This window comes from Zea mays, chromosome 4 (genome assembly GCF_902167145.1).
Source record: "Zea mays cultivar B73 chromosome 4, Zm-B73-REFERENCE-NAM-5.0, whole genome shotgun sequence".
NCBI classification, from domain to species: Eukaryota; Viridiplantae; Streptophyta; class Magnoliopsida; order Poales; family Poaceae; genus Zea; species Zea mays.
Genome location: NC_050099.1, coordinates 44,460,666 through 44,532,754, shown reverse-complemented (window position 1 = coordinate 44,532,754; position 72,089 = coordinate 44,460,666). Strand labels below are relative to the sequence as shown.

At 45.8% G+C, this 72,089-nt stretch overlaps 1 protein-coding gene, 2 long non-coding RNA genes and 1 pseudogene across 3 annotated transcripts; all 4 read left to right on the top strand.

Annotated features, from left to right (window-relative positions):
- Positions 1-4,374: 4,374 nt before the first annotated feature.
- On the top strand, positions 4,375-5,275 carry LOC103653185 (uncharacterized). The gene is made up of 3 exons (XR_002268704.1): positions 4,375-4,420; positions 5,095-5,164; positions 5,247-5,275. It is a non-coding gene; the product is annotated as an uncharacterized lncRNA (long non-coding RNA).
- Positions 5,276-11,755: 6,480 nt separating this feature from the next.
- LOC103655255 (BTB/POZ and MATH domain-containing protein 1) lies at positions 11,756-12,924 on the top strand. The gene has a single exon (XM_020551825.1). The coding sequence runs from the start codon at positions 11,761-11,763 to the stop codon at positions 12,832-12,834; it is 1,074 nt and encodes a 357-aa protein (XP_020407414.1). The 5' UTR covers positions 11,756-11,760; the 3' UTR covers positions 12,835-12,924.
- Positions 12,925-31,742: 18,818 nt separating this feature from the next.
- Positions 31,743-33,687, top strand: LOC103655256 (leucine-rich repeat protein 1-like; annotated as a pseudogene).
- A 3,840-nt stretch (positions 33,688-37,527) lies between these two features.
- On the top strand, positions 37,528-70,576 carry LOC103653186 (uncharacterized). The gene is made up of 3 exons (XR_565298.3): positions 37,528-37,603; positions 70,228-70,277; positions 70,380-70,576. It is a non-coding gene; the product is annotated as an uncharacterized lncRNA (long non-coding RNA).
- The last annotated feature ends 1,513 nt before the right edge of the window (positions 70,577-72,089 follow it).

Sequence of the window (72,089 nt, the reverse complement as noted above, 5' to 3'; positions counted from 1 at the left end):
CCCGATGGCATCAAATACCCGATTCAGCCTCTTCTTTTTTCGGCCTCCGAAGGCTGCTGACATTGCAGTATCTTCGGCCTTCGAGTAGGTCCCAAGCAGCTCATCACTTAAATTATCAATGCTTTTCAACCACTCATCATCTGGCTCAATAAATTTGTCTCCAAACTTAAAAGTGTACTTAAACCTGATAAGTCCACCTTCGTCGGCCTCTTTAATGGTTTCTTGTGGCATTTCCCATTTCTCTGCAAGCGGCCACACCCTGAAGGCGATGTGCTCTTGTACTAAGTCCCTTGTTCCTATAAAAGAGCAGACAATGCCGAAGGCTCTCTGGCATTCTTCGGCAGCTTCATTCATTTCAACCTTCGGCCTGCGAAGGCCGAAGCTTTGCCAAATAGGGCGCATAATTATACCCTTGATATCTTCTCGTGCTTTCAGATCATTTTTTACATAGAACCATTCTGTCATCCAGCCGCTGGGCCATCTTTTCCGAAAAGTTGACACGGGGCAGCTTGACCCAGACCGAGAAACAAAACTGTAGCAGCCAAAGTTATTGTGATATTGTTCCTTACCCCAAGGTATTGTCTCGTATGATAATTCGTGCATATTGCAGAAACTTTTTGCATCAGGCTTCAGACCTTGGCTTCGCACGGCCCACACGAAAATATTCAGCCTTATAATTGCCTCGGGGGTAAGTTGGTGAAGATAGACTTCAAAAATCTTCAGCACCTCCACGACGAAGCTGCTCAAGGGCAATCGCAGCCCAGCCTTCAAAAAGCTTCGGAACACTACGACTTCATTCTCTTCGGGGTGTGGACAAGTCTTCTCCCCTTCATCGGCCCTCACAACGGACAAATCCCGGAAATACCTTCCTCTCATGTTAGCAAGATGATTCTCTTTGATAGTTGATTTACCATAAACTGAATGGCTTGGTCGCCAGGGGCGATCTTCGGAGTCTTCGCCACCACTGTCCACATCATAACTTTCACTGTCACCAGTATCTTCAGACAGCCCTTCCAGAATCTCCTTGGTGATTTTTTCTGTGTTGGTCTTCGACATCGCTATAAGAAATCCTAAGTTCTTCTCTTCATCAAGACTCAGCTTCATCTCAGCAGCAGCCTTCTTAGCAGCTTCAGACATCTTCGGAAACACTAAAAAACTGTTTTCAAAGCCGAAGCTTCAAAGCTAAAAGCTTAGCAAATCACAGTGCACATGAGCTAAAAATTGAGTGAGCGGGAGTGGTTGGCCAGAAAGCGTGCAAAATGAGTTTGCGGTATGGCCGTATTTATACGCTCGGTGCGTTGAAAGTTGAAAGACCCCACTTGTCATTGAATGTTGCTATTCTAGCAAAGGGAAGGTGTTTTTTCGGACCTTCGGCGTAAAGCCTTCGTCCATATCGCAATCTAAATTTATTATTTCAAACAAATTAATATTGCGAGGGGCTACTGTTGGGGACCTTCGGCGTCCGAAGGTCCTCAAAAACAGGATTTAACAGTATTTCTGTAGTACAATGTGTGAACAGGTACCCTCGGACTAAAGTCGGCATTGCAGTAGACCGGAATAATACGAAGCTTGATACAGAGCCGAAGGTGTCGAGCAGGAAAGCTTCGGCGTAACAGCAAAGAGTGGAACCGACTTAAAGATGAAAAGGCTATTCAGACCTCGATAGACTACTATAGAGTTATTATCAAATGTAAAGGGCATGAATGTAATTTTGTAAGGGCTGTGTCCCGTGTCTATAAATAGGTGAACAGTATCCCCGTACTGTTCACGCTGACTTGGCATTCGCTTTTCGCGTCACGCTTGTATTGACATTTCCTTCCGATTGAAGGTACACTTGTAATTCAATAATATTTTTATTTATGCTCAATAATAATAAATAATTGTTCATGTTTTCTTTTACATTCTTTATATTTCATCCTTCATCATTGCTTGATGAATTTATGAAGGTATGTCCTTCATAACCTTCGTCCGCAAGTCATTACGTCCTAAGGGAAATAATGCTTCGGAGGACGAAGGACATTAACGATTAACATTTTTTATGTTGCCTTGTTCTTAACTCTTAGCATTTGAGAACAAGTTCCCAACAGCGATCTCAACCGTCGATCCCATCCATCAGCCCCGCTCCCCGATCCCGCCCACCAGCCCCGCTCCCTCGTCTGCTTCCCCTTCCTCCCTCCGACCCTCTCTCACCCAAAAACCCTAGCTCGCATGTGCCCACGCCACCGCCGTCGTCGCCATCGCCCCACCCACCCAAGTGATGCCCCCTGACCCCAACGCTCCTCTCGTCTCTCACCCCGCGATGTTACCGGCGAAGCGCACGCCTAAATGTGGATCGACCGGCCGGTAGTCAAGGAGACGCCTGAATCTTTTGTGCCTCTTTCACCTCCACCTCCGCCCCCAGATCGACGCGAGTGTCATGCTATGGACCTCGCCGCTCGTGCCGACATCAACATCGCACGAGCACACCTCCTCCTCGTTGCCCACGACCACAGGTCAAAAGCAAGCCATCCGTCGCCCATCTCAGTTTTATCGTCCTCCACCCTGAAACTTAGGGCATTTCGCTTTTGGTGAAGTCATCATCTTCCTCGTGCACGACGACCTCGACGGTTCGTACGTCGCCCGCCCGCCGCCACCCTCCTTCCGTGGATCCATAAAGCGCGGTGCAACAGCTCTCCACCTTCCACATCCCCGTCTACCATGCGCGGCGCGCGAGCCACCGCCGAGATCTCCCCACCGGCAGCGAGGGGGTGTGCCCACAGACGGGCCGATTCGGATCTACGCCGACAACATCTACGACAGGTGGGCCCCATACATCGCGAGTTCATCCACTCCCCCACAGCTCTGGATCTGACCGTGGCTCCCTCTCCTGGTGTCGTGTCACCCAGGAGGAGGCGCTCGATGACTTCGTCGACGACGGCGTTGACGACCTGGTGGTCTCGCTCTACCAGATGGACCTCGATCGCACGCTCTTCCTCCTCCGCTCCTACCTCCTCCTGGAGAAGGTTAGTAGGATTTCACAACCCACCATGTGTTTGTTCTTGCGCCACCCTTTCTAGATTGAACCAAAATTAGCGACCCAAAAAAGAAACGACAGTTGCGGCAATCTGATCGCCCTGCTGGCGTGGCTGCTGCAGATCAAGAAGTACACGATGCATATCTCTAGGTCCGATGACCTCCTTACTCATCTCTCACAGCAGGAGCGCCTGGTTGGGGCATTTATCACAATTGTTTGCGCCACCTTGTGAAATAAACCTATAACTACAGTACCTGTCTAGGATGCATTTTAGTATTTCACCATTTGTTGTTGTGCTACGTTTTGATAGACATTGTATCTCTACTATCCCTTAAGAGCAGAGTGTAGACGTCCACAATTGAGCGGTGCACGGTTCTGCCTGTGCCACGCGGATGGAAGGTCTTGCCGCGGATGGAAGGTGCCGCGGATCCCCCGCACTTCTCCCCACACCGCCTCTCCCTCCGCCTGTGCTCCACCTCCCCGTGTCCGCGCATGGAACACACCCGCGGATCTCGCCCACGATGCACGCCTCCACCGTGCATGGATCCCGCCCGCTCGCCCGGTCTCGGCACGCTCTCGCGGTGGTCCTTGCCCCTCTCCATCACGCTCGCGAGGCCTCCGCCCGCCTCCCCCACCGCGACAGGTACCCTCGCCGCCCCGCCTCCGTTCGACGCCCCTACCTGCCCCCCTCCACCCTGCCCCCGCAATACATGTCCATGCCATAGACGCTACGCCTCTGTCCTCCCCTCGCTCGCACATCCCGGTGGTCCTCGCCCCTCTCCGCCACAACCCAGCCCCGTCGATGGAAGGCGGCCGAGCCCTCACCCATGGATCCGAGGATCTCCTACCCCTCTGCGTCGGATCCGCTTCTCCCTCTACTCGAGATTGCTGCCATCCGTCCGCTCCCCCCGCTCGCGATGGCGCCCGCACGGAACAGCCTCCTCCCTTACCCTTCCCCATCACATGCCATGGGAGCCAAGCCGTCGATGGAAAGTGGCCGAGGATCCGCCCCATCGCGCCGTCCTCCCCTCTGCTCCGACATCGAGGAGTGTTACAACTTTTTGATGTGCTTGGCTGGGATCTGAGGGTGCCAGCGTGCCAGGTAGGGGAAGCAAGCAAGCTCTGTCGGTGGGGGAGCTGCTGGTGGTTGTAAGTGTAGAGCACGCGTTTGGCTGCCAGGATGGATCACATAGTCGGGGGCAAGTTCAAGCTCGGGAAGAAGATCAGGAGTGGATCATTCGGGAAACTTTACCTCAGTACGTCCTGTGATGACGGGTCCTTGATTTGTGGAGCTCACTTTTCCTTTTTTCCGGGTGTGCTTCGGTGTGTTCGTGCTTCTGACTGTGCTTGTTTGATTTGTGTGTAGCCGTGAACGTGCAGAATGGCGAGGAGGTGGCTGTCAAACTGGTATACCACTAACAACTTCCGCATGATTTTAGTGTCCACACTATGCATGTTTTGGTGAGCAGTTCTGTGTTGGGAGTTAACTTTAATTGGAGTTACTGAAATCTATAGTTAGCCTAATCGCTTGCTACTCACCTTGCAAGCATTATTGCATATTACGAGCTCGGCAATTACAGCACAAACGTCCCTGCACAGAAATGATGTTATCCACATGTGTCTATGCCTCTTGGGACAGAGTTGTCAACAGTGGGACCATTTGGATCCTGTAATAAGCTTCATCCTTGTAAAACGAATCATTTGTACCAAACAATTCTATTCCGGAGACAGGTTTACAAATTTGAGTCAATGAACCTGTAGCACTCCTCGATGCTGAAAAGCAGTCATTAGAAACTAATCTCTTGTTTGTACTGATTGGACTATTCTTTAAGTTGGGATTAACTTCTTTGGAGATATGTTTCGTCTATATATGCTAATTTGAATTAGTGTGTTAGCTGATGATGAATGTTGCTCCAAGGCTGTAATATCAACAGTGGCATATCAAACAATATTTTTGGCACAGATATATCGAGTGCAACTTCCTAATTGCTAGATGGTCGATATTGTTTGCCATAGTTGCTATTAGGAATTCTGGACTGCTTGCTCACCATATGTTTTGTGTGTATATAACTTGTTATTAGGAATCAGTCACATCACGACATCCACAGCTTCACTATGAATCAAAACTATACATGCTTTTGCAGGGTGGAAGTAAGTGCAACCACAGTAGGATTTGGTTAGCCAATTACACTGGTATTTTACTGATTTGTTTCTTTTCTGTCCTGATTTGTAGCTGGGATTCTGCATCTTAAGTGGTTCGGGTGGAGGGGCAGTACAATGTCATGGTGATTGATCTGCTTGGTCCAAGTATGGAGACTTATTTAACTGCTGCAGCAGAAAGTTCTCACTTAAAACAGTACTAATGCTTGCTGATCAGATGGTGAGTCTATCCTACGGTTCTACATTTTTTTGTATATGTTTTGGACCTGTTGAAACCACATACTGATGTAGTGTCAATAAATTCTTCACTTTGCATTTCCTTGGTCTTTGCAACAAAAATAACATGCCTTGGTGTGGGATACAGATTAGTAGAGTAGAATACATGCACACAGGGGGTTTCTACATCGTGACATCAAGCCTGATAATTTTCTCATGGGTTTAGGACGTAAAGCAAACTAGGTCTGTGCTACTTCTGCTAACCTCATTAAGAGTCAGTTTTCTTATTGGAAGCATTGTGTCTACTAATTTGAGCAATGGTAAACCAAAATGAATATGGGACACTTCAAGAATCCCATTATCTGATGTCTAATGATAAAAGTTTGTTTCTTCAGTTGTTGAGTTGATTTTGCAATCCTAATTTTTAGTTGTGCATGAATCGTGTTTGTAAGTTCCATTTTCCATCTAAGAATTTAGTGTCATTTTCAGTTGTTGAGTTGATTTTGCAAACTGACAGGTGTTTTCTTTCATCAGGTAACTCTACACAGTGGACAGAATCATAACTCTGTTAGCACTATTTTATCAAGGTACGTACATGCTTGAATCTTCCTAGAATTTTTTTACCCTCAGATCCAATTCATCTGGTGCTGGAACCACTGTAGGCTCTACCTTTTATTTTAGTTGAGTGTGATTCATGCTTCCTTTTCATCTGTCCAGAAATGGTGTACCTGTTAGGCTCTTGTTCAGTTAGTGTGAACCATGTGCTTCTGAATCCTGGATGGATGCTTTATTTTAGTTCAAGGTTTCTAGAGGTGGACGACAAGTAGTTTGCTGATAAGATCATGTATCAATCTGTCTTCAAGTTAGTCTAGGTTGTTGATTTTTTTACCACTTCGTTTTGATATAGTAGTAGTTCTGATTAAAAGTGAGTTATTCCATAGTCCTTGGAATGAGATCGTCTGAAGTCACGCGATTCGAATTGCCTTTGCAGTCACTTCATCTGTGCCCCTGCCGCCGCCGCTAAGCCTCCAGCCATGGCACCTCGGGCGTGCCTCTCCCGAGCCCAAACCTGAGACCCATCCCGCCGTGGATCACCGCGCGAGGAGGGGCGCACCGACCGGCGGGCCAGATGGTGTCCGGCGCCGTAAGGGGCGAGTAGCGCGGTCAGCGTCCACGAACGGGATCGGCGGCGGCGCAGCGAGGTGGCGGTCGGGGCAGGGCACCATGTCTGCGGTAGTGTGCAGCAAGAGGTCCTCCTCGATCTTCGGCGATGATCTTGTACCTTCCCCTTCCTCCGCTCTGTCCCCTTCCTACCACCACCACCACCACCCCGCCAAGAGGGCCCGCTGCTCCCCGACCCGCCGGAGCGAGGTTCTGCTTCACCACCTCTTCCTCGACATGGATCCCCAGGTTCGTCATGTTCTTGCTTCCTGACATTCCAGATGGCTTACTCAGGTTGCCAGCACTAAATCCCTCTACTGCTGCATCATCATTGCCGGTATTAAAATTATTCAGACCAATATGGGGTGATGTACTCCTGTTAAGTACAAACATCTATAGCCGTTAAGTGCATCAGATCCTTCCTTGCTACTTGATGAGCCATCACTATCACTATTGCTGCTGCTTCCACTACCAGTTTCTGCAGCACTTCTACTTTGGCTCCCACTATCACTTCCACTGTCACTATCACTTCCACTGCACAAGGTTCCTGAGTATTTTAACCATTTGCACATGGACTTGATTAATATCATGTTACCCATGCTCATACCTTATTAAAAAGAGATTTACCTTTAGGCCCATTCCTTTTGGATTTTTTGAGAGGACGGATATCAAGTAGTTTCGCACTTCATTTGTATTATCATCCACATTCGCACGTCGCGAGCTTTGTTCTAGAAACTCATTTTTATGCAGCATCTTCTATACCTTTTAAACTGGATGCATTTCCTCCCTTTTCAGTATGAATCACCAAAAGTGCTGGCAAAGGAATGCCCCAACCCTGATGAGGATGACCATTGATTTGTTGTTTTGACAGGTAATGCAGATTACAAATTCTTGCTACCCAAGTGCTCATTTACTAACATATTGCACCTCTGTACAATTATAATTATAATTTTTTATCATTCTTTTATTTGTACCTTGTCAAACTTGGATAGAAAGTATAGATGCCATTCTTAAGTAATAGCCAAGACTTTCATGTAGATTGCAACGCATCTGCTGCTACTGGGCTTCTGCGCTCTGCTACTTGATGGAGGCCGCTAATTCTTCATGCCCAAGTTTTCCTGATCTTGCACCTTTCTTTTCTCGTAGATTGTCTCCACTTGCTGGGACTAAGCCGGCGACGCGCCGTGGAGGCGAGAAGGCGATGAAGTGGAAGGCAACAAACTCCAAATAGGTGGTGTGGCAGAGCACGAAGAAGACGCTGGTGAAGGAGCCCCACAGGTATGTGGTTTCCATCGTCATCGCAATGTGTATTGTCGGCGCGTTCGCGCAGGCCACGGCGTTGCAGAACACAGGAGCCTTCCAGAACTCTGAAAGGTGCCTGTCGCCGTGCACACTGAGATAAGGGGAATATCTGTGTTAGCCGCATGCCCACCTGCACACATACTTAAATAGGGGCATATCTACTATGTATGCTTCTCTCTGAGTAGTAGGACCTGTACAAGTTCAACATCAGTTATTCCTTTCACGCTGCTGGATAAGGCTTTTATTGTGTCGTTTATTGATCTGATCTGTTGTCAGCTCCATTAGCTTGTACCCAAGCTTATTTTAGAGAGGGCGTTATGAATTTTGTCTAGATTATAACATTTCTGAACAATCGCACTGCACAGGACGTGGTACCATCCTCATCATGTTGCCTAGGACGAACTAGCACTATGAAAGATTTCAAGTGGTTAAATCATGCATCTACATAATATATTGTACTCTCAAATGGTGGGTTGTTGTGTTCATAGATGCAGTCACTTTTCACACCTAATTTATGGTAGTCATTGACACTTCACTGCATGAGTCATCATTTGATTTTGTGGTCTTCTTGATACATGTTTCTCTCACACTAGACACAAATCAATTACTTTAAACTATAATTTTGTGAAATGCTTGACACAAAACATTGTCGAAGACATCTCCATTAATCAAATTAGTGGGCAAGTTCTGTATTTAATTATACGAGTCCTTTAACTACAAGTTTTGGCTCATTGTCGCAGAATTGGACGGTCGCATCGACGCCAGGTTCCAGCAGAGGAGTCGTGCCTCCTTGATTCCTTCACCGAGGTGCCATACTCTCGAAACAAATACTTGATAATCATTTTGATTTTGGTTCTTTGTTGTTTATTTAGAGGTGCCATACTCTCGAAACAAATAGCTAGAGTCTTTGCTATAGGGCTAGAGTCTTTGCTAGGGATAGCAATGGTGTCGATGCATGGCGATACAGCCGGGCCGAGCTCTAGCCAGGAAGACCTGGCAGCCACCATGAAGAAGTGCATTAGCAATAGGCCTCAGGGTAATCAATCTCTCCTCTGATAAAGAAGCAGAATTGTGTTATTTGTTTCTCTCTCAAACCTGATTTGTAGTGATTTTGAGGACTAGATTTTTTGCACCATATGCAGAATTTGATGTGCTTCGAACCAAAACAAAAAAATCTCTTTCAAAGATTAGGCGATCGTGAATTCATAAAGTTTTTTTAATGAAGTGATTCATAAGGGAGAAGTAGCATAGAGTAATTTATTTGATGATGTTATCTTTGCGGTTTAAATTTGAAACAAGTAGGAGGTCTTGTTATGTATATGACTCTATTCTGATGTTTTTGAAGATCATCCATTTACTCAACAACAGCTTCCAGCTTCCAGCTTGCAAGACTATACTTGCGACTGCGACAGTAAGTTTGACTGCCTGTGCATTAGTCGTATCTCATTTTTTTAGTTATTTCTCAAGGTTTAGAGATTTAGAATACGATGATGATTAATGCAACTAACCCAATGGAAAGACATTCTGCTGTGTTTGATCCTCAAACCAACAACGACATTCTGCTGCATCCACCAGCAAAATTATCCCATCTAAAGAAAGGTTGTGTGATCCTCAAGGTTGCTTCCAGTTATTCAGACTATGAACTAGAGGCATCAAGAGGTTTTTTTTTCATTTGCTTGTGGTTCATCGTACCTCCCGTTTCCCAAATTGTTCTAAAATTTACCAGTTACCTCACCTTATTCCTTTCTGGGACAGGTATCTAGCAGGTTACTTAAGAAGGCCATTGGATTCAAAACTCATGTACGCTACTGTGACACATTGATGGTCCTGAAGTTGTGGATAATGTCAAAGGTTCCCTTTAGATCAAGGTAACTTCTAGGTCCCTTTGTCTAGATTATACACATATACTGTGTGTTTGAGAAATATATTTGAGCCATAAATTTGTTATGCAAATCTGAAGCATAATCGCTTAGTTGTCATCCTATCTCTACTCCTCCTTATGTTTGTATCGTAGGCGTCCACATTCGAGGATGGTGCACGGTTCTAATGCCTTGTCTGTTCTAATGCCTTGTCTGTTCTAATACTTTGTCTGTTCTGATGCCTTGCCTGTTGGGAGTGCTCTGTCTAATGCCTTGCATGTTGTCCATTCTGATGTATGTTGTCTGTTCTAATGCCTGTTCTCTGCGAATTGTCTTTGTCTGTTTCGGTGGAGGCTGCCGGCGTGAAGCACTGGCCACCGAGTGCTGCACGTCAACGGCCAACAGGGGGCACCGTGCAGGTGGGCAGAAGCAGCCAGCGACAACAGTAGGGCACAGGTAAAATGATCCCCCCACTTTAGAAATTGCAATCCCTATTTTGATCCTCGGATGTGCACCATGCACCCCTGGTCCCTGGATGTATTTTCAATGAATTGGCTATCCTAGGCTACAAGCAGAAATGGTAAGTTGAACTGAGTTAGAAGATAACTGATTATATAATCAGCGTGGATAAATATTGTTTCTAACCAAGCTTTCTATCCTATATTTGCATGTTCTTCAAAGGGATGTATATGGACCTTCCAAATACACTAGACTTTTGCAAGCAACCAAAGATACTCTCAGAGAAGAAGGTTTGCCTTGCCTTGAATACTTCTTGACTTATGTCATATTGAGCATTTGAGCTATTGAGAAACATACTAATACAGACATTGTTGATCTTGCACTTGCATGCCTCTATGTAATAGGCTAAACTAAGCAGCATTGTATAGGATACTGGTACTTTTGCACTTGCATTATCTCTTCTTGCTAGGTAGAGTCCTACCCCATAGTCTGGAACTAGAAGAATTCTGATTTTCCTTTTAGGAATCAATGTCTATTTGAGCTTTGTTTGGTCAGAAATGCATTGTAGAAAAATTTAGATGGTGAGATTTTTATCTTTGTTCTCATTTTTATTCATTGTAGTATAATTTTTTTCAGAGGTTGTTCTCATTTATCTATAACTTTTTATTTTTTTTACGAAAAGCCGGTGCATGCTGATTATGCACCAAGAAACATAGTTACAGGCAGATACTTGTTGTAGTGCTCTCTTTACAATTTATGTGTACTATATGCTGTATTCTCAGGTAGTCTGGCTGAACGGCTGCCCCAGTGGAAGAGATGACCGCGCAGTGCAGTGCAGCACTGCGTTGGTGGATGATCGATCGTCCAGTTGTATGTGACTAAAACGCCATGCCCTGTGCATTAGAGAAGATAGAGAATCGCCATGCCCTGTACAGGACAGTGAGCCAAATTCTTGTTCTTTTTGCACTATGATACAGATTGATTCATTAGGCCCTAGGTTGGAGGTTGTGACTGATGAGTTGGGAAGGGATTACTTGATTGGTGGTGTACAATTCTTGGACAGGATACAGGTTCCAGTTTTTGGTCCATTAGTTCAGGAATTGTTTCATTTACATGTATATTCAGTACACTCGTATAATGGAAACAGACAAAATCTCTATCTCATTCTTTAGTTATCGTGTTATTATATGGTTCCGTTGCAACGCACGGGCACCCACCTAGTAATATATTGTGCATGTTGCGATTGTAAAATACCTATGGTACCGCAGTTAAGTAAAATACCTATGGCCGACGGAGTGCTTCATTTGAGAACTGGAAGGTCTGGTAGTAATTTCACATTGATTCAAACTCACGTGTGTTTCTAAAATACGGCAGTTCAAACGAACACGCGGCTCTCGACTTCCGTTGCATTGCCAATGCCAATGCGGCTGCATTGCATGTGGTGTTGGTTCACATTCGCTCATCAATATACGGCCCGGCCAGAGCTGGTTGCTTGGCAAAGCAACCGTTCAATCTCCCTCTCCCTCTCCTCTGTAGTATATATAGTAGTATACAACTAGCAGTATTCAAGAAGTCACATCTCTGAGCTCTATGGCAACTCGTTGTCAGTCTGCTGGTTTCATCGAATTCAAGCTCGACTTCGCAGCATCCAACCACCTTGCCGTCGGCGACATCGTCCGCTCCGACGATTTCTCGGCAGGCGGGCACTTATGGAGAGTAATTTGCTACCCAAAGGGAGACGAGGTTGGTAATGGCAATTACCTCTCTCTCTACCTACGGCTCGTCAGCGACTCCAAGTCCGAGAAAATCAAGGCCATCATCGACGCTTTCCTACTCGGCAGAAACGGCGCACCGTCATCATCTTCGCATGGAAAGCGTTGGGTGCATGTGTATTCTTCACCCGATGGCTCGCGATCACGTGGGTTTCCAGAGTTCGTGAAACGGAGCGTCCTAGATCAGTCTGACTGCGTCACGGACGGCTTCGTCACATTCATGGTTGTAGTCATAGTTCTTAGGGATAGCCCCATGGCCATACCCGTACCATCTTCTGACATCGCCGACCATCTTGGCCGCCTCCTGGATCACGCTAATGACGGTTCCACCGACGTGACCTTCACTGTCGGCACCGAGACGTTCCACGCGCACAGGGCCGTGCTCGCTGCCCGGTCGCCGGTGTTCAAAGCGCAGCTCTTCGGCTCTATGGCGGACGCCAAGATCACGCTGCAAGGCATCCGTCCGGAGGTGTTCCGGATCCTGCTGCGGTTCATGTACACCGATGCGTTTCCGGGCGACGACAGCGACAACGACAACGATGACGCTGAAGATTCGTTGCCGAGAGACGACGACGATGAAGACGAGCAGGAGGGTTATTCCGACATCGACCTGTTCCAGGATTTGCTCGCGGCAGCTGACATGTACCACCTGGACCGGCTGAAGCTCATGTGCGCCCGCAAGCTGTGGGACCGCGTATCGGGAGAGACTGTAGCCAAGCTTCTTGTCTGCGCTGAACTGCGTGACTGCTCGGAGCTCAAGAGCGCCTGCCTCGACTTCTTTCTTGTCGAGAAAAATTTCAAGGTGGCTGTACTAACAGATGGGTATTTGCAGCTTATGCAGAGCTTTCCATCCGTCATCGCCGAGATAAAAGCGCGGGTTCGTCAGATCTAAATAAGACATAGCGTGCGTGCGAGCTATATTATATAGTTTGCAGTTTCTTTAATATTTAGGCCAGAATGATGCTTTCGTCAGATCTGAATAAAGACATATATATGATGCGTCCGATCTACAATATTATAATGGTATGCTGTTTCTCAGAATCTGTAAGACCGAATGTTGCTTTATCAGAGTACATTATATATTATGTGTCGAGGAAACATGAAATTATGCCTACCTCATAAAAAATGACCATAAATCCTAAACACTAAACAAGACAATCTAAATCTCTACTACATATTAAGACAATAAAGGTAGTCTGTCTCCCCTCGTTTTTCCGTTTTGCCGTCCATCGATCTGGACCGTCCGTATCCTATCGTTCGTCTGCGTCTCCCACGCTCCATCCCCCTCCACCGCACGACCGCACCCAATCCCTAACCTTTCCCCGCACGTTCCTCTCCTCTCAATGCCACGTTGCCTGCCCCCTGCCCCTGCCGCGATAGATGCCTCGCGGCCCCCGACAACGACAACCGCGCCACCATGACCTCCCATCGCCTCCATGAAAGAGAAATGTGCCCTTGGGCCATTTCTAAGTATTTTGGTGATTTAGTGTCCAACACAAGTGCTTAAGTGATAAACAAGTGCTTAAGTGATAAACTATGTCAAATGATGGATAAAGGTGCAAATCAATACAAAGATATGATTCTAGACTTAGTACATTGGTTTTTGTGTGCTAACATGTTTGTCTAAGTGTTAGAATCAGAGAAAATGCAATTGAAAAAGAGTGGCTTGAAGCAGCCAAGAGTCTGCTCAGTCTGGGTGCACCGGACCGTCCGGTGGTGTACCGGACAGTGTCCGGTGCGCCAGGTTGGCTCTGGCGAACTGGCTGCTCTCAGGACTTCGACGGCGGCATACGACTATAAATCACCAGACTGTCCGGTGGTGCACCGGGTAGAATCCGCGCGCGACGCGTGGCAAGTGCCAACGGTCAGATGGGGCACCGGACTGTCCGGTGCGCCAACGGCTCCAAAGCGCCAACGGTCGGCTTCGCCAAAGAAGGAAAGAAATCCGCACCGGACAGTGTCCGGTGCGCCAGGCGACAGAAGGCAAGAATTGCCTTCCTGGAATGCACTCAACGGCTCCTAGCTGCCTTAGGGCTATAAAAGGGACCCCTAGGCGCATGGAGGAGGAACCCAAACATTCTCTAAGCATTCCTAAGCACCAAGACTTCGATTCCGCGCATTTGATTCTTTGTGATAGCAACTAGAGCTCCATTTTAGTTGTGAACTTGTCGGGTTGTGTTGTGAGATCTTGTTGTGACTTGTGTGCATGTTGGTTCTCTGATTTCGTGTCTTGTGTGCGTTGCTCATCCCTTCCTTACTCCGTGCTTCTTTGTGAACATCAAAGTGTAAGGGCGAGAGGCTCCAAGTTGTGGAGATTCCTCGCAAACGGGATATAGTAAAGCAAAGCAAAACACCGTGGTATTCAAGTGGTCTTTAGACCGCTTGAGAGGGGTTGATTGCAACCCTCGTCCGTTGGGACGCCACAACGTGGAGTAGGCAAGTGTTGAACTTGGCCGAACCACGGGATAAACCACTGTGTCTATCTGTGATTGATCTTCTTGTGGTTATCGTGTCTTGCAAAGACTCTTATCTAGCCACTTGGCTTTATTGTGCTAACTCCTAACCAAGTTTTGTGGCATTAAAGTTTAAGTTTTACAGGATCACCTATTCACCCCCCTCTAGGTGCTCTCAATTGGTATCGGAGCCGTTCTCTTCAAGAAAGGGACTAATCGCCCGAAGAGATGGATCCTAAGGGCAAGGGGATGGTGGTCAACGATAAGGAGAAGGAGTCCTTTGTCAATGATCCAAAGGAGGACAAGCCTACTGACTCGGGCTCGAGCCACAAAAGAAAAGATGGGAGGAAGAAGAAAACAAGGCGCATCAAAGAGATAGTCTACTACGACAGCGACGAATCCTCTTCTTCCCAAAAGGACGACGACAACGACTATGAGAAAAAGAAGACGGTTAATTCAAACTTCTCTTTTGATTATTCTCGTATTCCTCAAAGTACCAATGCTCATTTACTTTCCATTCCACTTGGTAAACCTCCTCATTTTGATGGAGAGTACTAGGGATTTTGGAGTCACAAAATGCGTAGTCACTTGTTCTCTCTCCATCCTAGTATATGGGAGATAGTAGAGAGTGGAATGAAATTTGATAGCTCGGATAGTCCTTTGTTTATCAATGAACAGATTCATAAAAATGCACAAGCTACTACTGTGTTGTTAGCCTCATTGTGCAGGGACGAGTACCATAAGTTGAGCGGCTTGGACAATGCCAAGCAGATCTGGGACACCCTCAAGATCTCACATGAGGGGAACGACGTCACCATGCTCACCAAGATGGAGTTGGTGGAAGGCGAACTCGGGAGATTCGCGATGATAAGAGGGGAGGAGCCAACCCATACATACAACAGGCTCAAGACTCTCGTCAACAAGATAAGGAGCTATGGAAGCACGCGATGGACGGACCACGACGTCGTCCGCCTAATGCTAAGGTCCTTTACTGTACTTGATCCACATCTGGTGAACAATATTTGTGAAAATCCTAGGTACACCAAGATGTCGCCCGAAGAAATTCTTGGGAAATTTGTAACCGGGCGGATGATGATCAAGGAGGCGAGATACGTGGATGATGCATTGAATGGCCCAATCCACGAGCCTCAAACCGTTGCTCTCAAGGCGACAAGGAGCAAGGAGGCACTACCTAGCAAGGTGGCGCAAGTTGAGGCGGTCGGGCTTAATGAGGAAGAAATGGCCCTTATCATCAAGCGGTTCAAGATGGCGCTAAAGGGTCGCAAGGAGCACCCCAACAAGAACAAGACGAAGGGGAAGCGCTCCTGCTTCAAATGTGGTAAGATTGGTCATTTTATCGCTAATTGTCCTGATAATGATAATGACCAGGAAAAGAAGAGTGGAAAGTGGGAAAAGAAGAAGAACTACAAGAAGGCGAAGGGCGAGACACATCTTGGAAAGGAGTGGGACTCGGATTGCTCCTCATCCGACTCCGACAACGAAGGACTCGCCGCCACCGCCTTCAACAAGTCATCCCTCTTCCCCAACGAGCATCACACATGCCTCATGGCAAAGGAGAAGAAGGTGTGTACTCGAAACAATACTACTTATGCTTCTTCAAGCGAGGATGAGTCTAGTGATGATGATGAAATAGACTATTCATGCTTATTCAAGGGCTTAGATAGAACTAAGATTGATAAGATTAATGAATTGATTGATGCTTTGAATGATAAGAACAGATTACTAGAAAAACAAGAGGACCTTTTATATGAAGAGCATGATAAATTTGTTAGTGCACAAAATTCTCTTGCTCTAGAAGTTAAAAGGAATGAAATGCTTTCTTGTGAACTATCTACTTGTCATGAAACCATTTCTACTTTAAAAGGTGTTAATGATGATTGAAATGCTAAACTAGAAGTAGCAAATAAATCTAACTCTTGTGTAGAACATGTTATGATTTGCAATAGGTGCAAGGATTTTAATGTTGATGCTTGTAGTGAACACCTAGTTTGCATTTCTAAATTAAATGATGAAGTGGCTAGTCTTAATGCCCAACTTAAGACTAGCAAGAGTGAATTTGACAAGTTAAAATTTGCAAGGGATGCCTACACGATTGGTAGACACCCCTCAATTAAGGATGGTCTTGGCTTCAAGAGGGAAGTCAAGAACCTAACAAGCCATAAGGCTTCCATCTCCGCCAAGGAGAAAGGGAAGGCCCCTATGGCTAGTAGTGCTCAAAAGAACCATGCCTTCATGTATCATGATAGGAAACATTCTAGAAATGTTTATAGAAGTTATGATGCTTTTGATTCTCATGCCATGGTTGCTTCTAGTTCTTCTATTATGCATGGTAGAAATTTAGCTAGGAGAATTTTTATTAATCACATGCCTAGAAGAAATGTTGTTCATGTTTCTAGAAAAATAATAAATGAACCTTCTACAATTTATCATGCTTGCAATGCTTCATTTGCAATTTGTAGAAAGGATAGGAAAGTGATTGCTAGGAAACTAGGGGCAAAATGCAAGGGAGATAAAACTTGCATTTGGATCCCTAAGGATATTGTCACTAACCTTGTAGGACCCAACAAGAGTTGGGTACCTAAGACCCAAGCCTAAATTTGCCTTGCAGGTTTATGCATCCAGGGGATCAAGCTGGATTATCGACAGCGGATGCACAAACCACATGACAGGGGAGAAGAAGATGTTCACCTCCTACGTCAAGAATAAAGATTCCCAAGATTCAATCATATTCGGTGACGGGAATCAAGGCAAGGTTAAAGGCTTAGGCAAGATTGCAATCTCAAATGAGCACTCTATTTCTAATGTATTCTTAGTAGAGTCGCTTGGATATAATTTGTTATCCGTAAGTCAATTATGTAATATGGGATATAATTGTCTATTCACAAATGTAGATGTGTCTGTCTTTAGAAGAAGTGATGGTTCATTAGCTTTTAAGGGTGTATTAGACGACAAACTCTATTTAGTTGATTTTGCAAAACAGGAGGCCGGTCTAGATGCATGCTTAATTGCTAAGACTAGCATGGGCTGGCTGTGGCATCGCCGCTTAGCACATGTGGGGATGAAGAACCTTCACAAGCTTCTAAAGGGAGAACACGTGATAGGTCTAACCAATGTTACTTTCGAAAAAGATAGACCTTGTGCAGCTTGTCAAGCAGAGAAACAGGTGGGAAGCTCTCATCATGCCAAAAATGTGATGACAACATCAAGACCCCTGGAGTTACTTCATATGGACCTCTTCGGACCCGTTGCCTATCTAAGCATAGGAGGAAGTAAGTATGGTCTTGTTATAGTTGATGATTTTTCCCGCTTCACTTGGGTATTCTTTTTGCAGGATAACTCTGAAACCCAAGGGACCCTCAAACGCTTCCTAAGGAGAGCTCAAAACGAGTTTGAGCTCAAGGTGAAGAAGATCAGAAGCGACAATGGGTCCGAGTTCAAGAATCTTCAAGTGGAGGAGTACCTTGAGGAGGAAGGAATCAAGCACGAATTCTCCGCTCCCTACACACCACAGCAAAATGGTGTGGTAGAGAGGAAGAACAGGACGCTTATAGACATGGCGAGGACGATGCTTGGAGAGTTCAAGACCCCCGAGCGCTTTTGGTCGGAAGCCGTCAACACGGCTTGCCACGCCATCAATCGGGTCTACCTTCATCGCCTCCTCAAGAAGACTTCGTATGAGCTACTAACCGGTAACAAACCCAATGTTTCGTATTTCCGAGTTTTTGGGAGTAAATGCTACATTCTAGTGAAGAAGGGTAGGAATTTCAAATTTGCTCCCAAAGCGGTAGAAGGGTTTTTGTTAGGTTATGACTCAAATACAAAGGCATACAGGGTCTTCAACAAATCATCGGGTTTGGTTGAAGTCTCTAGCGACGTTGTATTTAATGAGACTAATGGCTCTCCAAGAGAGCAAGTTGTTGATCTTGATGATGTAGATGAAGAAGACGTACCGACGGCCGCAATACGCACCATGGCGATTGGAGATGTGCGGCCACAGGAACAAAATGAGCAAGATCAGCCTTCTTCCTCAACAATGGTGCATCCCCCAACTCAAGACGATGAACAGGTTCATCAAGAAGAGGCGTGTGATCAAGGGGGAGCACAAGATGATCATGAAATAGAGGAAGAAGCACAACCGGCACCTCCAACTCAAGTCCGAGCGATGATTCAAAGGGATCATCCCGTCGACCAGATTTTGGGTGACATTAGCAAGGGAGTAACTACTCGGTCTCGATTAGTTAATTTTTGTGAGCATTACTCCTTTGTCTCTTCTATTGAGCCTTTCAGGGTAGAAGAGGCCTTGCTAGATCCGGACTGGGTGTTGGCCATGCAAGAGAAGCTCAACAACTTCAAGAGAAATGAAGTTTGGACACTGGTGCCTCGTCCCAAGCAAAATGTTGTGGGAACCAAGTGGGTGTTCCGCAACAAACAAGACGAGCACGGAGTGGTGAGAGCACCTAGAGGGGGGGGGGTGAATAGGTGATCCTGTAAAACTTGAAACTTAAGCCACAAAAACTTGGTTAAGTGTTAGCACAATAATCGTCAAGTGGCTAGAGAGGAGTCTCAACAAAACACAATAACCACAAAGATATCAATCACAGAGATGGCACGGTGGTTATCCCGTGGTTCGGCCAAGACCAACACTTGCCTACTCCACGTTGTGGCGTCCCAATGGACGAGGGTTGCAATCAACCCCTCTCAAGCGGTCCAAAGACCCACTTGAATACCACGGTGTTTTGCTTTGCTTTTCTTAATCCCTTCCGCGAGGAATCTCCACAACTTGGAGTCTCTCGCCCTTACACTTAAAGTTCACAAAGAAGCACGGAGTAAGGGAGGGATGATCAACGCACACAAGACACGAAGTCAGAATGTCAACACGCACACAAGTGGCAACAAGAGCTCGCAACACAACCCGACGAGTTCACAACTCAACAAGAGCTCTAGATGCTATCACGAAGAAACAAATGCGTGGAAAAGAAGTCTTGGTGCTTAGGAATGCTTTGAGTATGCTTGGGTATCTCCTCCATGTGCCTAGGGTCCCTTTTATAGCCCCAATGCAGCTAGGAGCCGTTGAGAGCATTCCAGGAAGGCTGATCTTGCCTTCTGCCGCCTGGCGCACCGGACAGTCCGGTGCACCACCGTACACTGTCCGGTGCGGATCTCTTTCCTTATTTAGCGAAGCCGACCGTTGGCGCCTGGGAGCCGTTGGCGCACCGGACACTGTCCGGTGCACACCGGACAGTCCGGTGCTCCAATGTGATCGTTGGCTCGGCCACGCGTCACGCGCGGAATCCTCGGCCGACTGTTGCCCCGGCAGACCGTTGGCTCACCGGACAGTCCGGTGCACCACCGGGCAGTCCGGTGAATTTTAGCCGTACGCCGTCGTCGAAGTCCCGAGAGCAGCCTGTTCGCTAGAGCCAGCCTGGCGCACCAGACACTGTCCGGTGCACCACCGGACACTGTCCGGTGCACCCAGACCGAGCTGACTTAGGCTGAACGTAGCCATCTCATTTCCAATTCAATTTTTCCTGTTTCCAGCACTTAGATACAATACATTAGTCAATAAAACAATGTACTAAGTCCAGAAACATACCTTTGACATGATTTGCACTTTGTCCACCACTTTGCATAGATTAACACAAAAGCACTTGTGTTGGCACTCAATCACCAAAATACTTAGAAATGGCCCCCTTTCAATCTCCCCCTTTTTGGTGATTTATGCCAACACAACATAAAGCAACTAGAACAAGTGCAATATCAATGCAAATGAGAACTCAAAATTGTTTTGATTCATATTTGGCATATATGGATCACTCTTTGCCACCACTTGGTTTATTTTTGCAAATCAAACTCAAATTTCTATCTCTAAGTCAAACATACTTGTTAAGACATAAAGAGAGTCATTCCAAGAGAAATTGATTCAAGATTTCAAAAACTCCCCCTTTTTCCCATAATCAACACTTCTCCCCACAAGAAGCCAACTTTTGACAAGAGAGACAATAAAAGCTTTTTGACAAACAAAAAGCTCTATTCTACTATTTTCAAAAAAACTCTCAAGTGGTAGCTGATCCATTTATTGCTTTGGCCTTTATTTTCTCCCCCTTTGGCATCAAGCACCAAAACGGGACCAATCTTGGCCCAATAACCCCATTGCCTCACCAAAATCTTCAAATAAGAATACAAAGGCAATAAGAGTACATGAGATGAACTTGGAATAAGTTACCCTCTCATCGGAGTGTAGTGGAAGTCTTTCATGGTCCAAGTCCACCTTTTCCCTTTCAAACTTCCTTTGAGACTAAATCAAGCAAACTCAAGCAAACGGTTAGTCTCAAAGGGTCAAGTTGTAGCACAACTCCCCCTGAATATGTGCATCACTTGCACAAGGACTTGTGAGGTCCAGGGAGTGTTTGTACAACTTGAGCACCATAAGTAAGCAACAAACTGCATAAGGAACATGATCAAAGGCATATACACATGTATGCTATAAATCAATCCAAGTTCCGCGAATCTAGGATATTTAGCTCACTACGCAGCCTGCAAAAGGTCTTTACATCTAAAGGCTTAGTGAAGATATCGGCTAGCTGGTTCTCGGTGCTAACATGAAACACTTCGATATCTCTCTTTTGCTGGTGGTCTCTCAAAAAGTGATGCCGAATGTTAATGTGCTTTGTGCGGCTATGCTCAATAGGATTTTCCGCTATTCGGATAGCACTCTCATTATCACATAGGAGTGGGACTTTGCTCAGATTGTAGCCAAAGTCCTGGAGGGTTTGCCTCATCCAAAGTAGTTGCGCGCAACACTGTCCTGCGGCAACGTACTCGGCCTTAGCAGTGGATAGGGCAACAGAAGTTTGTTTCTTAGAATTCCATGACACCAGGGACCTTCCTAAGAATTGGCACGTCCCCGATGTGCTCTTCCTATCGACCTTACATCCAGCATAGTCGGAATCTGAGTAACCAATCAAGTCAAAGTTGGACCCCTTTGGATACCAGATCCCGAAGCAAGGCGTAGCGACTAAATATCTAAGAATTCGCTTCACAGCCACTAAGTGACACTCCCTTGGATCGGATTGAAATCTAGCACACACGCATACGCTGAGCATAATATCCGGTCTACTAGCACATAAATAAAGCAAAGAACCTATCATTGACCGGTATGCCTTTTGATCAACGAACTTACCTCCTTTGTTGAGGTCGGTGTGTCCATCGGTTCCCATCGGTGTCTTTGCGGGCTTGGCGTCCTTCATCCCAAACCGCTTTAGCAAGTCTTGCGTGTACTTCGTTTGGGAGATGAAGGTGCCGTCCTTGAGTTGCCTCACTTGGAACCTAAGGAAGTAGTTCAACTCGCCCATCATCGACATCTCGAATTTCTGCGTCATCACCCTGCTAAACTCTTCACAAGACTTTTGATTAGTAGAACCAAATATTATGTCATCGACATAAATTTGGCACACAAAGAGATCACCATCGCAAGTCTTAGTGAAAAGAGTTGGATCGGCTTTCCCAACCTTGAAAGCATTAGCAATTAAAAAGTCTCTAAGGCATTCATACCATGCTCTTGGGGCTTGCTTAAGTCCATAGAGCGCCTTAGAGAGCTTACACACGTAGTTGGGGTACCATTCATCCTCGAAGCCAGGGGGTTGCTCCACATACACCTCCTCCTTGATCGGCTCGTTGAGGAAAGCGCTCTTCACATCCATTTGGTACAACCTGAAAGAATGGTGAGCGGCATATGCTAGCAAGATACGAATTGATTCTAGCCTAGCCACAGGAGCGAAAGTCTCCTCAAAGTCCAAACCCGCGACTTGGGCATAACCTTTTGCCACAAGTCGAGCCTTGTTCCTCGTCACCACCCCGTGCTCGTCCTGATTGTTGCGGAACACCCATTTGGTTCCCATAACGTTTTGCTTGGGACGAGGCACTAGTGTCCAAACTTCATTACGCTTGAAGTTGTTGAGCTCTTCCTGCATGGCCAACACCCAGTCCGGATCTAGCAAGGCCTCTTCTACCCTGAAAGGCTCAATAGAAGAGACAAAAGAGTAATGCTCACAAAAATTCACCAATCTAGAGCGAGTAGTTACTCCCTTGCTAATATCACCCAAAATTTGATCGACGAGATGATTCCTTTGAATCGTCGCTCGAACTTGGGTTGGAGGTGCCTGAGGTGCTTCTTCCTCTTCAACTTGAACATCCTGTGCTCCCCCTTGATCATGCGCCTCCACTTGAGGTACCTGTTCGTCATCTTGGGTTGGGGGATGCACCATTGTTGAGGAGGAAGGTTGATCTTGCTCCAAATATTCCTGTGGTCGCACATCGCCAATCGCCATGGTGCGCATAGCGGCCGTTGGAACGTCTTCTTCATCTATATCATCAAGATCAACAACTTGCTCTCTTGAAGAGCCATTAGTCTCATCAAATACAACGTCGCTAGAGACTTCAACCAAACCCGATGATTTGTTGAAGACCCTATACGCCTTTGTATTTGAGTCATAACCTAATAAAAACCCTTCTACAGCTTTGGGAGCAAATTTAGAAGTTCTACCTTTCTTCACAAGAATATAACACTTGCTCCCAAATACACGAAAATAAGACACATTGGGTTTGTTACCAGTTAGCAGCTCATATGAAGTCTTCTTGAGGAGGCGGTGTAGATAGACCCTGTTGATGGCGTGGCAAGCCGTGTTCATGGCTTCCGACCAAAAACGCTCGGGGGTCTTGAACTCTCCAAGCATAGTCCTCGCCATATCGATGAGCGTGCTGTTCTTCCTATCTACCACACCATTTTGCTGAGGTGTGTAGGGAGCGGAGAACTCGTGCTTGATCCCCTCCTCCTCAAGGAACTCCTCCACTTGAAGATTCTTGAATTCGGACCCGTTGTCGCACCTTATCTTCTTCACTTTGAGCTCAAACTCATTTTGAGCTCTCCTGAGGAAGCGCTTGAGGGTCCCTTGGGTTCCAGATTTATCCTGCAAAAAGAATACCCAAGTGAAGCGGGAAAAATCATCAACTATAACAAGACCATACTTACTTCCTCCTATACTCAGATAGGCGACGGGTCCAAAGAGGTCCATATGAAGCATCTCCAAGGGTCTTGATGTTGTCATCACATTTTTGGTGTGATGAGAGCCTCCCACCTGTTTCCCTGCTTGACAAGCTGCACAAGGTCTATCTTTTTCGAAATGTACATTAGTTAGACCTATCACGTGTTCTCCCTTTAGAAGCTTGTGGAGGTTCTTCATCCCCACATGTGCTAAGCGGCGATGCCACAGCCAGCCCATGCAAGTCTTAGCGATTAAGCATGCATCTAGACCGGCCTCTTCTTTTGCAAAATCAACCAAATAAAGTTTGTCGTCTAATACACCCTTAAAAGCTAGTGAACCATCACACCTTCTAAAGACAGACACATCTACATTTGTGAATAGGCAATTATATCCCATATTGCATAATTGACTAACAGATAACAAATTATATCTGAGAGACTCAACTAAAAACACATTGGATATAGAGTGCTCGGATGAAATAGCAATTTTACCTAACCCTTTTACCTTGCCTTGATTCCCATCACCGAATATTATTGAATCTTGGGAATCCTTGTTTTTAACGTAGGAGGTGAACATCCTCTTCTTCCCCGTCATATGGTTTGTGCATCCGCTGTCGATAATCCAGCTTGAACCCCCGGATGCATAAACCTGCAAGGCAAATTTAGGCTTGGGTCTTAGGTACCCAACTCTTGTTGGGTCCTACAAGGTTAGTCACAATTGTCTTAGGGACCCAAATGCAAGTTTTGTCTCCCTTGCATTTTGCCCCTAATTTTCTAGCAACTATCTTCCTATCCTTTCTACAAATAGCAAAGGAAGTATTTAAAGCATGATATATTGTAGAAGGTTCATTAACTTTCCTAGGAACATTAACAACATTTCTCCTATGCATATTATGAACAATATTTCTCCTAGCAACATTTCTATCATGCACAACATGGGAACTAGAAGCAGTCATAGCATGAGAATCAAAAGCATCATAACTTCTAAAGGCATTCCTAGAATGTCTCCTATCATGATACATGAAAGCATGGTTCTTTTGCACACTACTAGCCATAGGGGCCTTCCCTTTCTCCTTGGTGGAAATGGAAGCCTTATGGCTTGTTAAGTTCTTGACTTCCCTCTTGAAGCCAAGACCATCCTTAATTGAGGGGTGTCTACCAATCGTGTAGGCATCCCTTGCAAATTTTAGCTTGTCAAATTCATTCTTGCTAGTCTTAAGTTGGGCATTAAGACTAGCCACTTCATCATTTAATTTAGAAATGCAAACTAGGTGTTCACTACAAGCATCAATGTCAAAATCTTTACACCTAGTGCAAATCATAACATGTTCTACACAAGAGTTAGATTTATTTGCTACTTCTAGTTTAGCATTTAAATCATTGTTAATTCTCTTTAAGCTAGAGATAGAATCATAACATGTAGACACTTCACTAGAAAGAATTTCATTTCTTTTAACTTCTAGAGCAAGAGAATTTTGTGCACTAACAAATTTATCATGCTCTTCATATAAAAGGTCCTCTTGTTTCTCTAAAAGTCTATCCTTTTCATTTAAGGCATCAATCAATTCATTAATCTTATCTATTTTAGCTCTATCCAATCCCTTGAACAAACTAGAGTAATCTATTTCTTCATCACTAGACTCATCATCACTAGAAGAATTATAAGTAGTACTGTTTCGAGTACATACCTTCTTCTCCTTCGCCATGAGGCACGTGTGACACTCGTTGGGGAAGAGGGATGACTTGTTGAAGGCGGTGGCGGCGAGTCCTTCATTTTCGGAGTCGGATGACGAACAATCCGAGTCCCACTCCTTTCCAATATGTGCCTCGCCCTTGGCCTTCTTGTAATTCTTCTTCTTCTCCCTCTTGTTTCCCTTTTCCTGGTCACTGTCATTATCGGGACAGTTAGCAATAAAATGACCAACCTTACCATATTTGAAGCATGAGCGCTTCCCCTTTGTCTTGGTCTTGCTTGGCTGCCCCTTGCGACCCTTTAGCACCGTCTTGAAGCGCTTGATGATGAGGGCCATCTCTTCATCATTGAGCCCGGCCGCCTCAACTTGCGCCACCTTGCTGGGTAACGCCTCCTTGCTTCTCGTTGCATTAAGAGCAACAGGTTGAGGCTCATTGATTGGACCATTCAGTGCGTCGTCCACGTACCTCGCCTCCTTGATCATCATTCGCCCGCTTACGAATTTTCCAAGGACTTCTTCGGGCGACATTTTGGTGTACCTGGGGTTCTCACGAATATTATTCACCAAATGTGGATCAAGAACTTAGCATTAGGCGGACGACGTCGTGGTCCGTCCATCGCGTGCTTCCGTAGCTCCTTATTTTGTTGATAAGGGTCCTGAGCCGGTTGTATGTTTGGGTTGGCTCCTCGCCTCTTATCATCGCGAATCGTCCAAGCTCCCCCTCCACCAACTCCATCTTGGTGAGCAAGGTGACGTCGTTTCACTCATGAGAGATCTTGAGGGTGTCCCAAATCTGCTTGGCATTGTCCAAGCCGCTCACTTTATGATACTTGTCCCTGCACAAGGAGGCTAACAACACAGTAGTAGCTTGTGCATTTCTATGAATCTGTTCATTAATAAAATTAGGACTATCCGAGCTATCAAATTTCATTCCACTTTCCACAATCTCCCATATGCTCGGATGGAGAGAGAACAGGTGACTACGCATTTTGTGGCTCCAAAATCCGTAGTCCTCTCCATCAAAGTGAGGAGGTTTGCCAAGTGGAATAGAGAGCAAATGAGTATTTGTACTTTGCGGAATACGAGAGTAGTCAAAAGAAAAGTTCGAATTAACCGGTTTCCTTCTCTCGTAGTCGTTGTCGTCGTTGTCCTTTTGGGAAGAAGTGGACTCATCGCTGTCGTCGTAGTAGACAATCTCCTTGATGCGTCTTGTCTTCTTCTTCTTCCCATCTTTGCGTTTGTGGCCCGAGCTCGAGTCGGTAGGCTTGTCATCCTTGGGCTCGTTGACGAATGACTCCTTCTCTTTGTCATTGATCACAATCCCCTTGCCCTTAGAATCCATCTCTTCGGGCGGTTAGTCCCTTTCTTGAAGAGAACGGCTCCGATACCAATTGAGAGCACCTAGAGGGGGGGGGGGGTGAATAGGTGATCCTGTAAAACTTGAAACTTAAGCCACAAAAACTTGGTTAAGTGTTAGCACAATAATCGTCAAGTGGCTAGAGAGGAGTCTCAACAAAACACAATAACCACAAAGATATCAATAACAGAGATGGCACGGTGGATATCCCGTGGTTCGGCCAAGACCAACGCTTGCCTACTCCACGTTGTGGCGTCCCAATGGACAAGGGTTGCAATCAACCCCTCTCAAGCGGTCCAAAGACCCACTTGAATACCACGGTGTTTTGCTTTGCTTTTCTTAATCCCTTCCGCGAGGAATCTCCACAACTTGGAGTCTCTCGCCCTTACACTTAAAGTTCACAAAGAAGCACGGAGTAAGGGAGGGATGATCAACGCACACAAGACACGAAGTCAGAATGTCAACACACACACAAGTCGCAACAAGAGCTCGCAACACAACCCGACGAGTTCACAACTCAACAAGAGCTCTAGATGCTATCACGAAGAAACAAATGCATGGAAAAGAAGTCTTGGTGCTTAGGAATGCTTTGAGTATGCTTGGGTATCTCCTCCATGTGCCTAGGGATCCCTTTTATAGCCCCAAGGCAGCTAGGAGCCGTTGAGAGCATTCTAGGAAGGCTGATCTTGCCTTCTGTCGCCTGGCGCACCGGACAGTCCGGTGCACCACCGGACACAGTCCGGTGCGGATCTCTTTCCTTATTTGGCGAAGCCGACCGTTGGCGCCTGGGAGCCGTTGGCGCACCGGACACTGTCCGGTGCACACCGGACAGTCCGGTGCTCCAATGTGACCGTTGGCTCGGCCACGCGTCACGCGCGGAATCCTCGGCCGACCGTTGGCTCACCGGACAGTCCAGTGCACCACCGGACAGTCCGGTGAATTTTAGCCGTACGCCACCGTCGAAGTCCCGAGAGCAGCCTGTTCGCCAGAGCCAGCCTGGCGCACCGGACACTATCTGGTGCACCACCGGACACTGTCCGGTGCACCCAGACCGAGCTGACTTAGGCTGAACGTAGCCATCTCATTTCCAATTCAATTTTTCCTGTTTCCAGCACTTAGATACAATACATTAGTCAATAAAACAATGTACTAAGTCCAGAAACATACCTTTGACATGATTTGCACTTTGTCCACCACTTTGCATAGATTAACACAAAAGCACTTGTGTTGGCACTCAATCACCAAAATACTTAGAAATGGCCCAAGGGCACATTTCCCTTTCAAGTGGTGACAAGGAACAAGGCACGACTTGTGGCAAAAGGTTATGCCCAAGTCGCAGGTTTGGACTTTGAGGAGACTTTTGCTCCTGTGGCTAGGCTAGAGTCCATTCGTATTTTGCTAGCATATGTCGCTCACCATTCTTTCAGGTTGTTCCAAATGGATGTGAAGAGCGCTTTTCTCAACGGGCCAATCAAGGAGGAGGTGTACGTGGAGCAACCCCCTGGCTTCGAGGATGAACGGTACCCCGACCACGTCTGTAAGCTCTCTAAGGCGCTCTATGGACTTAAGCAAGCCCCAAGAGCATGGTATGAATGCCTTAGAGACTTTTTAATTGCTAATGCTTTTAAGGTTGGGAAAGCCGATCCAACTCTTTTTACTAAGACATGTGATGGTGATCTTTTTGTGTGCCAAATTTATGTCGATGACATAATATTTGGTTCTACTAACCAAAAGTCTTGTGAAGAGTTTAGCAGGGTAATGACTCAAAAGTTTGAGATGTCGATGATGGGCGAGTTAAGCTATTTCCTTGGGTTCCAAGTGAGGCAACTCAAGGATGGGACCTTCATCTCCCAAACGAAGTACACGCAAGACTTGATCAAGCGGTTTGGGATGAAGGACGCCAAGTCCGCAAAGACTCCAATGGGAACCGACGGACACACCGACCTCAACAAAGGAGGTAAGTCCGTTGATCAAAAGGCATACCAGTCTATGATAGGGTCTTTACTTTATTTATGTGCTAGTAGACCGGACATTATGTTTAGCGTATGCATGTGTGCTAGATTTCAATCCGATCCAAGGGAATGTCACTTAGTGCTGTGAAGCGAATTCTTAGATATTTAGTCGCTACGCCCTGCTTCGGGATCTGGTATCCAAAGGGGTCGACCTTTGACATAATTGGATATTCAGACTCCGACTATGCTGGATGTAAGGTCAATAGGAAGAGTACATCGGGGACGTGCCAATTCTTAGGAAGGTCCCTGGTGTCCTGGAGTTCTAAGAAACAAACTTCCGTTGCCCTATCCACCGCTGAGGCCGAGTATGTTGCCGCAGGACAGTGTTGCGCGCAACTACTTTGGATGAGGCAAACCCTCCGAGACTTTGGCTACAATCTGAGCAAAGTCCCACTCCTATGTGATAATGAGAGTGCTATCCGCATGGCGGATAATCCTGTTGAACACAGCTGCACAAAGCACATAGACATCCGGCATCACTTTTTGAGAGACCACCAGCAAAAGGGAGATATCGAAGTGTTTCATGTTAGCTCCGAGAACCAGCTAGCCGATATCTTTACCAAACCTTTAGATGAGCAGACCTTTTGCAAGTTGCGTAGTGAGCTAAATGTCTTAGATTCGCGGAACTTGGATTGATTTATAGCATACATGTGTTTATGCCTTTGATCATGTTCCTTATGCATTTCGTTGTTTATTTATGGTGCTCAAGTTGTACAAACACTCCCCGGACCTCACAAGTCCTTTTGCAAGTGATGCACACATTTAGGGGGAGATGTGCTACAACTTGACCCTGTGAGACTAACCATGTGCTTGAGTCTGCTTGATTTAGTCTCAAAGATGGATTGAAAGGGAAAGGTGGACTTGGACCATGCAAGACTTCCACTGCACTCTGATGAAAGAGTAACTTATTCCAAGTTCATCTCTATACTCTTATTGCCTTTTTACTATTAGTTGAAGATTTTGGTGAGGCAATGGGGTTAAAGGGCCAAGATTGATCCCGTTTTGGTGCTTGATGCCAAAGGGGGAGAAAATAAGGCCAAAGCAATAAATGGATCAGCTACCACTTGAGAATTTTGAAAATAGTAGAATAGAGCTTTTTGTTTTGTCAAAATACTCTTATTGGATCTTTGTGTCAAAAATTGGTCTCTTAAGGGGAGAAGGGGAGTTTTTGAAATCTTTGATCAATTTCTATTGGAACAACTCTCTTATGTCTCAACAAGTGTGTTTGATTTAGAGATAGGAAATTGAGGCTGATTTGCAAAAACAAACCAAGTGGTGGCAAAGAATGATCCATATATGCCAAATTTGATCTCATTTGAATTGATGTTGCACTTCTTTTAGTTGCTTTAGGTTGTGTTGGCATAAATCACCAAAAAGGGGAAGATTGAAAGGGAAATGTGCCCTTGGGCCATTTCTAAGTATTTTGGTGATTTAGTGTCCAACACAAGTGCTTAAGTGATAAACTATGTCAAATGATGGATAAAGGTGCAAATCAATACAAAGGTATGATTCTAGACTTAGTACATTGGTTTTTGTGTACTAACATGTTTGTCTAAGTGTTAGAATCAGAGAAAATGCAATTGAAAAAGAGTGGTTCGAAGCAGCCAAGAGTCTGCTCAGTCTGGGTGCACCGGACTATCCGGTGGTGCACCGGACAGTGTCCGGTGCGCCAGGCTGGCTCTGGCAAACTGGCTGCTCTCGGGACTTCGACGGCGGCGTACGACTATAAATCACCGGACTGTCCGGTGAGCCAACAGTCAGCCGGGCCAACGGTCAGCCGCGGAATCCGCGCGCGACGCGTGGCAAGTGCCAACGGTCAGATGGGGCACCGGACTGTCCGGTGTGCACCGGACTGTGTCCGGTGCGCCAACGGCTCCAAAGCACCAACGGTCGGCTTCGCCAAAGAAGGAAAGAAATCCGCACCGGATAGTGTCCGGTGGTGCACCGGACTGTCCGGTGCGCCAGGCGACAGAAGGCAAGAATTGCCTTCCTGGAATGCACTCAACGGCTCCTAGCTGCCTTGGGGCTATAAAAGGGACCCCTAGGCGCATGGAGGAGGAACCCAAGCATTCTCTAAGCATTCCTAAGCACCAAGACTTCGATTCCGCGCATTTGATTCTTTGTGATAGCAACTAGAGCTCCATTTGAGTTGTGAACTCGCCGGGTTGTGTTGTGAGCTCTTGTTGTGACTTGTGTGCGTGTTGGTACTCTGATTTCGTGTCTTGTGTGTGTTTCTCATCCCTCCCTTACTCCGTGCTTCTTTGTGAACATCAAAGTGTAAGGGCCAGAGGCTCCAAGTTGTGGAGATTCCTCGCAAACGGGATATAGTAAAGCAAAGCAAAACACCATGGTATTCAAGTGGTCTTTGGACCGCTTGAGAGGGGTTGATTGCAACCCTCGTCTGTTGGGACGCCACAACGTGGAGTAGGCAAGTGTTGAACTTGGCCGAACCATGGGATAAACCACTGTGTCTATCTGTGATTGATCTTCTTGTGGTTATCGTGTCTTGCAAAGACTCTTATCTAGCCACTTGGCTTTATTGTGCTAACTCCTAACCAAGTTTTGTGGCATTAAAGTTTAAGTTTTACAGGATCACCTATTTACCCCCCTCTAGGTGCTCTCACTCCACCTCCGCCGCAGGGCGCACCCTCCCCCTCGCCATGGACCTCCCTAAGGCGTCGGAGTCCTCCATCCCCACGCCTCACCAGACCCACCGTAATCGCCTCCCCGACCTCCTATGCTCATGAGCGCTGAGAAGCCCACGGCGGCGTAGGCCGACGAGATGGCTGGGCCAGCATCGAAACGTGCATCTTGGCCGGTGAGCACAAAGACGACGACGAGCCGACGATGGAATCGAATCCGAGGAAGGCAAGATCCACCCACGATAGGCATGGCCGGACGGGGTTCTCGATCTGGCTGAGCAGCATCCCCGCCTCATCCGCGTCGTCGCGCACTCATTTGTCCATCTCTCGCGTCTCCGTTCTTCCTCCGCATCCGGTTGTTGCGCCTTCGTCTTCCCCCGCCCCTTGGTGCCCTGGTCACCGCCGGAGCGCCACCTCTACGCCTCGATCCCGGTATGTCCTCCTCCCAAACCTCGCTACTCCTGCCAAATCTGGGTGGGATAGGTAAAAGAAAACACCCACCTGGCAACGTCGCTCACGCCAGCCACCGACTTCGACTCCGTCGTTGACGCCTTCGGGTACAATGAGTTGGCGATTGCGCGATGCCCGAGAGCTCCAACCGCGCGCCCACGAATTTCAACTCCCCTGCTGCTAGTAGGAACAAGAATACCCTGCGACGGCTTCTCGGGCTCCTTCAGGTCACCCCAGATTGATGTCGTCATCGACACTAGAAACCCCTTCCTCAACTGCATGGCAATTTGGTTCCCTTAATTCCCTAGGCGATTCAGGTTTGGGGCAAAATATTTCATTCTGGTTGTGTTCTCTATAGGAGGAATCTAATGGGAAGCGGTGCAGATCGACCAAGCGCGGTGGCATGGAGGACAACCCAAGAATGGTGGAAAGAAGCAGGGGAAGGACAGCGCAACGAAGCCCCCTAGCTGCCCAAGGACTACATCCATGTCTGGGCAAGGCGTGGCGAGCAAGGCATGGCGAGGCGATGGACTGTCAGAACCTCGTGGAGAGGGTATATTTCCCTAAGGCTCTGTTGCACTATTATTTCTTTGCATCGTCATCCTTGCTGGCTACAGAGATTCGTGTGTTGAGTTTTTTTCCTTGCTTCTTATGGATAATTCATGTGAGAAGGGAGAAGATCAGCTAGCGGATGAAGCCACTGCAGGATCTCGTGCCGAGTTGCAACAAGGTAACCGAGAAGACACACTCACTCACTCACTCAATTAACATCAGCCACTTGCTGTCAATCGAGTAGTTTGGCGCGCTCACGGACTGGGACCCGAACCTGGTGGACCCGTGCACGTGGTTTCACGTCGTGTGTGACGGCGACAACCGCGTCATCCGCCTGTGAGTGATCTGTGCTACGACGTGCTAGCCGCTTCTTTCTTGCCTGCATGTCTTTTGATTGCCACCGCCCTCTTCGATTTTGATCTTGGATCACCTATTTTGTTCGTGTAGACAGTTGTGCGCCAATCGCCCATCGACGTGAGATGTACTACTCGAACAGACGAAAATCTTCCACAGTAGATTTTGAGCATAGATTTATAACATTACCATATCAACGGTTATAAAATCAACGCTATCTTTAAAAAACACTTTCTACATAATTCAGTTGGTGTTATTTTTTTGCAACCGCATACGTATACATTTTGAATTTACTGATATTCAAAATTGACAGAGTAGTTAGGATTGTATTTGTTTGAGATCTTAATTTGAAGAAAACATCATAGTTAGAATTGCATTCCTTTCTTCTGTTATGATTGTATCTGCTGTATACAAGCATTTTGCAAAACTACTACTACTACTCGATTTGTTTGCTCTAAATTGCATCTTTGTCGACAGGGATCTCGGGAGACTGAACCTGTCGGGTCCTCTAGCACCCGAGCTGGGACAACTGGATCAGCTGCAATACATGTTTGCTCTTCTGATCCTTCTGCTGTGCTTCAGGCCTGAAAATTTTTCCTGTCCATTGTACTATACATGTCAATGAACGAGGTATCAGTATCACTGACCCCTGAAATTCTGAATAATAGGGAAATTTTTGGGAACAACATCAGTGGACCAATCCCATCAGAGTTCGGTAGCCTGGCGAACCTGATCAGCCTGGACCTGTCCAGCAACAGCATCTCAGGAGCTATACCCGCAGCCCTAGGGAACGCCAAGTCCCTGAAGTTCCTATGAGTCCGGGAATACAATGGTTAGTTTCGTCAGTTGCATTGGTTCCGTTCTTGCGTGAACGTTTCTTCAACTTTGTCGGCAGGCGTTTGGATCACAATCTCCTGACGGGGCTGATCCCAAGGGAGCTTGCTGGGCTGCCCAATCTTGGAATTGTGTGAGTACTATCTACGTGAGCTGAGCGGCTGCATTTTGCTCTCTACGGCGACTGTAGCAGTTGCGGCAAACCCAATTCAGCCATGCCTTAACATTCTTCTTCTTCTTCTTCTTTTGTGCTTCTGCAGAGATTTCTCCAACAACGACCTTTGTGGCGCGATCCCGACAGACGGAGCATTCCAGAACATTCCCCGTAGCAGGTAGTCCGAGCTTCCTCCACAAGTTCATGATGTTCAGAGTCCTCCCATGCAACATACAGTAAGTATTCAGGTAGCCGCAGCTGATGTCTCGCCTCAGAAGATCCTGTCAAAATTCTAGTAAACATATAATCAGAATAAATCTGCCCTGCCACTGAAATTGACCCAAGTATTCAGGTAGTCGTGTGGCAGGAAGCAATACAACAGTAATCCATCCAGATAGTGCTGCATGCATAGAGGCTTTAATTTCTCTTATATTACAGGTTAATTGCTATAGGATCAAAAACATACAAAAGAATTTTAAAATATGAATCTATAGATATAACTTCTGTACACTAGACAAGCATATAATTTGACATAGTTGTTGGTCAAACCTTATGAAGGGATTATGTTCAGATAAAAATACACTTTATAAAGGTGGATGGAGGGATCATGTGAACCTGCACATGTAGTTCTGCACTTGATGGAATCATGAAAAGCAAAAGGAACTAAAAAGAGAACGATAGAAAGGGACGTAAGATATAAAAAGAATAAGGCTATGTAAAACATATGTAACAAAAGAAACCAGGATATAATCTGAAAGTGATATGTACAGAAATGCAAAAGCTATCAAAAGAGCTATAGCATAACTTTGTCTAGCCAAGAAAATAAAAGGTGAATGTAGCCTAAAGTCAAGGGTAACAAAATTGTTAACTGTTTGCATAATAAGCAAAAAAAATCCAATGAGGCACTGACCAATTCTTGTCGAAGCTTGTTGTTCAGTTCAACAGCAGAATTCTTCTCCTCCATCAGTTTTGAAATCAAAGAAAATGGCTACAGAGGCATAAATAGACCATGTCAAGCCTGTAATGGAGTCCATGTAACCTACCAAGGACTCGATTGCTTTGCTTTTAAAAATTTGTTGACAAGTTGAAGAATTCGATACAGGTAGAATGCTAATACATGAGAGCACAACACAGCTAATTAATGTCAGTTTACATCTAATTTTACACAGATATAAGAGGACAAATAATTGATGAACTAACGCTAGAAAACTGCAGTTAAGAACACTGTAGGCACACAACAATAATCAAAAGTCTGCAAATGTGGACTACAAGAAGATTGAACGATTCCAGTTAAATCTGCTATAACCAATAAGAGAATAATTCAAATTAACAGTTTGAAGTGAAGCAATGCTATGGCTTATAATTGAATGCTATTTGAGAGACTATCCATAGGATATGTCATTTGGAAACAACATATTCAATATTGATTGCTTCAAGTAGAAGATAGGCTATCTGTAATTTCTGAATCTTCAAAAGTTTTTCATCCAATGGCAAACAAATACTGGAATGAGCTCAAGTGATACATTTAGAGCAATGATTAATTCCATCTACTTCTTTGCAATATTTAAGCAAATGCATTGCCGACGTTACAAATTTGATCACTTTTGAGGTATGAACATTTAGAAGCCGAAGACCATGGCGGCATAGGTACACGGTGCCAACGTTGCCTCCGTCAATGCGGCGCAGCAGCCTGGTGTCACGCGGTCTCAACGGCGCCGCAGTCGACGCCGACGCCATGCGGATGGTCACCCACACCTTCGACGAGGTCAGAGCAGCAGTAGCCGCCATGGGTAGTGCCGCAGATGTGGAGTAGTCGAATGAGAAAGACGGGCTGGAGCACCACAGCAGGTTGGTGTTGCTGCTAGCCAGCAGCCGCTCCTCTCCCACCGGCGCCAAGAGGGACCTCTGACCCAAGGATCTGTTCTCGGGGGATATGGTGTTCGCGGTCGTCAAGGATCTCGGGCTCAACCACTCCAAGGACCCATCGACCATGGGGTTACGCAATCCAAAGGCCTCCATCGCCGATTTCATCTAGGTATGTCCATCAACCCCTCACAAAGGTGCAGTTATGCAAGTATATATGGTCCCTTTATGGCGCTCATATATGCCCAGGTAATTCATAAATAGTACACACATATTCTTCCTGATTGTTTAGTTTTCATACCTCTTATACAAATACCCAAACATAAATGTATTATAAGGCCATGCTCATTTTAGTGTTTTAGAATGATTTTTGCTTTCCGATCGCCTGTTTGTGATAATGCAGGGTCCAGTTCTTGAAAGGGTGGGAATGTGTCCAAGAAGACAAAGGCATCGACCCGCCAATTCTTTGCTACAAATTCAAACAACACTAGGATGAGATCAGTGGGCTTGAGAGTAGCATCATCCTTCAAACAGGATGATGGGTTTCTAGCTGATGGTGTTTCTATAGCTCACCGGTATCCTTCAAAAAGAAAGTATGGTGTTGTTTTATAAGCTCTCATATTTATGACTAAGGTTGAGATTTGTGAAGATTCAGAAATAATTAGTTACATGCCCGTGCGTAGCTTACAATGCACAATTAGCTAGCTTCATTGTTTTAACTTCTCTGCAATATGAACATGCAAATTTTAACCGCCTCATTTGTTTTTAATAAGCTGAAACAAATTGTTGGTTATTATTCCCCCTTGTTTGGTCGCCCTCATTTAAGTTGTGGCTTAGATATTCCTACTCAGAGAGTTGGTACATGTTTTTTATGCTTATCTTTTTTCATTTATCAACCATATGTGTGTTTGATGTTTTTTTTCTATGCTTAGACCTAAACAAAACATTCTTGATAGCCACATCTAAAACATTCATTTCAAGTTCTACATTAGTTCATTTATATTCCATCAACTTTTAAAATACAACACTTAGTTTGTTTGAAAAGAAATAGTTTTGTGAAATCTTCAAACAAGACTTGACAATGATTTATTCATCGACAATGCATCTGAGCCCTCTTTGCATTGTAAGCTCCTACAATGAAGTTATACAAAAGTCTTATCTATTCATTTTGGTTTAAGCTGGTTGAGCACTTTTTACAATATCTGGTCAACACATCTAGGATGACTCTTCACATCTGTCAGGTACATACTGCTGCCCAGTCAATTCAAATTCTCTTCAAAACAGCTAATCTCGCTTCATATTGTCTTTTGAAGCTTCCTGGGAAAAAATGTCTTTTGAAGCTAATCTTGCTCCATACAGCTAACCTTCACATCTTTCAAAGTATTTGCTAGGGCCCTTTGGTGAGCAATAGAATATGACTTGCGCTACCAAAGCGTCCATAGGTATGTCTTTCCTTACTGAAAACTTTTTTTAGAAAACTAACCTTAGTTCATGACCAGTTGGTGAAAAAATGCTTCAAGCATTGCAGTTTCGAACCACACCTTTTTGTAGATGTAATTCAAGTTTTCTACAACCTGTAACTACTAATGCAGATAAAAGAAAAACCGTCTCACATTCCTTTATCTTATGCATGAAAACTGTTCCATGTATTTTCAGAAAGCTAGAGTGTGGCATGTTTTACATCTATTATAACGGTCTACCATTTTTGGGCCCATCTATAACAAGGACTTGTCCCCTGGTAGTAAATGAAAATGTTTCTCCCTAAGTCTGTAGATTGTATTGTTCAGTCAAGCTGTTGCCCAATTGTATATGCAGCCACTAAGGCTTCATGTGTATTTTTTTCTACATTAGAATTTTCCAGAGACTATAAATTGTATTAGCGAGACAAGCAGTCATGCATTAGAGGCCTGGTCCATGACACAATTATATATAATGAGATCGAGATTTAATTGTACATGCATCCACAAGGCATCTTTTTATATTTTTTAACATGAGTGTACTGATGCAATGTCATTCTGTTTTGTCATTTTATTTTTGTTATATCTTGGAGATGCTGAGCTTGAACAATATTTTGCCATTGAATTTATGAGTGGCCTATATGTTCACTGTTTGCCCATTTCTTCAGTTAAGATGAATGCAAACCATCGAGATGGTCCAGGTCGAGGACCTCCATGACACCTACGTTGGTGTGGGTTGTGCCGCCTCATCGTGACCGTCATCGATTGGGCCTCCGAGGTATAAGTTTGTAATACCCAACTTGTAATTTGTGGAGGATAACCTAAAAGGAGAAATGATATTTCTGTGTATATACGTGTGTTACCCATATTTATCATTCCATGAGAACATCACATGAAGACAAATAAATAAATAACAAAAGATACCAAAAACAAAATTATGCATCATGCTGGGATTTTCTTTTGTGTGCACATTGTGACAAGATAAAATAACAATGTGACCAGAAATATAGTGGAATTTAAAATCCAAAAGGAATTGTAAAATTTAGAAAAGAGAAGAAAATAAGAATTTTGTGGATAAAAATAAGTAAATAAAAATATATTATTCCTCCACTAGAAGCTTGAATTTGTATACTTGACTCAATGGTGAAATTCGTATTCAAAATTCAAATTCAAAATAGTTAGGAATAAAAGAAATCAAGAAAGGAAAATAGAAAATAAAAAGAAAAGGGGAGGAAGAACCTACCTGGGCCGCAGATCCCAAATTTGGCCCACCTACCCTTTCCCCTCTGCGCAGCCCAAACCGATTGCGCGCGGCGTTGTCAACTGGGGCCCGCTTGTCTCTCTTCCGCGCTCGCATTCATTTTATTTGCCACTGATCTGTGGGCCGACTTCGTCAGCTTCGTCCCCAACCGCAAAGCCGAACACCGCGGACGCCATCGCAATCCTCGCGTCCGTGGGCGTTGACCCGCAACTCCGGCTTCCGCGTACGCATGCAGGTAGGTCCGGTCTATCGGACACCCACCCGCCTACGCTCCTTGGCTCCTATGACTGGTGGGCCCTGTTGTCGGGGCGCTCTTCTTCCTTCGCCGCTCTTCTCGGACGGACTCAACTACCGGCGCGCTTCTCGGGATTAGTTGCATCCGCCTCCGCGCTGACCTTGGGCGGCCATAAATGGGGGAGCCGAGCTCTTCCCTTCCTTTCTTTTTCCCCATAGCCAAGTAGGCCCAGCCACCGACACCACCGGGTGCCGCCCGCGTCGACCTGGTCGACGATTACCGCTCGGAACCCACATAGTGGCCATGGGAGATCTACAAAGCTCGTGGAGCGTATTTGTTGCTGTTTCGGGCGGAATCGTGGGCGGGGCGAAGCTGAATTTCTCGCTAGAGATCACACGGCGCCGCTGAACCGCACTCTGTCGTGGCCAGCGCCGCTCGGGCAACGATGTATGGTGAGGACTCTCTCCCTGTGTTCGCCAGGTCCTTTATTACGTATCGCGCACTGTGGATTAGGACCTAGGGCTTGTCTGTGTAGTTTCGCCATGCTCCGGCGAGCTCTGCGGTGGGGGAAGCAGGGCGCCACCGGGTGCCGTGACCGGAGAACGTGGGCAGGCCGTTCGACCGTCTGATCTTAACGGACGGTAGAGATTAGTTTGAGCGTACCCTTTCGATCTATTGATCATGCGCCATCGGATCACGATCGTGTGGTTATAATTACATACCGGTTCATAACCCAGCGCGATCTAATCTCATCCACTGCACACAGATCGGACGACACATATTGGCCCGTACCCCTTCGGCCAACTCTTTTGCATATGAGCCCCTGAAGAATCAAGTATTAACTCGTCGTCCGTGGTAGCTGTGCACTGAGTCTGGGCAAATTTGTGAGTGAGCCCCTGATCTTTTTATTAATTGACGCGCAAACCAGGAAAATAGAGAAAACAGGGAAATCAATTTAGAAAATGAATTTTAATACCAAATTAAGTGCAATAACTTGTTTAATGCTTAGAAAATTCATTTTTGCTCCAAATTGAACCATTCTAATTTCTAAAATTTTGTAATATTATTCTCTATCATTTAGTATCTCTGTTTTGACATGAAAACAGTAAGAAAATTAATTTATCATTTAATCCTATTTCAAGCACATTAAATCTTAGGAAATTCATAACTTGAAATCTATAACTCCAAATCTAATGATTCCAGTTCCAATGATCCCATTTTAATGTGCAGATTTTTATTGTATATTTTATTTATCTGTTTGGTGTGATGTTAAATTATGCTATACTATGTATGTATCGTGTTGACGCGAGTAGACGAGCAAGCTACTATGGATTTTGAGGTTCAGCAAGTAGAAGTAGCTGAGCAGGAGCTCATTGAAGGCAAGTTGTGCCCTTGATCACTTACTTTTTCCCAGCCATGTTCTTCTTAATTATAATGATCTGCATAGGTTAATTTTGATGGGATCCAATAGGTTACCCCAGTTTTGGTTATCTTTATACCTTGTTTACCACTGAAATATTTTTGGGTAGTACCTGCTATTGCTTTATGTGGATTTGGGTATGGAGATACACTATTCATAATTACACTTTTATTATCTTTTTATTATTACTGCTCATGTTAAGATCATTATGTTAATGGGAACATGGAGCGACCACCCGGGAAAACAGTGCTACCACAAGGGTATAATGGGACGCCCTTGGCTGATTAACTAGGAAAGCTAGTGGAGGTCTTCCTTACCCGAAAGGGGCAAGGGCAGTAGGGGAGTGGTCAGTGTAGGGAGGTCCTTGGGTTGATTTTGCTGTGATGGCGGTCATGCGAGGGATTCCTGCACTGGAGCTTCCTATAAACTGTAGCGGGATTTCTGAAGGTAGTGGAACTTTGTAAAGGCCTCGTAGTGTTACCCTGCCTCGCCTCCTCGGTAGAGGTGTATGGGATTGGCCATCTCTTGGCAGATGGGTAACATGACTTGTGGGTAAAGATGTGCAACCTCTGCAGAGTGTAAAACTGGTATACTAGTCGTGCTCACGGTCATGAGCAGCTCGGACCCTCACATGATTAATCTATGGAATTAAAACTCAATTTGACATTTGCATCGCATTTGAGGATTATTTTATTACTTTTATTTATTACTAAGGTTTGGTATTTACTTACACTTAGTAATTGCTAATAAAATTTTGACCAACTTATAAAAGCAATGCTCAGCCTCAGCCCCTATTTTGTTGATCAGCCTTACACTTCACATGAACTCCCACCTTTGGTGAGTTCATGCACATTATTCCCCACGACTTGTTGAGCTATGATCGTATGTGAGCTCACTCTTGCTGTCTCACACCCCCAAAGGAGAAGAACAGGTGGTTCAAGTGGAGCCACACATCGAGGCTTTCGACTTGATCTAGGTGGCGTCTCCCAGTTAACTTTTTGGCGCCAAGGATAGATTTTAGATCCTGCGATATTTATCTCTTATTTTGTAAGACTTCCGCTATGTAATAAAGTACTCTGATTATATTGTGACATTTATCTCTATACACTCTGTTATTATATATATTGTCTTCTTTGGCGCATGTATGAGATGCACCCGGCTTTGTTCCTTAAAGCCCGGGTGTGACAGAAGTGGTATCAGAGGAAATGTTGACTGTAGGACGAAACCTAGATAGAAATGGACAAAACCCTTACCTACTTACCTTATTCTGATTCATTCTATACTTACCTTCTTCTGATTCATTCTATACTTACCTTACTCTCATTCTCTTTATACTTATCTTGATCCTGTCTCACCTTGTACTGTTCCCCTCTGATCATTCTTATCTTTTCTACTCTAAGACAAGAAGGATTTCACACCTTGGAATCCTACATTTATAACCTTTTTAAGAGATAGGAGACCTAAAAAAGAAATTAAAAATTATTTTCTCTATTAAAAATGTTGGTTGATTGTTCTGCTGATCAATGTCTGATTTGCTTCTTTGATTGATTGAAATAGTATAGTTGGGCATCTTAGCATGTACCATCATAAGGTAATGTATTAGCTTTAGTGGTTAACACACTAATCTACTTAGCTAATAAATCCCCCGCAGTAACATTCATCGTAATTACGCACCTTGTCTACAATTCTTCCTTTCTTACCCTGTATTTCTAACCCAGATGGGCTACCCCTATAGTGTTAGAAGAGAGCACTATAGACGTGATCCTTGGTATGTCATGGTTAAGAAAGGCAAAGACAGTATATACACCGTGCTAAGGGAACCATAGAACTCACCAGTTCCAAAGGACAAAGATTTGAAGTTGGAATTACAGTAACTACCGCCACCAGACTAATGGCATTCTTAGTAGATGGGAAGTTTGTTGGTGTCAACATCCGTGTGGTTAGAGATTTTACGGATGTCTTCCCAGAGGAGTTACCAGGGATGCCACCAGATACGGAAGTTGAGTTTGTCATTGATCTTTTACCTGGGACTGCCCCTATTTCTAAACGACCATACAGGATGGTCGTAGAAGAACTAAAGGAGCTTAAGAAGCAGTTAACTGAGTTACAGGAGGCAGGGTATATTCGTCCGAGTTCCTCACCTTGGGGAGCACCGGTACTGTTTGTACAGAAGAAGGAAGGATCGCAAGGGATGTGCGTGGATTATAGGTTCCTTAACGATGTCACTATGAAGAACAAGTGTCCATTACCCCGTATTGAGGATTTAATCAGAGGAGAGGTGCTAGAGTATTCTCGAAGATTGATCTCCGACTGGGATACCATCAAATGAAGATTAGACCATCAGATATTCCTAAGACGACTTTCTCAACCCGATATGGATTATATGAGTTCACTGTTATGTCATTTGGACTAACTAATGCACCAGCCTATTTTATGGATCTGAAGAATAAGTTGTTCATGATATGGACAGATTCATCGTGGTTTTCATCGACGATATTTTCATTTATTCCAAGAGTGATAGTGATCATGAGGAACACATGAGATTGGTGTTACAAAAGCTAAGGGATAATCAACTCTACGCCAAGTACAGTAAATGCGAGTTTTGGATTAACGAGGTGCCATTCCTTGGTCATATTATTTCTAATGGAGGAATAGCAGTGGATCCTGCTAAAGTGAAGGAGATAATGGAATGGAGCATGCCCACTACCGTCACTGAGATTCGGAGTTTCTTGGGGCTTGTTGGTTATTACCGGAGGTTTATTGAAGGATTTTCTAAGGTTGCTAAGCCTATGACCTCACTTTTGGAGAAAGGAAGAGAATTTAAGTGGGATGAGAAGTGCCAAGAAAGCTTTGATCAATTAAAGAAGAGATTGATGTCACCACCAGTGTTGATTATGCCAGATCTACAGAAAGGATTTGACATTTATTGTAATGCATGTGGCCAAGGATTGGGATGTGTGCTTATGCAAGAAGGACATGTGATCGCCTATGTGTCTCATCAGTTGCGAAAACATGAATTGAACTACCCCACTCATGACTTAGAACTGGCAGCCATTGTGCATGCACTTAAGATTTGGAGACACTACATTATGGGAACTAAGTGCCAAGTATACACGGATCATAAGAGTTTGAAGTACATATTCACTCAGAAGGATCTCAACCTTAGGCAACGCCGTTGGTTGGAGCTTATTAAGGATTATGATTTGGAGATTCACTATCACCCGGGCAAGGCAAATTTGGTTGCAGATGCCTTGAGTCAAAAGGAGCATGTTCATTCGGCTGTTGTTGCCTAGCTACCCGATGAGATTATTGAGGATTTCAGGAGACTTAACCTGGGGATAGTTACTCACATTGAAGGAGTTACTGATAGTCGCCTAGAGGGGGGGTGAATAGGGCGAAACTGAAATTTACAAATATAAACACAACTACAAGCCGGGTTAGCGTTAGTAACAAAGAAACGAGTCCGCGAGAGAGGGCGCAAAACAAATCCCAAGCGAATAAGCAAGTGAGACACGGAGATTTGTTTTACCGAGGTTCGGTTCTTGCAAACCTACTCCCCGTTGAGGAGGCCACAAAGGCCGGGTCTCTTTCAACCCTTCCCTCTCTCAAACGATCCACGGATCGAGTGAGCTTCTCTTCTCAAATCAAAGCCGGGAACAAAACTTCCCCGCAAGGGCCACCACACAATTGGTGCCTCTTGCCTTGATTACAATGGAGTTGTGATCTCAAGAACAAGTGAGAAAGAAAAGAAGCAATCCAAGCGCAAGAGCTCAATTGAACACCGCAAATCACTCTCACTAGTCACTAGGGCTTTGTGTGGAATTGGAGAGGATTTGATCTCTTTAGTGTGTCTAGAATTGAATGCTAGAGCTCTTGTAGTAGTTGAGAAGTGGACAACTTGGATGCAATGAATGGTGGGGTGGTTGGGGTATTTATAGCCCCAACCACCAAAAGTGGCCGTTGGGAGGCTGTCTGTTCGATGGCGCACCGGACAGTCCGGTGCACACCGGACAGTCCGGTGTCCCCTGCCACGTCATTACTGCCGTTGGATTCTGACCGTTGGAGCTTCTGACTTGTGGGCCCGCCTGGGTGTCCGGTGCACACCGGACAGGTACTGTTTGATGTCCGGTGTGCCAGCATGGGCGATTCTGACTTCTGCGCGCGCAGAGCGCGCATTAAATGCGCGGCAGAGAGCCGTTGGCGCGGAGATGACCGTTGCTTCGGAGGCGCACCGGACAGTCCGGTGCACACCGGACAGTCCGGTGAATTATAGCGGACTAGCCGTTGGCGTTTCCCGAAGCTGGCGAGTTCCTGAGGCCGACCTCCCTTGGCGCACCGGACACTGTCCGGTGTACACCGGACAGTCCGGTGAATTATAGCCAAGTCGCCCTGGAAATTCCCGAAGGTGGCGAGTTTGAGTCTGAGTCCCCTGGTGCACCAGACAGGTACTGTTCACTGTCCGGTGGCACACCGGACAGTCCGGTGCGCCAGACCAGGGGTGCCTTCGGTTGCCCCTTTGCTCCTTTGTTGAATCCAAAACTTGGTCTTTTTATTGGCTGAGTGTGAACCTTTTACACCTGTATAATCTACACACTTGGGCAAACTAGTTAGTCCAATTATTTGTGTTGGGCAATTCAACCACCAAAATTATTTGAGAACTAGGTGTAAGCCTAATTCCCTTTCAATCTCCCCCTTTTTGGTGATTGATGCCAACACAAACCAAAGCAAATATAGAAGTGCACAATTGAACTAGTTTGCATAATGTAAGTGTAAAGGTTGCTTGGAATTAAGCCAATAAAACTACTTACAAGATATGCATGGAATGTTTCTTTCTATATTTAGCATTTTGGACCACGTTTGCACCACATGTTTTGTTTTTGCAAATCCTTTTGTAAATCTATTTCAAAGATCTTTTGCAAGTAGTCAAAGGTAAATGAATAAGAGTTTGCAAAGCATTTTCAAGATTTGAAATTTTCTCCCCTCGTTTCAAATGCTTTTCCTTTGACTTAACAAAACTCCCCCTAAATGAGATACTCCTCTTAGTGTTCAAGAGGGTTTTGATATACCATTTTTGAAATACTACTTTCTCCCCCTTTTGAACATAATAGGATACCAATTGAAAAATACTTTTTGGAGGTACTAAGTTTTTGAAATTGGTGGTGGTGGTGCAGTCCTTTTGCTTTGGGCTCATTTCTCCCCCTTTTTGGCATGAATCGCCAAAAACGGAATCATTAGAGCCCGCTGAAGTGCTTTTCTTCCCCTTTGGCCATAAATAAATGAGTTAAGATTATACCAAAGACGAAGTCCTTTTCTTTAATGCTCATTTCTCCCCAAAGAATAGAGAGTTGCTTGGAGTGATGGCGAAGTATGAGTTACGTAGTGGAAGCCTTTGTCTTCGCCGAAGACTCCAATTTCCTTTCAATACACCTATGACTTGGTTTGAAATAGACTTGAGAACACATTAGTCATAGCATATGAAAGAGATATGATCAAAGGTACATTTATGAGCTACGTGTGCAAGCTAGCAAAAGAAATTTCTAGAATCAAGAATATTGAGCTCATGCCTAAGTTTGGTAAAAGTTTGTTCATCAAGAGGCTTGGTAAAGATATCGGCTAATTGATTTTTAGTGTTAGTATAAGAAATCTCGATATCTCCCTTTTGTTGGTGATCCCTAAGAAAATGATACCGAATGGCTATGTGCTTAGTGCGGCTATGCTCGACGGGATTGTCGGCCATTTTGATTGCACTCTCATTATCACATAGCAAAGGGACTTTGGTTAATTTGTAACCATAGTCCCGCAGGGTTTGCCTCATCCAAAGCAATTGCGCGCAACAATGGCCTGCGGCAATGTACTCGGCTTCGGCGGTAGAAAGAGCGACCGAATTTTGCTTCTTAGAAGCCCAAGACACCAAGGATCTTCCCAAGAACTGGCAAGTCCCCGATGTGCTCTTCCTATTGATTTTACACCCCGCCCAATCGGCATCCGAATAACCAATCAAATCAAATGTGGATCCCCTGGGATACCAAAGCCCAAACTTAGGAGTATAAGCCAAATATCTCAAGATTCGTTTTACGGCCGTAAGGTGAGCTTCCTTAGGGTCGGCTTGGAATCTTGCACACATGCATACGGAAAGCATAATATCCGGTCGAGATGCACATAAATAGAGTAGAGAACCTATCATCGACCGGTATACCTTTTGATCCACAGACTTACCTCCCGTGTCGAGGTCGAGATGCCCATTAGTTCCCATGGGTGTCTTGATGGGCTTGGCATCCTTCATTCCAAACTTGGTTAAGATGTCTTGAGTGTATTTCGTTTGGCTAATGAAGGTGCCCTCTTGGAGTTGCTTTACTTGGAATCCTAAGAAATACTTCAACTCCCCCATCATAGACATCTCGAATTTCTGTGTCATAATCCTACTAAACTCTTCACAAGTAGACTCGTTAGTAGACCCAAATATAATATCATCAACATAAATTTGGCATATAAACAAGTCATTTTCAAGAGTTTTAGTAAAGAGTGTAGGATCGGCTTTACCGACTTTGAAGCCATTAGCAATAAGGAAATCTCTAAGGCATTCATACCATGCTCTTGGGGCTTGCTTGAGCCCATAAAGCGCCTTAGAGAGCTTATAGACATGGTTAGGATACTCACTGTCTTCAAAGCCGGGAGGTTGCTCAACATAGACCTCTTCCTTGATTGGTCCATTGAGGAAGGCACTTTTCACGTCCATTTGATAAAGCTTAAAGCCATGGTAAGTAGCATAGGCCAATAATATGCGAATTGACTCAAGCCTAGCTACGGGTGCATAGGTTTCACCAAAATCCAAACCTTCGACTTGGGAGTATCCCTTGGCCACAAGTCGAGCTTTGTTCCTTGTCACCACACCATGCTCGTCTTGCTTGTTGCGGAAGACCCATTTGGTTCCTACAACATTTTGGTTAGGACGTGGAACTAAATGCCATACCTCATTTCTCGTGAAGTTGTTGAGCTCCTCTTGCATCGCCACCACCCAATCCGAATCTTGAAGTGCTTCCTCTACCCTGTGTGGCTCAATAGAGGAAACAAACGAGTAATGTTCACAAAAATGTGCAACACGAGATCGAGTAGTTACCCCCTTATGAATGTCGCCGAGGATGGTGTCGACGGGGTGATCTCGTTGGATTGCTTGGTGGACTCTTGGGTGTGGCGGCTTTTGCTCTTCATCCTCCTTGTCTTCCTTATTTGTATCTCCCCCTTGATCATTGCTATCATCTTGAGGTGGCTCATTTGCTTGATCTTCAACTCCATCAACTTGAGCTTCATCCTCATTTTGAGTTGGTGGAGATGCTTGCATGGAGGAGGATGGTTGATCTTGTGCAATTGGAGGCTCTTCGGATTCCTTAGGACACACATCCCCAATGGACATGTTCCTTAGCGCGATGCATGGAGCCTCTTCTTCACCTATCTCATCAAGATCAACTTGCTCTACTTGAGAGCCGTTAGTCTCATCAAACACAACGTCACAAGAAACTTCAACAAGTCCTGAGGACTTGTTAAAGACTCTATATGCCCTTGTGTTTGAGTCATATCCTAGTAAAAAGCCTTCTACAGTTTTAGGAGCAAATTTAGATTTTCTACCTCTTTTAACAAGAATAAAGCATTTGCTTCCAAAAACTCTAAAGTATGAAATGTTGGGCTTTTTACCGGTTAGGAGTTCATAGGATGTCTTCTTGAGGATTCGGTGAAGATATAACCGATTGATGGCGTAGCAGGCGGTGTTGACCGCTTCGGCCCAAAACCGGTCCGGTGTCTTGTACTCATCAAGCATGGTTCTTGCCATGTCCAATAGAGTTCGATTCTTTCTCTCCACTACACCATTTTGTTGAGGTGTGTAGGGAGAAGAGAACTCATGCTTGATGCCCTCCTCCTCAAGGAAGCCTTCAATTTGAGAGTTCTTGAACTCCGTCCCGTTGTCGCTTCTTATTTTCTTGATCCTTAAGCCGAACTCATTTTGAGCCCGTCTCAAGAATCCCTTTAAAGTCTCTTGGGTTTGAGATTTTTCCTATAAAAAGAATACCCAAGTGAAGCGAGAATAATCATCCACAATAACAAGACAATACTTACTCCCGCCGATGCTTATGTAAGCAATCGGGCCGAATAGATCCATGTGGAGTAGCTCCAATGGCCTGTCGGTCGTCATGATGTTCTTGTGTGGATGATGGGTTCCAACTTGCTTCCCTGCCTAGCATGCGCTACAAATCCTGTCTTTCTCAAAATAAACATTTGTTAATCCTAAAATGTGCTCTCCCTTTAGAAGCTTGTGAAGATTCTTCATCCCAACATGGGCTAGTCGGCGGTGCCAGAGCCAACCCATGTTAGTCTTAGTAATTAAGCAAGTGTCGAGTTCAGCTCTATCAAAATCTACCAAGTATAGCTGACCCTCTAATACTCCCTTAAATGCTATTGAATCATCACTTCTTCTAAAGACAGTGACACCTACATCAGTGAATAGATAGTTGTAGCCCATTTGACATAATTGGGAAACAGAAAGCAAGTTGTAATCTAAAGAATCTACAAGAAAAACATTGGAAATAGAATGGTCAGGAGATATAGCAATTTTACCCAGTCCTTTGACCAAACCTTGATTTCCATCCCCGAATGTGATAGCTCGTTGGGGATCTTGGTTTTTCTCATATGAGGAGAACATCCTTTTCTCCCCGGTCATGTGGTTTGTGCACCCGCTGTCGAGTATCCAACTTGAGCCCCCGGATGCATAAACCTACAAAACAATTTTAGTTCTTGACTTTAGGTACCCAAATGGTTTTGGGTCCTTTGGCATTAGACACAAGAACTTTGGGTACCCAAACACAAGTCTTTGATCCCTTGTGTTTGCCCCCAACAAATTTGGCAACTACCTTGCCGGATTTGCTTGTAAGCACATAAGAAGCATCAAAAGTTTTAAATGAAATAGCATGATCATTTGATGCAACAGGAGTTTTCTTTCTAGGCAACTTGGCACGGGTTGTTTGCCTAGAGCTAGATGTCTCACCCTTATACATAAAAGCATGATTAGGGCCAGAGTGAGACTTCCTAGAATGAATTTTCCTAATTTTGTTTTCGGGATAACCGCAGGGTACAAAATGTAGCCCTCGTTATCCTGAGGCATGGGAGCCTTGCCCTTAACAAAGTTAGACAAATTTTTAGGCGGGGCATCAAGTTTGACATTGTCTCCCCTTTGGAAGCCAATGCCATCCTTAATGCCAGGGCGTCTCCCATTGTAAAGCATGCTACGAGCAAATTTAAATTTCTCATTTTCTAAGTTGTGCTCGGCAATTTTAGCATCTAGTTTAGCTATGTGATCATTTTGTTGCTTAATTAAAATCATGTGATCATGAATAGCATCAACATCAATATCTCTACATCTAGTACAAATAGCAACATGCTCAATGGTAGATGTAGAGGGTTTGCAAGAATTAAGTTCAACGATCTTAGCACGAAGTATATCATTCTTATCTCTAAGATCGGCAATTGTAACTTTGCAAACATCAAAATCTTTAGCCTTAGCAATCAAATTTTCATTCTTTAATCTAAGGCTAGCAAGAGAAACGTTTAATTCTTCAATCCTAGCAAGCAAATCATCATTATTATCTCTAGGATTGGGAATTGAAACATTACAAACATGAGAATCAACCTTAGCATTTAAACTAGCATTTTCATTTCTAAGGTTGTCAATCATCTCACGGCAAGTGCTTAGCTCACTAGATAATTTTTCACATTTTTCTACTTCTAGAGCATAAGCCTTTTTAACCTTAACATGTTTCTTGTTTTCTTTAATTAGACAATCCTCTTGGGAGTCCAAAAGGTCATCCTTTTCATGAATAGCACTAACTAATTCATTTAATTTTTCTTTTTGAGCTATGTTAAGGTTGGCAAAAAGGGAACGCAAATTATCCTCCTCATCACTAGCATTATCATCACTAGAAGATTCATATTTAGTGGAGGAGTTAGATTTAACCTTTTTCCGTTTGCCGTCCTTTGCCATGAGGCACTTGTGGCCGACGTTGGGGAAGAGGAGTCCCTTGGTGACGGCGATGTTGGCGGCGTCCTCGTCGTCGGAGGAGTCGCTTGAGCTTTCGTCGGAATCCCATTCCCGACAAACATGGGCATCGCCGCCCTTCTTCTTGTAGTACCTTTTCTTCTCCTTTCTTCTCCCCTTCTTGTCGTCGCCTCGGTCACTGTCACTAGATATAGGACATTTAGCAATAAAATGACCGGGCTTACCACATTTGTAGCAAACCTTCTTGGAGCGGGACTTGTAGTCCTTCCCCCTCCTTTGCTTGAGGATTTGGCGGAAGCTCTTGATGACGAGCGCCATTTCCTCATTGTCGAGCTTGGAGGCGTCTATTGGTTGTCTACTTGGTGTAGACACCTCCTTCTTCTCCTCCGTTGCCTTGAATGCAACGGGTTGGGCTTCGGATGGGTCGCCAAGCTCGTTGATTTTCCTCGAGCCTTCTATCATGCACTCAAAACTTACAAAATGCCCGATAACTTCCTCGGGGGTCATTTTAGTATATCTAGAATTACCACGAATCAATTGAACTTGAGTGGGATTAAGAAAAATGAGAGATCTTAAAATAACATTTACCACTTCGTGGTCGTCCCACTTCTTGCTCCCGAGGTTGCGCACTTGGTTCACCAAAGTCTTGAGCCGGTTGTACATGTGTTGTGGCTCCTCCCCTTTGTGAAGCCGGAACCGACCGAGCTCCCCCTCGATCGTTTCCCGCTTGGTGATCTTGGTGAGCTCGTCTCCTTCGTGCGCGGTTTTGAGTACATCCCAAACCTCCTTGGCGTTCTTCAACCCTTGTACTTTGTTATATTCCTCTCTACTTAGAGAGGCGAGGAGTATTGTTGTTGCTTGAGAGTTGAAGTGCTCGATTTGGGCCACCTCATCCTCATCATAGTTCTCATCCCCTACCGACGGTACCTGTGCACCAAACTCAACAACATCCCATATACTTTTGTGGAGCGAGGTTAGATGAAATCGCATTAAATCGCTCCACCTAGCGTAATCTTCACCATCAAAAGTTGGTGGTTTGCCTAATGGGACGGAAAGTAAAGATGCATGTTTAGAAATGCGAGGGTAGTGTAGGGGGATCTTACTAAACTTCTTACGCTCTTGGCGTTTAGAAGTTACGGAGGGCGCGTCGGAGCCGGAGGTCGATGTTGATGAAGTGTCGGTCTCGTAGTAGACCACTTTCCTCATCCTCTTTTGTTTGTCTCCGCTCCGATGCGGCTTGTGGGAGGAAGATTTTTCCTTCTTCTCTTTGTGGTGAGAAGAAGATTTCTTCTCCTTCCCTTTGTTGGAGGAGATCTTCTTCTTCTCCCTCCTCTTGGTGCGGGACTCTTCCGATGAAGTGCTCCCGTGGCTTGTAGTGGGCTTTTCGCCGGTCTCCATCTCCTTCTTGGCGTGATCTCCCGACATCACTTCGAGCGGTTAGGCTCTAATGAAGCACCGGGCTCTGATACCAATTGATAGTCGCCTAGAGGGGGGGTGAATAGGGCGAAACTGAAATTTACAAATATAAACACAACTACAAGCCGGGTTAGCGTTAGTAACAAAGAAACGAGTCCGCGAGAGAGGGCGCAAAACAAATCCCAAGCGAATAAGCAAGTGAGACACGGAGATTTGTTTTACCGAGGTTCGGTTCTTGCAAACCTACTCCCCATTGAGGAGGCCACAAAGGCCGGGTCTCTTTCAACCCTTCCCTCTCTCAAACGATCCACGGATCGAGTGAGCTTCTCTTCTCAAATCAAAGCCGGGAACAAAACTTCCCCGCAAGGGCCACCACACAATTGGTGCCTCTTGCCTTGATTACAATGGAGTTGTGATCTCAAGAACAAGTGAGAAAGAAAAGAAGCAATCCAAGCGCAAGAGCTCAATTGAACACCGCAAATCACTCTCACTAGTCACTAGGGCTTTGTGTGGAATTGGAGAGGATTTGATCTCTTTAGTGTGTCTAGAATTGAATGCTAGAGCTCTTGTAGTAGTTGAGAAGTGGACAACTTGGATGCAATGAATGGTGGGGTGGTTGGGGTATTTATAGCCCCAACCACCAAAAGTGGTCGTTGGGAGGCTGTCTGTTCGATGGCGCACCGGACAGTCCGGTGCACACCGGACAGTCCGGTGTCCCCTGCCACGTCATTACTGCCGTTGGATTCTGACCGTTGGAGCTTCTGACTTGTGGGCCCGCCTGGGTGTCCGGTGCACACCGGACAGGTACTGTTTGATGTCCGGTGTGCCAGCATGGGCGATTCTGACTTCTGCGCGCGCAGAGCGCGCATTAAATGCGCGGCAGAGAGCCGTTGGCGCGGAGATGACCGTTGCTTCGGAGGCGCACCGGACAGTCCGGTGCACACCGGACAGTCCGGTGAATTATAGCGGACTAGCCGTTGGCGTTTCCCGAAGCTGGCGAGTTCCTGAGGCCGACCTCCCTTGGCGCACCGGACACTGTCCGGTGTACACCGGACAGTCCGGTGAATTATAGCCAAGTCGCCCTGGAAATTCCCGAAGGTGGCGAGTTTGAGTCTGAGTCCCCTGGTGCACCGGACAGGTACTGTTCACTGTCCGGTGGCACACCGGACAGTCCGGTGCGCCAGACCAGGGGTGCCTTCGGTTGCCCCTTTGCTCCTTTGTTGAATCCAAAACTTGGTCTTTTTATTGGCTGAGTGTGAACCTTTTACACCTGTATAATCTACACACTTGGGCAAACTAGTTAGTCCAATTATTTGTGTTGGGCAATTCAACCACCAAAATTATTTGAGAACTAGGTGTAAGCCTAATTCCCTTTCTGTCACACCCGGTTTTTAGAAGGTAAACCGAATGCGAACCATGTACGTGCCAGGATCAGTTATTCACGTACACAGCAGTTACATAACATGGACATCATCACACAGTGCTCAAATAGTATTAAAAGGGGAAATAATAGTCGATTACATCATACGTCTGAGACGTCCATATAGGTCTTACAATAAATCAAAGTGCGAAAACGAAACGTAGATAACACGGCCTTCACAGGCAGCCGACTGGGGGTTGCCGCTAACCCACACCTAGAACTCGTCGTAGTCTTGGAACTCCTGGAAGTCTCCTTCCACAGCTTCATCTTCTCCTGAGCAGTGGTTGCAATGCTGACAACCTGGGGGGGGGTTTGGTGTGTAGAGCAAGGGTGAGTACACATCAACATACTCAGCAAGTATCCTGTTTGGCTGTAGTGGACTAGCTTTATGTGGGGATCAGTCAAGCAGTTGCTTTTAGTTGGTCAGGTTATTACTTACTAGTAGAAAGCCAGGTTTTAACATTAACCCAAGTTATTAACCCAATGTATCCTTTCCAAACGGAAAGAATACCACTTACCAATACCATAATCATAACCAGAACCATCAATCTCATTGCCACCTGTACCAAAATATCTCTGATCAAGTATCACTAATCTCTGGAGCTCCCTTGGCCGCTCATAACCGTGAGCACGGCTGATATATCAGTTTCATAACACTCTGCAGAGGTTGTGCACTTTACCCACAAGCCGTGATTCCCTCTTGCCTCGGGCCGATCAAACCCTTAAACACTACCAAGGTGAATAGGCAGGGTTTCACTACGTAGCCTTTACAAAGATTCCCCGGGGCTGTAGCCACCCGTTAGGTTTCCTAAATGCACCGCACTCCTCCCCAAGGGGCGAACCCAAACTTGGCAGAGCGAGCCGCATACACCGAGCCCCATTGACGGCACGACGGCTAAGTGAACTACATCCCGGATCCTCTAATTATTCAGCTAAGGGCACCCCATTCCACCCTCATGGTTGCACTGTTTTCCCGGGCGGTCATCCATAGAACAGGTCCTTACGGAGAGGCACTCGAGAAACCGCTCGAGTCCCCTTGAAAACCACAAGTATAATCATAAAGAAGAACGGGAAAACAGCGTATCATAGATAATCACATCATGTTCATTGATTAGAGTTGAGCAATAGCATCAGACTAAGTAGTAATAATCCGACCCAAATAGGTAAACAAGGACATGGATAACAAAAGCTAGTCAATCCTTAGGTATAAATGTGTAATGCGGGAGGTGAATTAAAGAATGAATAGGACAGAGATAGGTCAAAGGACACTTGCCTCCACCAACCGACTGCTGCTCAGGGGCTTCTCCTGCGAATTCCTCGGGCTCTTCGACCGGATCGTTCTCTATGCGAGCGCAAACATACATACATCCATCCACATATTTAATACAAAAGAACAGTACACCATACAAGATAACAAATAAAGTGAATATGCACCAAGTATGACATTCGATAACGCATTTGTTATGGTTAGAAAGAAACGGGAAAGGTCTCGCAGGGGGTTAAATCTTATGCACTAATGACACAATTGGTTTTTAACAAAATAATTCTGTTATATATATTTATATATACTAATGGAAACCTAATCACTTTTAGTTGATCAACATTGCACAGGGTAAACAATTAACTACGTGAATCAATAACATAACGGAATTTTAAATTAAACTTCCTATTTTCCCATAGCATGAACAGTGATTAGCCTACTTAAAATACAGTAATTATGATCACAGAAAGTAAATAAAATAAAATATAAAAAAAATAAAAAAAAACAGAGGGGGGGGGCGGTTGAACCGGCCCTAGGGGCGGTTGAACCGGCCCTAGGCGGGGCGCGCAGGGGCGGCCGAGCCGGGGCGGCTGAGCCGGCGGCGGGCGGCCGGGCTGGCGAGGGCGGGCGGCGCAGGGGGCGGCCGAGCCGGCCGAGCAGGGGGGCGGGGCGGCCGAGCCGCTGGGCGCGCAGGGGCGCGGGGCAGGGCGCGGGGCGGCCGAGCGGCCGAGCCGGCCATGGGGGCGCGCGCGGGGGGGGGCGGCCGGGCTGGCCAGGCGGCCGAGCCGGGGGCGCGCTGGGGGGGGCCGGGGGCGCGGCCAAGGGGCCGAGCGGGCGGGGTGGGGCGGGCGGCCGAACCGGCCATGGGGCCGAGCGGCGAGGGGAAGGGGAGGGAGGAGAGGGGGAGGGAGGAGAGGGGGAGGGGCCTCACCGGGGACGGGGACGGGGCGGCCGAGCGGGGCGGCCGATCGGCGACGGGGAGGGGCGGCGGCCTAGGCAGGGGCGGCGGCTTAGGGAGAGAGAGGGAAAATGAGAGGGAGAGGGAGAGGGTTTTGGGAAAAAGGGAGATGGGGGGCGGCATGGGCCAATTGGGCCCAACAGGGGGGCGCCAGGGGGGCGGCTGGGCCGGCCGGGGTCGGCCCAGGGCGCGGGAGAGAGAGAAAGGGGAGAGAGAAAGAGAGAGAAAGAAAGATAAAAGATTTTCCGCTTGTTCTCGAAATCCGATCTTTTAGATGAATGCGATTGCACTTTCAAACAACCAAAAATGCAAGGGCGGCATGGTGCATCAAACAACATAAAGTATTTAGGGTTTTTTTATACCTACGGGAATTCCAAACCGAATCCCGCTAAACTTTGAAAAAGGTCAAGGTTTAGCGAGGGGAAAAAGAAAAGGGAAAGGTAACGCCCGAATTTTGGCGAGTAAAGAAAAGAAAAAATTCAACTGCAAAATTCGGGGCGTTACAAACCTATCCCCCTTAAAAGAATCTCGCCCTCGAGATTCAGGGCTGGCTAGCAAAGAGCTCCGGGTACTTGGCCATCAGATCATCTTCACGCTCCCAGGTTGCTTCTTCCTCAGAGTGGTGACTCCATCTGACTTTGCACATTCTGACGGTCTTCCTTCGGGTGACTCTATCTGCAACCTCAAGGATCTGAGCTGGCTTCTCAACGTAGGTCAAGTCCTCCTGGACCTCAAGACCTTCCACTGGCAACTGCTCTTCTGGCACACGCAAGCACTTCTTCAACTGAGACACATGAAAGACATCATGCACAACAGACAAATTCTCTGGCAAACTGAGCTGATAGGCCACTTCTCCACGTCTTGCAAGAATCTGATACGGACCAATGTAGCGGGGTGCCAGCTTGCCTTTGACTCCGAATCTTCTGACTCCTCTGATCGGTGACACTTTCAGATAGACAAAGTCTCCGACTTCGAAACTCAGCTCTCTTCTTCTTGTGTCTGCATAGCTTCGCTGCCTTGATTGCGCTATCTTCAGATTCTCTCGGACCATCTTGATGTTCTCTTCGGCTTCAAGCAAAATATCTGGCCCAAACACCTGCTTCTCTCCAGGCTGATCCCATTGCAACGGAGTTCTGCAACTCCTTCCATACAGCGCTTGAAACGGTGACATCTTCAAACTGGCCTGGTAACTGTTGTTATAGGAAAACTCCGCATAAGGCAATCGCTTGTCCCATCCGGACTGATCTTGCAACGCACAGGCTCTCAACATATCTTCAAGAATTTGATTGGTTCTTTCAGTCTGACCATCTGTCTGCGGGTGATAAGCTGAACTGAAATTCAGATGCGTGCCCAAGGCTTCATGCAACTGCTGCCAGAAATGAGAGGTGAACTGCGTTCCTCTGTCTGACACTATCTTCTTTGGCACACCATGAAGACAAACGATCCGAGACATATACAATTCTGCCAATACTGCACTGTTGTAGTTGGTCTTGACAGGTATGAAGTGGGCTGACTTGGTCAAGCGGTCCACTACTACCCAAATGGAATCGTAGCCGGCTCGAGTGCGAGGCAATCCGACTATGAAATCCATACCGATTTCATCCCACTTCCACTGAGGGATCTGCAACGGTTGCAACAATCCAGCAGGTCTCTGGTGTTCTGCCTTAATTCTTCGACAACTATCGCACATAGCCACGTGCTCTGCGATTTCCCTCTTCATTCCGTACCACCAGAATTTCTTCTTCAGATCCTGATACATCTTCTCACTGCCAGGGTGAATCGAATAAGTTGTCTCATGAGCTTCCTTAAGAATCAACTCCCGAATAGACTGGACATTGGGAACACACAAGCGGTCTTTGAACCATACCACACCTTCTGCATCTTCTCGAAAGTCTTTGCCTCTGCCATCTAGAATCAATCGCCGAATCTCACTGATCTTCTCATCATTTTTCTGCGCTTCTTTGATTTCGCGCTCCAAGGTAGGTTCCAATTCAACTGTGACTCCTCGCGAATTGTTCAGAAACCCGAGACTCAACCTGTCAAACTCTTTGGCCAACTCATAAGGCATCGGACGAGCGACCATCAGATTGACTTGACTCTTTCTGCTCAAAGCATCTGCCACTACGTTCGCTTTTCCTGGATGGTAATGAATCTCCAACTCATAGTCTTTGATCAATTCTAACCATCTTCGTTGCCTCATGTTCAATTCTGACTGAGTGAATATGTACTTCAGACTCTTGTGGTCTGTGTAAACATCGCATTTCTGTCCATACAGATAGTGCCTCCATGTCTTCAGTGCGTGAACCACTGCTGCCAACTCTAGATCATGGATTGGGTAGTTCTTCTCATGAACCTTCAGCTGTCGGGACGAGTAAGCCACAACTCTTCCCTCTTGCATCAACACACATCCCAAACCTGTGTAACAAGCATCGCAATACACCGAGAAGGGCTTGTGCACATCAGGCAAGACTAGGACAGGCGCTGTTGTCAACTTCTCTTTCAGCGCTTCAAAGGCCTCTTGGCATTTCTGGGTCCACTTGAACTCAACCTTGTTGCCTAGCAACGCTGTCATTGGTTTCGCAATCTTCGAAAACCCTTCAATGAATCGCCGATAATATCCGGCCATTCCAATGAAGCTCTTGATTCCTCGAGCATCCGTTGGCGCTTTCCAGTTCAAAATGTCTGCCACTTTCTTCGGATCCACAGCCAATCCTTCTTTGTTGATTATGTGACCCAAGAACAGGACTTCACTGATCCAGAACTCACACTTGCTCAACTTTGCATACAACTGGTGCTCTCGCAATCTCTGCAATACCATCTTCAAATGATCTGCATGCTCTTCTTCACTTTGAGAATAAACCAGAATGTCATCAATGAATACCACCACAAACTTATCAAGATAATCCATGAATACACTGTTCATCAAGTTCATGAAGAATGCTGGCGCATTGGTCAAACCAAAAGACATCACTGTGAACTCATATAAACCATACTTGGTAATGAATGCCGTCTTCGGAATGTCCGAAGGTCGGATCCTGAGCTGATGATAACCTGACCTCAGATCGATCTTGGAGAACACACTGGCTCCTCTCAACTGGTCGAACAGATCTTCTATTCTGGGCAAAGGATACTTGTTCTTGATCGTGACTTCATTCAAAGCTCGATAATCGATACACATCCTCTTGGTGCCATCTTTCTTCTCCACAAACAAGACAGGGGCGGCCCAAGGCGAGGTGCTTGGCCGGATGTAACCTTTCTCTGACAGCTCATCAATCTGCTTCTTAAGCTCAACCAACTCTGGTCCAGATATTCTGTAAGCTCTCTTAGAGATGGGGGCGGTTCCAGGAAGAAGCTCTATAGCAAATTCAACTTTCCGCTCTGGTGGCATACCCGGTAAATCCTTTGGAAACACATCTGGGAATTCAGACACAACCTTGATACTCTCAATTGGGTCTGCTTCACTGCTATCGACAGCCATCTGATAACAACTTCCTTTCTTTGGCTCAGGCGGGACTAACTCGGTCACCACTTCCTCTCCTAGTGGGGACACCAACTTGATTGTCCTTTTATCACAACTGATAACTGCCTGATACTTATCTAACCAATTCATCCCTAGGATGACATCTATTCCCTGAGTACCCATTACTATAAGGTTGGCGGGAAACGCTATCCCCCTTATTTCCACACTTACATTTAAACAAATGCTATCAGCTCGAATTCTACCACCGGCTGAGTCAATTTGAATAGGGGTTGACATGGTAGTAATTGGAAGATTATGTGCTTCTACCCATGATGCAGTAATGAAAGAATGTGTTGCTCCAGTATCAAATAACACTTCTGCAATATGGGAGTCGACTGGGAACATACCTACTATCATGCCGGGGGTCTCCTGAACTGCTTCAGCCTCCAAGTGGTTCAACCTTCCATGATTATAGCGCGGCTGAGGGCGATTGCCTGCTCCAGGCTGAGACACATTCTGCTTTGCTGGGGCATTGGGGCCTGACTGCTGCTGGGCTGCCTTCTTCGGACATTGCATCACCCAATGGCCTTGCTCTCCACAGTGGAAACATGCCCTGTTTCCAACCTGAGCTGGTGCTGCCTGACTGTTCTGCTGATTTGCTGGGGCAGGAAGACGAGGTGCTTGCTGATTCTGCTTCTGAAACTGACCTCCTGACTGATTGCTCTGACGATTCTGGTACTGATGCTGAGGATACTGCCTTTGGAACTGCTGATACTGCTGACGCTGCTAATGCTGCTGAGGTGGACGCTGGTTCTGCCTGAACTGCTGAGGTTGATTGCCTGAGAAACGGGGACGGCTGCTGCTTTCAGGCTGGGGTCCACTGATCTTGCGCTTACGATCTTCCATCTCCTTACGCTTCCTTTCTGTCATGATTGCTCTGTCAATCAGGTGCTGGAATGTCGGGAAGGTGTGATTCATCAGCTGATACTGCAGAGGGTCAACCAAGCCTCTCAGGAAACGGTATTGTCGCTTGGCGTCGGTGTTGACATCTTCGGGAGCGTAGCGAGACAACTGCAGAAACCTGTCCCGATACTCACTGACAGACGATGACCCTTGCTTAAGGGCCAGGAACTCCTCCTTCTTCACTGTCATCAGACCTGCAGGCACATGGTACTGACGAAAGCTACCTCTGAATTCTTCCCAGGTGATGGTGTCGGGGTTGGCATGGGTGGCGAGGTAAGACTCCCATCATGATTGGGCTGCTCCTCTCAACAGACGGGGACCATACAGAACTTTCTCCCTGTCATCACATTGAGCGGTATGCAACTCTCGCTCCACAGTGCGCAGCCAATCTTCAGCATCCATGGGGTCAGAAGAATGAGCGAACGTTGGTGGATGACCTCTCATGAATTCAGCACGCTTATCTCTAGGCATCTGAGGCATCTGAGGCTGGGGTGGTGCTTGCTGCTGCTGCTGCTGCTGAATGGCGGCCAAAGTCTGACCGATGGCCTGAACTGCCTGAGTCTGCATCAGAAACATCTGCTCAATCGACATCGGGGGCGGGGGCGGCAGCTGCTGCTGCTGGGGCGCCTCATCTTGCTGACCGGCTTGCTCCTGCTGAGCACGCCTTCCTCCTCTGCGCCTGTTCTCTGACATCTGCAGAACGCAACCACACATCAGAACTGATCTGGCAAAGCTTGCAGCATAAGAAAAGAGTATAGAATTCTCCAACAGCACTGAACAGATGAGCATCTTCACTGATCTCCAACACAGACCCCACAGCTTCTCAGATAAAGAGGAAAGTAGAATAAAGGTTTTCCCAACTATATAACTAACTTTATTGACATAGTATGTAAACCAAAATGCAGGGGATACCCACACTCTGGTGACAATCATTACAAAGATCCAAACCAAACATAGTTCATCATGACAAACATAAATGCACAGGATATAGCAAACTACCCTGTCTAACTAAAACTAACTAAGACCGAGACTAACGCTAAGACTGAAGCTTCCATGTATATATTTATTTCGTATTAATTACAAGATCCAACTCTAACGATCTATGGTTCTAGGTTGATCTTGGTCTTGCAGTCGGGATTGCCATAAGACTGGTGTCCACGCTGAGGTGAGCGGTACGGGTGCTGAGTCCCAACGGGAGCGGGGGAACCACCATCCAGGTGACGACGCTCCGCGCGCTCAGCCCGCAGCAGGGCGATCTCAGCACGAGCCCTACTCAGCTCGTCTAATGCATGGTCCAGCTCCGTGTTTAGCACGGCGGCTAGGTTGACTGTGCTGCTCAACCTAGGATTGCCCTCACCGACAGGTGAGACAATCACGCCTCCTGTGCTGCCAGATGAACGGCGGGGGTAATACTTCAGGTCAAGGCCGTCAGCTGCCCCACCGAAAACCGAGCAGTAGTGCGAAAGCGCACGCCGTGCAGCATCTTGCATGGCTGCCTCAGCTGAGTCCCGCTCAGAGATAGAATAGTGCTCTGAGCAAGCCTCCGCTCCCTGGAGACTGTTCTCCGGGCAGCGCACCAAGCAAGTTGCCTCCCAGCGGTCCGGGTAGACCCCGCGACTGTGCTGGTAGACCACACAGCGATACTCGACGGACCAAGTATGCCGGTCAAATGCCCGACGTAGCAGGGTGTCGAGCGCATCGTGGAAGTGACACCCGCGAGCAGCGTCGCGAGTGATGGGTCGAGCAACCCATCCTTCCGGCTCAAGGTTAGCAGAGAAGTCGGTGTCGTGGCTCGAGCTGTCGTCGCCATCTCCGTCGTCTGGGTCTCCTCCAGCAGCTACTCCAGAAGCTGGGACGCCCAGTGGTGGTGCAGGGGGCGCCTCCAGGGGAAGCACAGGAGAGCAGCTCCTCACAGACTCTATCTCCTGGTGGAGCGAGAAGGAAGAGCTCTGCTGCTCCTGTCGTCGACGTTCCTGCTCCTCACGCAGGCGGTGGTGTAGTCTCTCCAAGTGGCTGGACTGTCCGGCCACGGGACGGCGAAGCGGACGCTCAGCAAGGCGGGAGGGTAAGAAGGGGATGACTGACTTTCGTGCAGTGTGTCTAAGTCGAGCCATCTACAAAAGACATCGCAAGCAAAAGGGTGAGAACAGAATTAATATGACCAGCAAATAATGAATCATAAGTAAATGAAGGATTAGAATAAAACATGATTTTCAGCAAGGTATAATATATAGTAGAACATAGGTTTGGTCGGTGTGACCAACTTTTGAAGGGATATCAAAGTCAAGGCAGAGACAGAGGTCTATAGTCCTTAGAACGACCATTCTACTCTAGGTTAGCGGTCCTACAGTCAGCACGGCTTTGATACCACTTATGTCACACCCGGTTTTTAGAAGGTAAACCGAATGCGAACCATGTACGTGCCAGGATCAGTTATTCACGTACACAGCAGTTACATAACATGGACATCATCACACAGTGCTCAAATAGTATTAAAAGGGGAAATAATAGTCGATTACATCATACGTCTGAGACGTCCATATAGGTCTTACAATAAATCAAAGTGCGAAAATGAAACGTAGATAACACGGCCTTCACAGGCAGCCGACTGGGGGTTGCCGCTAACCCACACCTAGAACTCGTCGTAGTCTTGGAACTCCTGGAAGTCTCCTTCCACAGCTTCATCTTCTCCTGAGCAGTGGTTGCAATGCTGACAACCTGGGGGGGGGGTTTGGTGTGTAGAGCAAGGGTGAGTACACATCAACATACTCAGCAAGTATCCTGTTTGGCTGTAGTGGACTAGCTTTATGTGGGGATCAGTCAAGCAGTTGCTTTTAGTTGGTCAGGTTATTACTTACTAGTAGAAAGCCAGGTTTTAACATTAACCCAAGTTATTAACCCAATGTATCCTTTCCAAACGGAAAGAATACCACTTACCAATACCATAATCATAACCAGAACCATCAATCTCATTGCCACCTGTACCAAAATATCTCTGATCAAGTATCACTAATCTCTGGAGCTCCCTTGGCCGCTCATAACCGTGAGCACGGCTGATATATCAGTTTCATAACACTCTGCAGAGGTTGTGCACTTTACCCACAAGCCGTGATTCCCTCTTGCCTCGGGCCGATCAAACCCTTAAACACTACCAAGGTGAATAGGCAGGGTTTCACTACGTAGCCTTTACAAAGATTCCCCGGGGCTGTAGCCACCCGTTAGGTTTCCTAAATGCACCGCACTCCTCCCCAAGGGGCGAACCCAAACTTGGCAGAGCGAGCCGCATACACCGAGCCCCATTGACGGCACGACGGCTAAGTGAACTACATCCCGGATCCTCTAATTATTCAGCTAAGGGCACCCCATTCCACCCTCATGGTTGCACTGTTTTCCCGGGCGGTCATCCATAGAACAGGTCCTTACGGAGAGGCACTCGAGAAACCGCTCGAGTCCCCTTGAAAACCACAAGTATAATCATAAAGAAGAACGGGAAAACAGCGTATCATAGATAATCACATCATGTTCATTGATTAGAGTTGAGCAATAGCATCAGACTAAGTAGTAATAATCCGACCCAAATAGGTAAACAAGGACATGGATAACAAAAGCTAGTCAATCCTTAGGTATAAATGTGTAATGCGGGAGGTGAATTAAAGAATGAATAGGACAGAGATAGGTCAAAGGACACTTGCCTCCACCAACCGACTGCTGCTCAGGGGCTTCTCCTGCGAATTCCTCGGGCTCTTCGACCGGATCGTTCTCTATGCGAGCGCAAACATACATACATCCATCCACATATTTAATACAAAAGAACAGTACACCATACAAGATAACAAATAAAGTGAATATGCACCAAGTATGACATTCGATAACGCATTTGTTATGGTTAGAAAGAAACGGGAAAGGTCTCGCAGGGGGTTAAATCTTATGCACTAATGACACAATTGGTTTTTAACAAAATAATTCTGTTATATATATTTATATATACTAATGGAAACCTAATCACTTTTAGTTGATCAACATTGCACAGGGTAAACAATTAACTACGTGAATCAATAACATAACGGAATTTTAAATTAAACTTCCTATTTTCCCATAGCATGAACAGTGATTAGCCTACTTAAAATACAGTAATTATGATCACAGAAAGTAAATAAAATAAAATATAAAAAAAAATAAAAAAAACAGAGGGGGGGGCGGTTGAACCGGCCCTAGGGGCGGTTGAACCGGCCCTAGGCGGGGCGCGCAGGGGCGGCCGAGCCGGGGCGGCTGAGCCGGCGGCGGGCGGCCGGGCTGGCGAGGGCGGGCGGCGCAGGGGGCGGCCGAGCCGGCCGAGCAGGGGGGCGGGGCGGCCGAGCCGCTGGGCGCGCAGGGGCGCGGGGCAGGGCGCGGGGCGGCCGAGCGGCCGAGCCGGCCATGGGGGCGCGCGGGGGGGGGGGGGCGGCCGGGCTGGCCAGGCGGCCGAGCCGGGGGCGCGCTGGGGGGGCCGGGGGCGCGGCCAAGGGGCCGAGCGGGCGGGGTGGGGCGGGCGGCCGAACCGGCCATGGGGCCGAGCGGCGAGGGGAAGGGGAGGGAGGAGAGGGGGAGGGAGGAGAGGGGGAGGGGCCTCACCGGGGACGGGGACGGGGCGGCCGAGCGGGGCGGCCGATCGGCGACGGGGAGGGGCGGCGGCCTAGGCAGGGGCGGCGGCTTAGGGAGAGAGAGGGAAAATGAGAGGGAGAGGGAGAGGGTTTTGGGAAAAAGGGAGATGGGGGGCGGCATGGGCCAATTGGGCCCAACAGGGGGGCGCCAGGGGGGCGGCTGGGCCGGCCGGGGTCGGCCCAGGGCGCGGGAGAGAGAGAAAGGGGAGAGAGAAAGAGAGAGAAAGAAAGATAAAAGATTTTCCGCTTGTTCTCGAAATCCGATCTTTTAGATGAATGCGATTGCACTTTCAAACAACCAAAAATGCAAGGGCGGCATGGTGCATCAAACAACATAAAGTATTTAGGGTTTTTTATACCTACGGGAATTCCAAACCGAATCCCGCTAAACTTTGAAAAAGGTCAAGGTTTAGCGAGGGGAAAAAGAAAAGGGAAAGGTAACGCCCGAATTTTGGCGAGTAAAGAAAAGAAAAAATTCAACTGCAAAATTCGGGGCGTTACACTTTCAGTTACCATTGAATTGGAACCTACCTTGGAGCAAGAAATTCGTAAAGGTCAGGTCGGTGATGCTAAAATTCAAGAGATTAAGGATCTGATTACGGAAGGTAGAGGTCCAGAATTCACGGAGGATAAACAAGGCACTGTATGGTTCAAGGACATGATATGTGTTCCTGAGATGGATAACCTTCGAGAGACTATACTAAAGGAAGCTCATGACTCAGGTTATTCTATTCATCCTGGGAGTACCAAGATGTATTAGGATTTGAAGCAGAAATACTGGTGGTATGGATTGAAGAGAGATGTAGCTGCACATGTGGCTATGTGCGATGTGTGTCAAAGAGTAAAGCTGAACACCAGAGGCCAGCTGGACTACTGCATCCACTAAAGATACCCGAGTGGAAGTGGGAAGAGATTGGTATGGTATTCATTACTGGATTGCCTCGCACCTCGAAAGCATACAATCCTATATGGGTTATTGTGGAAAGACTGACCCAAGTGGCTCATTTCATTCCAGTCAAGACTACTTATAAGGGATCTCAATTGGCAGAGTATATATGGCTCGGATTGTGTCTCTACACGGTGTACCGAAGAGGATCGTCTCGGATAGAGGATCACAATTTACCCCTAGATTTTGGAAAAGTTTTCATGAGAATATGAACACAAAGTTGAACTTCAGTACGACTTATCACCCTCAGACGGACTAATCAAGAATTGGAGGGCATGTTGAGAACTTGTGCCCTTCAGCACGGTAGTAGTTGGGACAAGAGTCTACCTTATGCTGAGTTCTCATATAATAATAGTTACGAGGCCAGTCCGAATATGTCACCGTTCAAGGCTCTATATGGCAGGAAGTGCAGGACCCCCCTACATTGGGACCAGACTGGAGAAAGTCAGTTTTTTGGACCTGAACTTATTCAAGAGGCAGAAGAACAAGCATGTATAATCACGAAGAACTTGAGGGTAGCTCAGACCAGGCAAGAGAGCTACGCTGATAATAGAAGAAGACCACTGGAGTTTGAGGAAGTTGATCATGTGTACCTCAAGATGTCACCACTCTGGGGTATGAGGAGATTTAAAGTTAAAGGAAAGTTGTCCCCTCGCTTCATTGGACCTTTCTTGATCTTAAAGCGAGTGGGAGAAGTTGCATATCAACTAGAGTTATCCGATCATCTATCAGATGTACATGATGTGTTTCATGTGTCTCAGCTAAAGAAGTGTCTCCGTGTTCCTGAGGAACAATTACCAATGGATGAGCTCAGTGTTTGGAGTGATTTGACTTACATGGAGTATCCTGTCAAGATTCCTGACACACTGACTCGTGTCACGAGGAACAAAGTTATAAAGATGTGCAAAATGCAATGGAGTCACCATGGAGAAGATGAAGCAACATGGAAAAGAGAAGAAGAGCTTCGCATAGATTTTTCCATCTTTTCTCTAAACCTTCCTAAATCTCGAGGACGAGATTCTTTTTAAGGGGGGTAGGATTTGTAACCCAACATGTAATTTGTGGAGGATAACCTAAAAGGAGAAATGATATTTCTGTGTATATACGTGTGTTACCCATATTTATCATTCCATGAGAACATCACATGAAGACAAATAAATAAATAACAAAAGATACCCAAAAACAAAATTATGCATCATGCTGGGATTTTCTTTTGTGTGCACATTGTGACAAGATAAAATAACAATGTGACAAGAAATATAGTGGAATTTAAAATCCAAAAGGAATTGTAAAATTTAGAAAAGAGAAGAAAATAAGAATTTTGTGGATAAAATAAGTAAATAAAAATATATTATTCCTCCACTAGAAGCTTGAATTTGTATACTTGACTCAATGGTGAAATTCGTATTCAAAATTCAAATTCAAAATAGTTACGAATAAAAGAAATCAAGAAAGGAAAATAGAAAATAAAAAGAAAAGGGGAGGAAGAACCTACCTAGGCCGCAGATCCCAAATTTGGCCCACCTACCCTTTCCCCTCTGCGCGGCCCAAACCGACTGCGCGTGGCGCTGTCAACTGGGGCCCGCTTGTCTGTCTTCCGCGCTCGCATTCATTTTATTTGCCACTGATCTATGGGCCGACTTCGTCAGCTTCATCCCCAACCGCAAAGCCAAACACCGCGGACGCCATCGCAATCCTCGCGTCCGTGGGCGTTGACCCGCAACTCCGGCTTTCGCGTACGCCTACAGGTAGGTCCGGTCTGTCGGACACCCACCCGCCTACGCTCCTTGGCTCCTATGACTGGTGGGCCCTGTTGTCGGGGCGCTCTTCTTCCTTCGCCGCTCTTCTCGGACGGACTCAACTACCGGCGCGCTTCTCGGGATTAGTTGCATCTGCCTCCGCGCTGACCTTGGGCGGCCATAAATGGGGGAGCCAAGCTCTTCCCTTCCTTTCTTTTCCCCCATAGCCAAGTAGGCCTAGCCACCGACACCACTGGGTGCCGCCCGCGTCGACCTGGTCGACGATTACCGCTCGGAGCCCACATAGTGGCCATGGGTGATCTACGAAGCTCGTGGAGCGTATCTGTTGCCGTTTTGGGCGGAATCGTGGGCGGGGCAAAGATGAATTTCTCGCCAGAGATCACACGGCGCCGCCGAACCGCACTCTGTCGTGGCCAGCGCCGCTCGGGCATCGATGTCTGGTGAGGACTCCCTCCCTATGTTCGCCAGGTCCTTTATTACGTATCGCGCACTGTGGATTAGGACCTAGGGCTTGTCTGTGTAGTTTCGCCATGCTCCGGCGAGCTCTGCGGTGGGGGAAGCAGGGCGCCGCCGGGTGCCGTGACCGGAGAACGGGGCAGGCCGTTCGGCCGTCTGATCTTAACGGACGGTAGAGATTAGTTTGAGCGTACCCTTTCGATCTATTGATCATGCGCCATCGGATCACGATCGTGTGGTTATAATTACATACCGGTTCATAACCCAGCGCGGTCTAATCTCATCCGCTGCACACAGATCGGACGGCACATATTGGCCCGTACCCCTTCGGCCAACTCTTTTGCATATGAGCCCCTCAAGAATCAAGTATTAACCCGCCGTCCGTGGTAGCTGTGCACTGAGTCTGGGCAAATTTGTGAGTGAGCCCCTGATCTTTTTATTAATTGACGCGCAAACCAGGAAAATAGAGAAAACAGGGAAATCAATTTAGAAAATGAATTTTAATACCAAATTAAGTGCAATAACTTGTTTAATGCTTAGAAAATTCATTTTTGCTCCAAATTGAACCATTCTAGTTTCTAAAATTTTGTAATATTATTATCTATCATTTAGTATCTCTGTTTTGACATGAAAACAATAAGAAAATTAATTTATCATTTAATCCTATTTCAAGCACATTAAATCTTAGGAAATTCATAACTTGAAATCTATAACTCCAAATCTAATGATTCCAGTTCCAATGATCCCATTTTAATGTGTAGATTTTTATTGTATATTTTATTTATCTGTTTGGTGTGATGTTAAATTATGCTATACTATGTATGTATCGTGTTGACGCGAGTAGACGAGCAAGCTACTGTGGATTCTGAGGTTCAGCAAGTAGAAGTAGATGAGCAGGAGCTCATTGAAGGCAAGTTGTGCCCTTGATCACTTACTTTTTCCCAGCCATGTTCTTGTTAATTATAATGATCTGCATAGGTTAATTTTGATGGGATCCAATAGGTTACCCCAGTTTTGGTTATCTTTATACCTTGTTTACCACTGAAATATTTTTGGGTAGTACCTGCTATTGCTTTATGTGGATTTAGGTATGGAGATACACTATTCATAATTACACTTTTATTATCTTTTTATTATTACTGCTCATGTTAAGATCATTATGTTAATGGGAACATGGAGCGACCACCCGGGAAAACAGTGCTACCACAAGGGTATAATGGGACGCCCTTGGCTGATTAACTAGGAAAGCTAGTGGAGGTCTTTCTTACCCGAAAGGGGCAAGGGCAGTAGGGGAGTGGTCAGTGTAGGGAGGTCCTTGGGTTGATTTTACTGCGATGGCGGTCAGGCGAGGGATTCCTACACTGGAGCTTCCTATAAACTGTAGCGGGATTTCTGAAGCTACTGGAACTTTGTAAAGGCCTCATAGTGTTACCCTGCCTCGCCTCCTCGGTAGAGGTGTATGGGATTGGCCATCTCTTGGCAGATGGGTAACATGACTTGTGGGTAAAGATGTGCAACCTCTATAGAGTGTACAACTGGTATACTAGTCGTGCTCACGGTCATGAGCAGCTCGGACCCTCACATGATTAATCTATGGAATTAAAACTCAATTTGACATTTGCATCGCATTTGGGGATTATTTTATTACTTTTATTTATTACTAAGGTTTGGTATTTACTTACACTTAGTAATTGCTAATAAAATTTTGACCAACTTATAAAAGCAATGCTCAGCCTCAGCCCCTATTTTGTTGATCAGCCTTACACTTCACATGAACTCCCACCTTTGGTGAGTTCATGCACATTATTCCCCATGACTTGTTGAGCTATGATCGTATGTGAGCTCACTCTTGCTGTCTCACACCCCCCACAGGAGAAGAACAGGTGGTTCAAGTGGAGCCACACATCGAGGCTTTCGACTTGATCTAGGTGGCGTCTCCCAGTCAGCTTTTTGGCGCCAAGGATAGATTTTAGATCCTGCGATATTTATCTCTTATTTTGTAAGACTTCCGCTATGTAATAAAGTACTCTGATTATATTGTGACATTTATCTCTATACACTATGTTATTATATATGTTGTCTTCTTTGGCGCATGTATGAGATGCACCCGGCTTTGTTCCTTAAAGCCCGGGTGTGACAAGGTTACTTTGTTGTTGCTTGGTGAATGCTTATATATGTTTTTATTCGTCTGTGCTGGTGAGGTTAGTTTTAATGAGTCGTTGACAAAGACAATGATGTGTCCCAGGAAGAACATCTTCAATTTCCTTGGAGATAAATCTAGACTGATTAGTAAATATTGTTTTAGGTGGACGACTCTCCACTGATTCCAAGAATGACTTAAATAACCAAATTTGTGTTTCTGATCCCGTGATGCAAAAAATTGTTTTGAACGCTTGAAATTTAGTTGGACCAGGGCTTTGATTTGAGGTGGTTTGTTTGAGTTGCCCCCTAAATATAGGCACCCATGTTAGTACAGACCAACTGATAACTGAAGATACTCTGCTCTATGTATGATTTGGTTAAAATTTTGGGACAATAGAATGGCACACATGTTTGTTGTTTTTTGCCTATTTAAAAACTTCATTGGGGTGTTTTAGTACCAGTTTGGTTCTTTTCAACACTACAGGGGAGTAGAGCTTGTACATTGTGACTGGTTCGAATTTATGTGGAGGAACTACATGAGTGTGCTTCTGATTTTTGATAGTTTTAGCACTATCCTCTTGAAGGCCTGAATGATTCAAGTAAAAGTGACATACGATGTTGTTTTTCATGTGCAAATTCAACTGGAATACCCATTGTCTCTATTTTTTCAGTTCTTCTTAGAGAATACTTTTAAGTATGCACATGCCACATTGTTATTAATTGGGAACCTAATCCTTATCTCCAGTTCAGCGATGATGAATCTAATTTTGAATTAATACTTGTATGTAATGGCTTTTAGATTATATGTAATCTTTATTAAGGTCAAGTTCTACGGATTAAGGTTGTATGCTTTTTCCACGCCAATTCTCACTGTTATGCATATGGGGCTCTAGCCCATGCATCGAATGTCAAGTTTTTCTCTGAATACAAAAATTTATGTAATCAGACCGTCTGAAAATATTTATGCCGTGAGACTACTAATTCTTTGTTTATATACTCATGTGTTGCGTGTAAAAACTCAGTCCAGGAGAAGACCTCCAATGAAGAAAGAGACATGCTGCACATGCACGAGGTATGGGCGATTTATGTCAGTGTTCAACAATTTGGTTTTTTGTTTTCCTTATCTTTTCAGCACCTCCTAACACTGCAAAGCTAATGTTCTTCCGCGTCACAGGGTACTTGCAGATAGATGTCGGCTCTACGGACGAACACTCGACCAAGTCAGATGAGGAGTATGAGGGCCTAGCCATGCACGATGTGATGGCTACTGGTCCGACGATGAGCAGCAAGCTGTGAGTTAAAGATGAACTCACCTGCCCTGGAGAGCAACATCCATAGGAGTGAGGCAAAATGGCTGGTACCACCACAACATGGACCCATTCCTGAAGATGTCCAAGGAGGTGGTAGCCGACACCATAATGTCTTGCGCGTCATTGTGTCACCAGTAGGCAACACATTGCGCTGGTACCGGTGGGTGTTGTGTTTCTTAGGCGTCTGCTTCTGTGCTTTGAGCTGTGCTATAGAGTGGTTGTGCCAACTACTGATTTTAAAATAAAAAGGTGAGCTGAGAATCATTGTTGAAAACAAATATGTAACAGTTTGTTCACATCAGTTGTGCCAACTACCAAGCATTTCATTGATCAGAATCTGTCGTTGCTCATGAGAACCAAAAGTAAGACACTTCTCAATAACATTGGATACAAATTTCTGCTAGCTTATCTTCACTATCTTTTCTTGTATCAATATAACACACATTTATACATAATTTTTTGTGGTATTATATGTTTCCGTTGCAACACACAGGCACTTACCTAGTAAGAGCATATGACTTCAAAAACCAACGCTTGGATCCAAGAAAAAACAGTAAGGGGGTGTTTGGGAACAAAGTTTTTCTGCAGTATTGAAGCAATACTGTAGTATTGAGCAATACTGTGGTATTATATACTTTGAGGTGTTTGGAAACTCATCTGAAATCTCTGTATACTAAACCATAGTATTGTAAATACTGCACTTGTTTTGCAGTTTTGGAAACTTTGGTCTCAGCCAAAGTTTTTCTATGTAAAGAGAGCGCCAGCTGGGTCCCGCTCTGGCTGATTGGTCTCAACCAAATTTTTTCCCAAACAACTTGATGTATTGGATATTGTTGTATTTGAAAACTAAAGCATTGTAAATTGTAGTAATGTCATGACTAAAGTATACTTTAGTATTTGAAAAACTGCAGTTTGGAAAAACTGTGTTCCCAAACAGGGCCTAAGTGGCTAAGTGCTTATATTGTCATGTTTAATTTGTTTATCTGGTGAATATCCAACAAGAGGTTCCATTATGAATGATGGATCCGGATCCTAAGAACAAAAGAACATTCTCCCGTGCTTCCAGATATGCTGAGCTCCCAAAATTTTTATTCAAAAAAGGAGTTGATTCCATAAAAGATAGGATCCATAAGTAAATAGAAAATTACTAATATTTCATCCTCGTGAGATTGTCAATTTTTGTAGCAAAGGTGTATTTTGAGTATACCAAAATAGTAGGGATGAAAACGGGACGGATACAGCCGGATATAGGGCCATCCCGTATCCTACCTTATGTATTTCTCTCGGATACGGGACCGGATACGAGTAGTTAAGATTCGGGGTGGATAGAGGACGGGACCGGGTAATAATCCGGGCGAGTAAAAAACAGATAATGGATACTACTCGGATAGGTACCGGATAGTTGTCGGGTAGTTGGTACCGATGATATTAATTGCCCAACCATCCAACAAACACATAAATTAAGCAATACATAATCATGTATATGACAGATCAAATGTAGTAAAGGAAATCGATAAAATTGGTATCATTCAGTTTAAAGTTACTAATCACAAGGACATTGTAGAACCAACATC

Bases quoted from the DNA above. Each gene is read 5' to 3' on its own strand.
- LOC103655255 (XM_020551825.1), top strand. From the start codon at position 11,761: ATGGCAACTCGTTGTCAGTCTGCTGGTTTCATCGAATTCAAGCTCGAC.